General features: G+C 42.9%; 4 protein-coding genes, 2 long non-coding RNA genes and 2 gene segments (V, D, J or C); 7 read left to right on the top strand and 1 right to left on the bottom strand.

The window, feature by feature from the left end:
- Positions 1-905, top strand: part of LOC149979002 (uncharacterized) — a 2,784-nt gene extending 1,879 nt beyond the window's left edge. The window contains exons 2-4 of the long non-coding RNA XR_016486092.1: positions 1-11; positions 311-637; positions 772-905. The exon at positions 1-11 is cut by the window's left edge and continues 67 nt beyond it. This is a non-coding gene — a long non-coding RNA (uncharacterized LOC149979002). The remainder of the gene's footprint in view (positions 12-310; positions 638-771) is intronic.
- A 130-nt stretch (positions 906-1,035) lies between these two features.
- LOC149979001 (uncharacterized) lies at positions 1,036-2,967 on the top strand. Its single transcript, XR_016486093.1, has 2 exons — positions 1,036-1,670; positions 1,984-2,967. It is a non-coding gene; the product is annotated as an uncharacterized LOC149979001 (long non-coding RNA).
- A 2,106-nt stretch (positions 2,968-5,073) lies between these two features.
- On the top strand, positions 5,074-8,555 carry LOC149979000 (Ig lambda-2 chain C region-like). The segment is given in 2 exon segments: positions 5,074-5,216; positions 7,977-8,555. Coding segments are annotated over 2 exon segments (366 nt in total).
- Positions 8,556-10,745: 2,190 nt separating this feature from the next.
- LOC149978999 (immunoglobulin lambda-1 light chain-like) lies at positions 10,746-31,210 on the top strand. Of its 2 annotated transcripts, none has more exons than XM_090197517.1 (4): positions 10,746-10,871; positions 10,973-11,305; positions 29,735-29,764; positions 30,632-31,210. In XM_090197517.1, the coding sequence occupies exons 1-4, from the start codon at positions 10,832-10,834 to the stop codon at positions 30,955-30,957; spliced, it is 729 nt and encodes a 242-aa protein (XP_090053643.1). In that variant the 5' UTR covers positions 10,746-10,831; the 3' UTR covers positions 30,958-31,210. The 2 variants fall into 2 exon arrangements, with proteins under 2 accessions (XP_090053643.1, XP_090053642.1); XM_090197516.1 differs by lacking the exons at positions 10,746-10,871; positions 10,973-11,305 and adding exons at positions 26,917-27,042; positions 27,136-27,468.
- Positions 31,211-34,706: 3,496 nt separating this feature from the next.
- On the top strand, positions 34,707-40,314 carry LOC118937791 (Ig kappa chain V region 3547-like). The segment is given in 6 exon segments: positions 34,707-34,845; positions 34,954-36,811; positions 37,129-37,206; positions 37,506-37,832; positions 37,967-39,017; positions 39,331-40,314. Coding segments are annotated over 2 exon segments (396 nt in total).
- Positions 40,315-41,143: 829 nt separating this feature from the next.
- On the top strand, positions 41,144-45,256 carry LOC110487111 (Ig lambda chain C region). 3 transcript variants are annotated; one of them, XM_090197520.1, is made up of 4 exons: positions 41,144-41,357; positions 41,466-41,796; positions 43,779-43,816; positions 44,677-45,256. In XM_090197520.1, exons 1-4 carry the CDS (start codon positions 41,318-41,320, stop codon positions 45,000-45,002), a joined length of 735 nt encoding a protein of 244 aa, XP_090053646.1. In that variant the 5' UTR covers positions 41,144-41,317; the 3' UTR covers positions 45,003-45,256. The 3 variants fall into 3 exon arrangements, with proteins under 3 accessions (XP_090053646.1, XP_090053644.1, XP_090053645.1); XM_090197518.1 differs by lacking the exons at positions 41,144-41,357; positions 41,466-41,796 and adding exons at positions 42,437-42,565; positions 42,661-42,993 and having other exon boundaries at positions 43,787-43,816; XM_090197519.1 differs by lacking the exons at positions 41,144-41,357; positions 41,466-41,796; positions 43,779-43,816 and adding an exon at positions 42,468-42,565.
- A 2,397-nt stretch (positions 45,257-47,653) lies between these two features.
- Positions 47,654-54,124, top strand: LOC110487482 (immunoglobulin lambda-1 light chain). 3 transcript variants are annotated; one of them, XM_090197507.1, is made up of 4 exons: positions 47,654-47,792; positions 47,894-48,224; positions 52,695-52,732; positions 53,546-54,124. In XM_090197507.1, the coding sequence occupies exons 1-4, from the start codon at positions 47,753-47,755 to the stop codon at positions 53,869-53,871; spliced, it is 735 nt and encodes a 244-aa protein (XP_090053633.1). In that variant the 5' UTR covers positions 47,654-47,752; the 3' UTR covers positions 53,872-54,124. The 3 variants fall into 3 exon arrangements, with proteins under 3 accessions (XP_090053633.1, XP_090053632.1, XP_090053634.1); XM_090197506.1 differs by lacking the exon at positions 47,654-47,792 and adding an exon at positions 49,423-49,770 and having other exon boundaries at positions 47,894-49,314; positions 52,703-52,732; XM_090197508.1 differs by lacking the exons at positions 47,654-47,792; positions 47,894-48,224 and adding exons at positions 50,444-50,578; positions 50,674-51,002 and having other exon boundaries at positions 52,699-52,732.
- Positions 54,125-56,115: 1,991 nt separating this feature from the next.
- On the bottom strand, positions 56,116-69,323 carry LOC149978998 (uncharacterized). 3 transcript variants are annotated; one of them, XM_090197524.1, is made up of 4 exons: positions 69,128-69,323; positions 68,143-68,233; positions 65,765-65,891; positions 56,116-56,716 (listed from the first exon to the last, which is right to left on the bottom strand). In XM_090197524.1, exons 2-4 carry the CDS (start codon positions 68,231-68,233, stop codon positions 56,359-56,361), a joined length of 576 nt encoding a protein of 191 aa, XP_090053650.1. In that variant the 5' UTR covers positions 69,128-69,323; the 3' UTR covers positions 56,116-56,358. The 3 variants fall into 3 exon arrangements, with proteins under 3 accessions (XP_090053650.1, XP_090053649.1, XP_090053647.1); XM_090197523.1 differs by having other exon boundaries at positions 65,765-65,894; positions 69,128-69,320; XM_090197521.1 differs by lacking the exon at positions 69,128-69,323 and having other exon boundaries at positions 65,765-65,894; positions 68,143-68,239.
- Between the last annotated feature and the right edge of the window lie 1,046 nt (positions 69,324-70,369).

Genomic DNA, 70,369 nt, shown 5'->3' with positions numbered 1-70,369 from the left:
ATGGAGTCCAGGTGAGTAGGGGGTAACATTTATTTAAACATGTCAGCATCACATTGAGTGTTATTAGTCTTCAGCGTTATTGTTTTTTCTGGGTGAATAAGGTTTGTAAAATATCATTGTGGTTGGGGGTAATGCCTAAAGTATGGTAAGTATAAGTGGCCTCATCTCATTGGGAACAATAGCAAGGTAAGTTTATGATGAAACTTGCATGTGTTTTGATGTTGATCACATAGTCCTCAGTCACACAATTGTTAATAATGGGATTTTCTCTGAATGTCTTTTTGTAACAAACATTCTATCACTGGTGCAGAATGCGGTGTCCAGTGGGCTAACTGGCGTAGCCTGCACAGATGAGCAGCGACAATGGAATGCAGGGACTCAGAGGAACCTTGAGTCAAAGCGGTTAAACAGCATTGACTTCACACACCAGAAGGCCAGTGACCAACATGCAGAAAAGCGTCCAGAATGTCCACGCCTGCCTCCCACCCCTGCCTCCCACCCCTGCTTCCCACGCCTGCATTCCACTCACAGGAGGAATTGAATCGGAGCCTGAGACACCTGAATCTGCCCGTGGGGAGTCTGCTCTATAAGTGTTAATGCTGAACCAACAATAATATCACAGCCAGTAGCATCCCAGGTAGAATTGGACTGAAAGGAATATTTATTTATGGCTGTACCATTTTAATGTATTTGAACTGATGTGTGTCTCTTCTGTTCAATGCTTTCTAACTTCATATAATACCTTAATATAGATTCTCTACTCTTTCCCAGCCACATGGAGATCATGTCAATTACAACTGCTGGAAATGCCTGTTCTTCTGCAATGAATTGGTGAAACTTGACCCAACCCAGTCGACTGCTTTGGACCAGATCCCAAAGGAGCAGAGTGCCTCACACTTGTGGCAGGACTCAATGAAGCTTTGATACTAAGTTCAGCCAAGAAGGTCCCTGTCAGGGAATCCACCAACCCTGATAAGTTTCTCCAGGAGCATCTGGATCCCAGGTTCCCGAGGGAACACAGCCAAACGTTACGGGAAAGATAATGAGCTGATGGCCTCCCAGCCCAGTGGTGTAAAGATAATGAGCTGATGGCCTCCCAAACCAGTGGTGTAAAGATAATGAGCTGATGGCCTCCCAGCCCAGTGGTGTAAAGATTATGAGCTGATGGCCTCCCAGCCCAGTGGTGTAAAGATAATGAGCTGATGGCCTCCCAGCCCAGTGGTGTAAAGATAATGAGTTGATGGCCTCCCAGCCCAGTGGTGTAAAGATAATGAGCTGATGGCCTCCCAGCCCAGTGGTGTAAAGATAATGAGCTGATGGCCTCCCAGCCCAGTGGTGTAAAGATAATGAGCTGATGGCCTCCCAGCCCAGTGGTGTAAAGATAATGAGCTGATGGCCTCCCAACCCAGTGGTGTAAAGATAATGAGCTGATGGCCTCCCAGCCCAGTGGTGTAAAGATAATGAGCTGATGGCCTCCCAACCCAGTGGTGTAAAGATAACGAGCTGATGGCCTCCCAGCCCAGTGGTGTAAAGATAAGATGGAGTGAAGTTGCAGAGGGGATGGAGGACGGAGGGATGTGGAGTGGAAAGAGGGATCCTTGGAGACAAGAAGCAGGGACAGAAAGGAAAAGATGAGTCGTTCCACAAAGAGTTTCCTTTGATATTTTAAGGTGAAATTGTGCACCAATATTGAATTTTAAAAGCCTGTTATATTAAATGAAGTGCCCTTTAATATAGACCACATGGAAAATGTAATAAATCTGATTTTTTATCGGAATAAAGACGTGCTAAACTGCCAAAATGCAGCACTTTGACATGTTCCTCTGAGATTTTAACACTTAATCCACAAATGTCTCTAAGTTTCAACATCATGGTAAAGCCTTAGTTATTTTGTTGCTTTGACAAACAACTGACTAGGTTTCCCCCTTTCCCTTAATTATTTGTGTGATTAGTGATTCATTTACATCTGTCCCCCATTTTAAGGTCAACTCTGTGACCTGCTCCCGCTCCCCTCCCTGGTGCTAGAAGGTGCCAGGCTCTCCAGCATTAGGCACTCCTGCCACCATCATTTACGCCCAGCCGGCTTGCCCAGTGCCCGTTCCTCGGCTGGCCCGTCAGGATCGCCCAGGAGCTACGCCGAGTGGCGCCCCTAGAGAGGGGAGGGGGGGTACTGTCACACCTGCTCCCGCTCCCCTCTTTGTTGCTAGGAGGTGCCAGGCTCTCCAGCATTAGGCACTCCGGCCACCTTCATTACGCACACCTGCCTTTCCACCATCACGTGCATCAGCGATTATTGGACTCATCTGGACTCAATCACCTCTGTCATTACCTCCCCTATATCTGTCTGGTTCCCCTCTCTATTCCCTGCTGCAGCATTAATGTTCATATGTCCTTGTTCACCCGTGTGCTGACGCTGGTCCTGTGTTGTTACCTGTCTGTTCCTTATTAAATGTCAACTCCCCGTACCTGCTTCTCATCTCCAGTGACGGTCCTTACAGTGAGCTGAACTCTCGTTTTAAAGGTAGACTCAGCGATATGATGTAGATACAGAAAGTAAACAGCTTAGTGGGTCAATTCTCACAACCTCTAAGAGCGTTGAAGCGTGAAGCTCAACCTCTCCGCTCTTTTGATGGCCTGGCCTCCACGCTGTACACAGTGTGAAGTGTACCCGTGCACATGCGCAGATACTTTGTGTTACTGTGTGAGAGTGAAGTGTTGCATCTCGCCCATCTCAATATATCCGGTGCTGCTCGTGGCAACATCATTTTGTTGAGTCTAATTAATATGGGGAAACTATTCCTTTTTAAATCGATTTTTCAAAAGAAACATTAAACATCTAATAGTCAAATCATATTGCAAAAGCAGGTGAGCTGGTTCTACTCTTCTTGGAAATGTTGTGGTGGAAAGCTGAGCAGATTGAGTATAATGTAGATATAAATGTTTTTACAATAAATACAACATTTTGAAGTTTGCATTCAATTCCTACTCCCTTTTGCACACAACAAGCTTCCACTCTCCCCGCTGTCACAGGGGGATTCATGGCTTATTTAAGAAGAAATCATCAACCCTGTTACTTTATTTGACACTTACTAGGCATTTGTTCTAGTCCATTTTTATTTAACCTCTTGAGATGGTAAAACACGTTGTTTATGAAGGTGAATATGTGCTATTTGTGACAAAATCGAAGAAATGCTTTACCAAGTTACACTTTTCAATAGGCACCGAATTGGTGGAACGACCCAGAATGCTAGGCGGAGAGAGAGAGAAGTATTTCAGACTAGAACGCTGAGCTCTCTTTTTACCTTAGGATGCAGGAATGACAGGCCAATGTTGAGAGAGTTAGAGCTGTCATTATTACATGGTTTAAACTGTTCTCTAGTATTAACATTACATGTTGGACTCAGTATCATTTCAGCAGTAATATCTACTGTATAGGTCTGACCTTCACTTAGTCTTTCAGCATTAAACTATGACCTTGTAAGATTCAACTCAATATTAGGTGCGGTGTTTCACATTCTGCATCAGTGATCAGAATAGAGGCTGCAGTTCTGTCAACGTCCACCAGAGGAGGACAAAGTACCACCAATAATGACTCAGGATATACCTACATTAAAGCAGGCACAATTTGGCGCCAGTCAGTCCAGATACCTCATAATTTTGTTGGTCCTGTGTAGAACTAGTATAGGATATTAAACTCCAGTTATGATTTGATGGAGGTAGAATATGAGTCAGTGATGAAGACAGGATCTCATATCGAGAAATGAGAGCAGCTGGTGATTGGTTAACTGTAGAGGCCCCTCCCTCTAGTCCTCTTTGGCTTGGTGATAGGTTAACTATAGAGGCCCTTCCCCCTGATCCTCCCTGGCTGTCTCCTTATAGGTGGGTCCTGCAGCCTCTCCTCTCCTCACACTCCAACCCTGCTCCTCTCTCAGCTGGACAGTAAGGGCCGTTCACACCACACACTGACAACATGCTGGGGACACTCTGCACTCTCATCACTGCTCTAACATGTAAGGAATTTACTATATGTTCAATCTGAATCCAAAAACAATGCCAATGAAGTTTTACATTCATGTCTGATTAATTGTCTTAATTAATGGTGTGTTTCATTCCCACAGATGTCAGTTGCCAGAAAGCAGTGACACAGACACCTTCAGTACTGACTGTCAGTACAAAAGGGACTGCCACTTTTCACTGTGACATCACCAAAGATGAAAGAAATTATGTAAACTGGTATAAACAGGTTCCAGGAGTAGCTCCTCAGTATGTGTTAAGGTTTTACCATACTCACTCCTTCCCTGATGAATATGGATCTGGTTTCTCCTCTGATCGTTTCACATCTAAAGCCACGTCTGATAAAGATTATCAGTTTATAATCAGTAATGTGGAAGAGACAGACTCAGCAGTGTATTACTGTCATACATGGGACGACTCTGATAAAGTGCACATATCACAGTGATATACACCATGACAAAAACCTCCTCACCAAATACACTCACTTCTGCTTTCAGATGTTCTGAATATAGACACTAACTGAATGTCAAGTCATCCTGAACCAGTGTGTCTGCAGGAGGAGAACATTCCATGCTTGTGTTTAACACAAAACCCTTCACACATTTACTAGGATGTTGTCATTAACAATTACACCTAGTTGTCACAAAGCATGAATGATAAAGTGATATTCCAGAAGGTTCAGTCCTAACAGAAGACTCCATGTATCAGATAACCTCCATGATAGTCAGTCCCCTAGTTTACAGTAGAGACATATTACATCAACAGGCATTTAGTGATGTACTGTTAGTTCAGAACCCCACCATCAGGTCCAGATAATATTATTATTATAATGTTATTATCTATATTATGACATGCTGATTCTAACACAACTCACATGAAACTAAAACTGATATTTCAGTGTAACCAAAATGATCCCATTTAGTTTTTGTTGGTCCAATTTAAAACATTGATATTTTTGATAGTTTAATAGTTAAAGTAATTTAAATTATTCAGAAAACCGTGTTCTCAGAAGCTGATAGGCTGAGATATAGAGGCCCCTCCCCCTGATCCTCCCTGTCTGTCTCCTTATAGGTGGGTCCTGCAGCCTCTCCCCTCCTCACACTCCAACCCTGCTCCTCTCTCAGCTGGACAGTAAGGGCCGTTCACACCACACACTGACAACATGCTGGGGACACTCTGCACTCTCATCACTGCTCTAACATGTAAGTTTCCATTAACGTTGATATTTTTACTTTTGAATCATACCTTATATATAGTTACATATACATGCCTCATGGTGAGTGTGATGTGTCAACAGGTGTTCATGGTGTCATTGTGTTGACCCAGAAGCCATCTGTCCAGACCAAAACCACAGGAGAGGAGGTCACTATGGACTGTAACATTGGCAGATTTGATGGAAACTATGTCAATTGGTATAAACAGGTTCCTGGTGGGGTTCCTCAGTATGTTCTGAGCTTTACCCACGGTGACAGTTCTTCTGAATATTATGGGCCAGGTTTCTCCTCTAGTCGGTTCAACTCTGAATCCACCTCAGACTTAGATTATCAGTTCATCATTAAACAGGTAGAGGCAGGAGACTCAGCAGTGTATTACTGTCAGACATATGATGATTCTGCTGAAGAGTTCGTATCACAGTGATTTACACAATGACAAAAACCTCTGACTGCAACACTTCTGCTTTTTGACTGAGAGGGACAAGCCTTTAATCAGATGTGTCAGTTCAAGTGAATCTGTTATGCACGTGAGTGAGGACCCAAAAGCGGTTTAACAAAAACAGAGTCCTTTAATGTCAAAACACAGGTAAGACATAGATCCTCTTCAAATGTATATGATGGCAAAGTAAACAACCCGCAGAGAGGGCGACAAATGAAACATAAAGTCCTTCTGAAGATCACAGAAGAGTTCCCCTTCTAGCAGCAGAGGAGAATAGCTGGGTAGAGTCCCCTTCTAGCAGCAGAGGAGATTAGCTGGGTTGTAGAGGACAGAGGTACCTGATCACACGTAGCCTCAGATGAACAGGCAGATTCCGACAGGACAGGACAAGGTTGAAGCAAACGAGACGATAGTTTGGTTCTGGCATGAGAAACTCAAACGAGAATCTGACAAAGACAGAAGCAGGAACAGAGAGAGAAATAGAGACCTAATCAGAGGGAAAAAAGGGAACAGGTGGGAAAAGGGTGAACGAGGTAGTTAGAGAAGATGAGGAACAGCTGGGGGAAAGAGGGGAAGAGAAGGTAACCTAATACGACCAGCAGAGGGAGACGGAGTGAAGAGAAAGAACAGGAACAAGACATAATATGGCAATACATGACAGAATCAGTGATTTTTGATTACAATGAGATAAAGGATCATTCAAAGACATTGTCTGATCATCATCATCACCATCATCATCATCATCATCATCATCATCAAGTCAACACTGCATCCTATGGATAGTGCTTTAACTTCAAAAGGACCAGACACCAACAGCAGAATATGATGCTATTATGTATACTGTTACTTCATAGAGAGGAACTCTAGAAAAGCCTGAGATGTTTGTAGAGAGAGTGAAGCTCTGTCTGAATGGGATGTTTCAGTTCCTGTCCTCTCAGTAGTGAGAGTGAAGCTCTGTCTGAATGGGATGTTTCAGTTCCTGTCCTCTCAGTAGAGAGAGTGAAGCTCTGTCTGAATGGATTGTTTCAGTTCCTGTCCTCTCAGTAGAGAGTGAAGCTCTGTCTGAATGGGATGTTTCAGTTACTGTCCTCTCAGTAGTGAGAGTGAAGCTCTGTCTGAATGGGATGTTTCAGTTCCTGTCCTCTCAGTAGTGAGAGTGAAGCTCTGTCTGAATGGGATGTTTCAGTTCCTGTCCTCTCAGTAGAGAGAGTGAAGCTCTGTCTAAATGGGATGTTTCAGTTCCTGTCCTCTCAGTAGAGAAAGTGAAGCTCTGTCTGAATGGGATGGTTCAGTTCCTGTCCTCTCAGTAGTGAGAGTGAAGCTCTGTCTGAATGGGATGGTTCAGTTCCTGTCCTCTCAGTAGAGAGAGAGGAGGTTATTGTACGGCTGTGTAAACAAACTGAATCACTGTGGTATTCGGACAAGGAACCAAGCTCATTGTGACTGGTGAGTTCCCTTTATTTTAACCTTATGTGTTTTGTTTTCAAGGTTTTTTGTAATACGTAATAGTTAATAGAGTTACATATTTAACATTATATTCTTCTCTCATATTTATTTAGTGTAAATAACCTACTTTGTGGACTGATTATCAAGAGTCATGGACACCATGTGACATCTTCATAGCCTACAGTATATCTGTAGTTGTTGATTTCACATTTAAACTTAAAAAACATGATGGACTTTTTGACCATGTAGGTTACTGCTGTCACTTGACAACAATACTCATTTATAATGTCTCATACAATAATCATCTATTTACTCAGAGGTAGATTTGGATGTGAATGCTACATAAAGTTGTATCAACCTTTAAGGTATTGGTCCCACGTTATATTAAATAATGATAAAACCATGTATATGGTAGTTACACAATGTTGCTACATGATTCATTACATTGCAGGCTAGGACATTACAGTTGGTAACTCTGTTTCCTGGGTGACTAGTAGTAGGATATATGTTTGATTGTATTCAGCACATCTGACTACTTGATTATGTTTAAACATAAGAGATCTGAACTCATTATCCACTTGCACAGAAATCTGCTTCACCTCTGAAAAGTCACATGTGGAGAGTTACTTAGAAAGTTTAAAACTAAGACCAGGTACAAACAGAGATTTGTGAGTAACATGTAACGATAGAATTACATGGTTTTAGTGCCTTTTAATTTATGAGGCCAGAATGTTAATTGTTTGTAGCCTTTGAGAAAACGGTGTATTTTTTATTCTACAGTATAATCACACAACCCCGTTTCATTCTACTAACTTATCAAATGATTTTGCGTAATATTTATTCTGCTCATTCCATTGGTCCAGACTCTACCCTCCCTCCGCCTGTCTTGACCATCCTCCCTCCGTCCAGCGATGAGTTGAAGTCCAGCAAAGTCACCCTGGTGTGTCTGGCCAGTCAGATGGCCATGGGCTACGCAGATGTCAGCTGGACAGCTGGAGGGAATCCGGTCACCGGCGGCATCGCTACGAGTGGCCCGGTGCCGCAAGCCGACAAGACGTTCCAGCTCAGCAGCTGTCTGACCGTTGACACGTCAGAATGGAACCAGGACAAAGTGTTCTCGTGTAAAGTCACCGCGGGATCCAAGTTCGCTGAGAAAGACATCAAGAAGTCTGAATGCAGCACTGAATAGCCTGAGAACCATTGTCATGTCTATTTGATTTTCAACATCACTTTTCAAGTTATTGTTAACGCATTACAAGTTTAACCTGCATATTTACATTATGTTCCATAAAAGATAAATAGCTACTCATACTGATATCATAGGCTATATGATAAGTAGACTTGTTATATTTGAAATGGGTTGGTTAGCAGATGATTAATAGAGGAATAGTTAGAGCTTTGCTGTATTGTGGATATTCAATAAAGAACATTCTAAAGAACAAGTGTTTGTATTAGAGCATGTTGATGAACATCAGTGTTAGCAGCTCTACATGAGGGGGAGTTTAACTGATCTCAAATAGAGCATTCTGCTCTCTGACTTTAGTCCAGATCCAGAAATAGTTGATCTAGATATCCAGGATGTAGGGCAGGTTTACTGTAATGTTAATGAATAACCAGAGATGGACCACAAGTTTAGTTTATATTAAAACTTCACATTATTGAGAACCTTTCATTAGTGTGATATGATTGTATTATAAGAACATTCTGAAAGTACCTATTTAATAATCTTCCATATCTATTTAAAATAGTTGATTTGAAAAGGAAACTCGATTATTTCCTAGGCAATATTTGCTTGTACTTTTCACTGTATGAGGAATTTAAACAACAGTACAGCAGCATGATAAATTCAAAATATTAATAGTTTATATTCAATAGTGTTATAAACCTACGTCTTACTATAATGTACGTTAACATTTGACTCATGACTCTGTTCTCTCCGTACATCTTTGCCAGCAGGGGGAAAGAGAAGAGTTAAAATATTATAATATGCTTCCACCTTGTGGCTCAAACTGTTGTATTCCATTATAGTTATATTTCATTGTAATAATTACCAGAATAAATCCATCACGCAGTTTCAAATCAATCACAAATGATAACGTTATTGAAAGTTAGTGTACAATATCTGTGTTGTCAGTACAAATCTCTCCTCAGTTCTGTGTTGGTCTGGTTCAGAGGGGAGTGTAGTGATGTCGTTGAGACTAAATCAGTCTAACTAAGGTTTAGGGACCCTCCTTCCTCTAGTACTGGTGGATGGGTGTAGTGGTAGAGAGACTATATCAGTCTAACTAAGGTTTAGGGACCCTCCTTCCTCTGGTCCTCATGAACCCTTGTCCTGTTCCATTTTCTCTCTCTGTGTCCTCAACTTGTTCTTCACATCTGTTCTCGTTGGTGCCCTCACTCTAAGTCTGGTCTTGTTCACATTGGGGATAATCCTAACTAGCAGTCCAGTCACATTTTCACTTAGTCTCCCATTATCATCATTGGTATCAATGCATGACTAAGTAAAGATTCACCTTAATTAGAAGTTAGGATTCACACCATCCTGCCTCAGTGATCAGAATAGACTCTGCAGTTCTGTCAAAGTCCACCAGAGGAGGACGTAGGACCACCAATAATGACTGAGGAAAGATCTACATGTACTTTACAACAGGAACAGCTGTCTGTAGACCACTGGTTTCAGTCCAACCCAAAGACCAGCTGGTGGTTTCATATCTACTATCTCTAGTTATCAGAGTCATTCACCAGGGACGTGTTCTAGATCTGACACTGAGTTAATATAATAATGTGTTGCTCCCTTTCTCCCCCAGGACACACCTGCTTCCCCTCCTCTCCTTATTTATAGCCTCATGTAAATTAAGGGGTTGTTTTATCTCCTCTCAGAACTGTGTGGGGGGAGGGGGTGGTGGGGGGGTCTGCAGGTGACCAGAGGAGTGGACTGAAACTGAAAATGTTTCCCAAATGGCACTATATTCCCTTTATAGTGCACTACTTTTGACAAAGGCCCATTAGGTTCTGGTCAACAGTAGTGCACTATAAGGGGAATAGGGAGACATCCTAAGTACCTCGTCATTATGTTGGTCTTGTGTAGAACTAGTATAGGATAATAAACTACAGACATGGTTTGATGGAGGTAGGAGATTAGATACCTCATCATTGTGTTGGTCTTGTGCAGAACTAGTGTAGGATATTAAACTACAGACATGGTTTGATGGAGGTAGGAGATTAGATACCTCATCATTATGTTGGTCCTGTGCAGAACTAGTATAGGATATTAAACTACAGACATGGTTTGATGGAGGTAGGAGATTAGATACCTCATCATTATGTTGGTCTTGTGCAGAACTAGTATAGGATATTAAACTACAGATATGATTGATGGAGGTAGAATATGAGTCAGTGAAGAAGACAGGATCTCATGTAGAACAATGATCATACTAGTCTCTCATATATTCTGGTTACTTTGATCATTCAGAAAAATTACAGTGAAAAATAATAATAACAATCAACAATGAGAGTAGCTGGTGGTAGGTTGATTGCAGAGGCCCCTCCCTCTAGTTATCCGTGGCTTGGTGATTGGTTAACTCTAGAGAACCCTCCCCCTGATCCTCCCTGTCTGTCTCCTTATAGGTGGGTCCTGCAGCCTCTCCTCTCCTCACACTCCAACCCTGCTCATCTCTCAGCTGGACAGTAAGGGCCATTCACACCACACACTGACAACATGCTGGGGACACTCTGCACTCTCATCACTGCTCTAACATGTAAGGAATTTACTATATGTTCAACATGAATCAAAGAAAGCCATTAGAAGTTGTTAATTCATGTTTGATTAAATGTCTTAAATTGTATTTCATTCCCACAGATGTCAGTTGCCAGAAAGCAGTGACACAGACACCTTCAGTACTGACTGTCAGTACAAAGGGGACTGCTACTTTTCACTGTGACATTACCAAATATGAAGGTTATTATGTAATCTGGTATAAACAGGTTCCAGGAGGAGCTCCTCAGTATGTGTTAAGGTTTCACCGTTCTGATGGCTCTCCTGATGAATATGGATCTGGTTTCTCCTCTGATCGTTTCACATCTAAAGCCAAGTCTGATAAGGATTATCAGTTTATAATCAGTAATGTGGAGGAGGCAGACTCAGCAGTGTATTACTGTCAGACATGGGACAACTCTGTTAAAGTGCACGTATCACAGTGATATACACCATGACAAAAACCTCCTCACCAAATACACTCACTTCTGCTTTCAGATGTTCTGAATATAGACACTAACTGAATGTCAAGTCATCCTGAACCAGTGTGTCTGCAGGAGGAGAACATTCCATGCTTGTGTTTACACAAAACCCTTCACACATTTAGTAGAATGTTGTCATTAACAATTACACCTAGTTGTCACAAAGCACGAATGATAAAGTGATATTCCAGAAGGTTCAGTCCTAACAGAAGACTCCATGTATCAGATAACCTCCATGATAGTCAGTCCCCTGGTTTACAGTAGAGACATATTACATCAACAGGCATTTAGTGATGTACTGTTAGTTCAGAACCCCACCATCAGGTCCAGATATTATTATCATTATGTTATTATTATACATATTATGACATGCTAATTTTAAGGAAACTTACCAACATAACTTACCAACAACAAACTTACCAACACAACTTACCAACAACAAACTTACCAACACAACTTACCAACAACAAACTTACCAACACAACTTACCAACATAACTTACCAACATAACTTACCAACAACAAACTTACCAACACAACTTACCAACATAACTTACCAACATAACTTACCAACAACAAACTTACCAACACAACTTACCAACATAACTTACCAACATAACTTACCAACATAACTCACATGAAACTAAATACTGCTCTTTTCAGTGTAACCAAATTGATCCCATATGGTTTTTGTTGGTCCAATATTAAATATATAGATATTTTGAGAGTTGAGTAGTTACAGTAATTTAAATTGATCAGAAGTCCATCCTCTCAGAAGCTGATAGGCTGAGATATAGAGACCCCTCCCTATGTTCCTCCCTGTCTGTCTCCTTATAGGTGGGTCCTGCAGCCTCTCCTCTCCTCACACTCCAACCCTGCTCATCTCTCAGCTGGACAGTAAGGGCCGTTGACACCATACACTGACAACATGCTGGGGACACTCTGCACTCTCATCACTGCTCTAACATGTAAGGAGTCTGACTTCCTGGATGTTTTACTTCCTGGTTTATTAATAATGAGTCTGTATGTTTCTCTTTACTACATGTCATCTTCTTATTTCCCAGGTGTCAGTGGTGTGACTGTGGTGACACAGAAGCCTCCTGTTGTGACAGTGAGGAAAGGAGAGACGGCCACTATGGACTGTAACCTGGGGACAGTTGATAATATTACTGGTTGGTATTAACAGGTTCCAGGAGGAGTCCCTCAGTATGTGTTAATGTGGTACCACACTGGTTGGAGATCTGTAGAATATGGTTCTGGTTTCTCCTCTCCTAAATTCACATCTAATCATCAGTCTAAATCAGATTTTTTTTTTTATTATTAACAATGTGGAGGAGACAAACTCATCAGTGTATTACTGTCAGACTCAAAATGACTCTCCTATCACAGTCATATACACTATGACAAAAACCTCCTCCCCAAATACACTCACTTCTGCTTCATGCGTGGCAGAGGGGTGAACTCTAAGAAACATCAGTTGATCAGTGATTATTATAACATTATATACAAGACACAATGGGAGATCTGGAAATGGAGGAACCATCCATTACCACATGTCAAAAAGATTATAAGAAGACATTGTCTGAAAGGAAACTGATTTTGTCTCTCTTGTTGTGATCATCATCATCATATCATCATCATCATCACCACCATCAGGTCAATACTGCATCATATGGATAGAGCTTTAACAGATGGATTCAAAAGGACCAGACACAAACAGCAGAATATGATGCTTTACTATATACTGTTACTTCACAGAGAGGAATTGTTATGCACTTGAGTGAGGACCCAAAAGCGGTTTAACAAAAACAGAGTCTTTTAATGTAAACACAGGGAAGACATAGATCCTCTTCAGATGTAGATAATGGAAAATAGACAACCCACAGAGAGGGCGACAAATGAAACAAAAAGTCCTTCTGATAATTACAAAATAGTCCCCTTCTTAGCAGCAGAGGAGAATAGCTGGGTTAGCGGCGACAGGCTGCAGGTCTCTCTGGGTAGGCGCGGGTCGTAGAGGAAAAGTGGTACCTGATCTCACGTAGCATCAGATGAACTGGACACAGTACAAACGACAAGACAGTTAGCTGAGTACAGGATGCACTTGCCAGGCGGATTCCGACAGGACGGGACAGGACAAGGGTGAAGCAAACGAGACGATAGTTTGTTTCTGGCATGAGAAACTCAAACGAGAATCTGACAAAGAAAGAAGCAGGAACAGAGAGAGAAATAGAGACCTAATCAGAGGGAAAAAGGGAACAGGTGGGAAAAGGGTGAACGAGGTAGTTAGAGGAGATGAGGAACAGCTGGAGGAGGAGAGAAAGAGAAGGTAACCTAATACGACCAGCAGAGGGAGACAGAGTGAAGAGAAAGAACAGGAACAAGACATAACATGACAAGACATGACAGTACCCCCCACTCAACGAGCGCCCCCTGGCGCACTCGAGGAGGAAACCTGGCGGCAACGGAGGAAATCATCGATCAGCGAACGGTCCAGCACGTCCCGAGAGGGAACCCAACTCCTTTCCTCAGGACCGTACCCCTCCCAATCCACTAGGAACTGATGACCACGGCCCCGAGGACGCATGTCCAAAATCTTACGGACCCTGTAGATAGGTGCGCCCTCGACAAGGATGGGGAGGGGGGGGGGGGACGAGCGGGGGCGCGAAGAACGGGCTTAACACAAGAGACATGGATGACCGGGTGGACGCGACGAAGATATCGCGGGAGAAGAAGTCGCACCGCGACAGGATTAATGATCTGAGAAATACGGAACGGACCAATGAACCGCGGGGTCAACTTGCGAGAAGCTGTCTTAAGGGGAAGGTTTTGAGTGGAGAGCCATACTCTCTGACCGCGACAATATCTAGGACTCTTAGTTCTACGTTTATTAGCGGCTCTCACAGTATGCGCCCTATAACGGCAAAGTGCAGACCTGACCCCCTTCCAGGTGCGCTCACAACGTTGGACAAAAGCCTGAGCGGAGGGGACGCAGGACTCGGCGAGCTGAGACGAGAACAGCGGAGGTTGGTACCCGAGGCTACTCTGAAAAGGAGATAGACCGGTCGCAGACGAAGGAAGCGAGTTGTGGGCGTATTCTGCCCAGGGGAGCTGTTCTGACCAAGACGCAGGGTTACGAAAAGAAAGGCTGCGTAAGATGCGACCAACAGTCTGATTGGCCCGTTCGGCTTGACCGTTAGACTGAGGGTGGAAGCCGGACGAGAGACTGACGGAAGCCCCAATCAAACGGCAAAACTCCCTCCAAAATTGAGACGTGAACTGCGGGCCCCTGTCCGAAACGACGTCTGACGGAAGGCCATGAATCCTGAAAACATTCTCGATGATGATTTGTGCCGTTTCTTTAGCAGAAGGGAGCTTAGCGAGGGGAATAAAATGAGCCGCCTTAGAGAACCTATCGACAACCGTAAGAATAACTGTCTTCCCCGCTGACGAAGGCAGTCCGGTGATAAAATCTAAGGCGATGTGAGACCACGGTCGAGAGGGAATGGGAAGCGGTCTGAGACAGCCGGCAGGAGGGGAGTTCCCGGACTTAGTCTGCGCGCAGACCGAACAAGCAGCCACGAAACGACGCGTGTCACGTTCCCGAGTGGGCCACCAAAAAACGCTGACGAATGGAAGCAAGCGTACCCCGAACGCCGGTGGCCGGCTAACTTGGCAGAGTGAGCCCACTGAAGAACGGCCAGACGAGTAGGAACGGGAACGAAAAGAAGGTTCCTAGGGCAAGCGCGCGGCGACGGAGTGTGAGTGAGTGCTCGCTTTACCTGCCTCTCAATTCCCCAGACAGTCACCCCGACAACACGCCCCTCAGGGAGAATCCCCTCGGGGTCGGTGGAGACTACTGAAGAACTGAAGAGACGAGATAAAGCATCAGGCTTGGTGTTCTTAGAGCCCGGACGATAAGAAATTACGAACTCGAAACGAGCGAAAAACAGAGCCCAACGAGCCTGACGCGCATTAAGTCGTTTGGCAGAACGGATGTACTCAAGGTTCCTATGGTCAGTCCAAATGACAAAAGGAACGGTCGCCCCCTCCAACCACTGTCGCCATTCACCTAGGGGTAAGCGGATGGCGAGCAGTTCGCGGTTTCCCACATCATAGTTACGTTCCGACGGCGACAGGCGATGAGAAAAATACGCGCAAGGGTGGACCTTGTTGTCAGAGAGGGAGCGCTGAGAAAGAATGGCTCCCACGCCCACCTCTGACGCGTCAACCTCGACAACGAACTGTCTAGAGATGTCAGGTGTAACAAGGATAGGTGCGGATGTAAAACGATTCTTGAGAAGATCAAAAGCTCCCTGGGCGGAAACGGACCACTTAAAGCACGTCTTGACAGAAGTAAGGGCTGTGAGTGGAGCTGCCACCTGACCGAAATTACAGATGAAACGACGATAGAAATTCGCGAAGCCGAGAAAGCGCTGCAGCTCAACGCGTGATTTAGGAACGGGCCAATTATTGACAGCTTGGACCTTAGCGGGATCCATCTTAATGCCTTCAGCGGAAATAACAGAACCGAGAAATGTGACGGAGGAGGCATGAAAAGGGCACTTCTCAGCCTTCACATAAAGACAATTCTCTAAAAGGCGCTGGAGGACGCGTCGAACGTGCTGAACATGAATCTGGAGTGACGGTGAAAAAATCAGGATATCGTCAATGTAAACGAAAACAAAGATGTTCAGCATGTCTCTCAGGACGTCATTTACTAATGCCTGAAAGACAGCTGGAGCGTTTACGAGGCCGAAAGGAAGAACCCGGTATTCAAAGTGCCCTAACGGAGTGTTAAACGCCGTTTTCCACTCGTCCCCCTCCCTGATGCGCACGAGATGGTAAGCGTTACGAAGGTCCAACTTAGTGAAAAACCTGGCTCCCTGCAGGATCTCGAAGGCTGAAGACATAAGAGGGAGCGGATAACGATTCTTAACTGTTATGTCATTCAGCCCTCAATAATCTATGCAGGGGCGCAGGGACCCGTCCTTCTTCTGAACAAAAAAAACCCCCGCTCCGGCGGGAGAGGAGGAGGGGACTATGGTACCGGCGTCGAGAGCTACAGACAAATAATATTTGAGAGCCTTACGTTCGGGAGCCGACAGAGAGTATAGTCTACCCCGGGGGGAGTGGTTCCCGGAAGGAGATCAATACTACTATCATACGACCGGTGCGGAGGAAGAGAGGTGGCCCTGGACCGACTGAACACCGTGCGCAGATCGTGATACTCCTCCGGCACCCCCGTCAAATCACCAGGCTCCTCATGTGAAGAAGAGACAGAGGAAACAGGAGGGATAGCAGACATTAAACATTTCACATGACAAGAGACGTTCCAGGAGAGGATAGAATTACTAGACCAATTAATAGAAGGATTATGACGAACTAGCCAGGGATGGCCCAAAACAACAGGTGTAAAAGGTGAACGAAAAATTAAAAAATAAATGGTTTCGCTATGATTACCAGAGACAGTGAGGGTTAAAGGTAGCGTTTCACGCTGAATCCTGGGGAGAGAACTACCATCCAAAGCGAACAAGGCCGTGGGATCCCTTAACTGTCTGAGAGGAATGTCATGTTCCCGAGCCCAGGTCTCGTCCATAAAACAGCCCTCCGCCCCAGAGTCTATCAAGGCACTGCAGGAAGCTGCCGAACCGGTCCAGCGGAGATGGACCAAAAAGGTAGTGCAGGATCTTGAAGGAGAGACCAGAGTTGTAGCGCTCACCAGTAGCCCTCCTCTTACTGATGAGCTCTGGCTTTTACTGGGCATGAAGTGACAAAATGACCAGCGGAACCGCAATAGAGACAGAGGCGGTTGGTGATTCTCCGTTCCTTCTCCTTAGCCGAGATGCGGATACCCCCCAGCTGCATAGGCTCAGAACCCGAGCCGGCGGAGGAAGATGGTAGTGATGCGGAGAGGGGGGCAACGGAGAACGCAAGCTCCTTTCCACGAGCTCGGCGACGAAGATCAAACCGTCGCTCTATGCGAATAGCGAGTTCAATCAAGGAATCCACGCTGGAAGGAACCTCCCGGGAGAGAATCTCATCCTTAACCTCCGCGCGGAGACCCTCCAGAAAACGGGCGAGCAACGCCGGCTCGTTCCAGTCACTGGAGGCAGCAAGAGTGCGAAACTCAATAGAGTAATCTGTTATGGATCGATTACCTTGACATAGGGAAGACAGGGCCCTGGAAGCTTCCTCCCCAAAAACAGAACGGTCAAAAACCCGTATCATCTCCTCCTTAAAGTCCTGATACTGGTTAGTACACTCAGCCCTCGCCTCCCAGATTGCCGTGCCCCACTCACGAGCCCGTCCAGTAAGGAGAGATATGACGTAGGCGATACGAGCTGTGCTCCTGGAGTAAGTGTTGGGCTGGAGAGAAAACACAACATCACACTGAGTGAGGAACGAGCGGCATTCAGTGGGCTCCCCAGAGTAACACGGCGGGTTATTGATTCTGGGCTCCGGAGATTCGGAAGCCCTGGAAGTGGCCGGTGGATCGAGGCGGAGATGGTGAATCTGTCTTGTGAGGTCAGAGACTTGGGCGGCCAGGGTCTCAACGGCATGTCGAGCAGCAGACAATTCCTCCTCGTGTCTGCCTAGCATCGCTCCCTGGATCTCGACGGCTGAGTGGAAAGGATCCGGAGTCGCTGGGTCCATCTTGGTCAGATTCTTCTGTTATGCACTTGAGTGAGGACCCAAAAGCGGTTTAACAAAAACAGAGTCTTTTAATGTAAACACAGGGAAGACATAGATCCTCTTCAGATGTAGATAATGGAAAAATAGACGACCCGCAGAGAGGGCGACAAATGAAACGAAAAGTCCTTCTGATAATTACAAGAGTCCCCTTCTTAGCAGCAGAGGAGAATAGCTGGGTTAGCGGCGACAGGCTGCAGGTCTCTCTGGGTAGGCGCGGGTCGTAGAGGAAAAGTGGTACCTGATCTCACGTAGCATCAGATGAACTGGACACAGTACAAACGACAAGACAGTTAGCTGAGTACAGGATGCACTTGCCAGGCGGATTCCGACAGGACGGGACAGGACAAGGGTGAAGCAAACGAGACGATAGTTTGTTTCTGGCATGAGAAACTCAAACGAGAATCTGACAAAGAAAGAAGCAGGAACAGAGAGAGAAATAGAGACCTAATCAGAGGGAAAAAGGGAACAGGTGGGAAAAGGGTGAACGAGGTAGTTAGAGGAGATGAGGAACAGCTGGAGGAGGAGAGAAAAAGAAGGTAACCTAATACGACCAGCAGAGGGAGACAGAGTGAAGAGAAAGAACAGGAACAAGACATAATATGACAAGACATGACAGGAACTCTAGAAAAGCCTGAGATGTTTGTAGAGAGAGTGAAGCTCTGTCTGAATGGGATGTTTCAGTTCCTGTCCTCTCAGTAGAGAGAGTGAAGCTCTGTCTGGATGGGATGTTTCAGTTCCTGTCCTCCCAGTAGAGAGAGTGAAGCTCTGTCTGAATGGGATGTTTCAGTTCCTGTCCTCTCAGTAGAGAGAGTGAAGCTCTGTCTGGATGGGATGTTTCAGTTCCTGTCCTCTCAGTAGAGAGAGTGAGGCTCTGTCTGAATGGGATGTTTCAGTTCCTGTCCTCTCAGTAGAGAGAGTGAAGCTCTGTCTGAATGGGATGTTTCAGTACCTGTCCTCTCAGTAGAGAGAGTGAAGCTCTGTCTGAATGGGATGTTTCAGTACATGTCCTCTCAGTAGAGAGTGAAGCTCTGTCTGGATGGGATGTTTCAGTTCCTGTCCTCCCAGTAGAGAGAGTGAGGCTCTTCCTGAATGTGATGTTTCAGTTCTTGTCCTCTCAGTAGAGAGAGTGAAGCTCTGTCTGAATGGGGATGGTTCAGTTCCTGTCCTCTCAGTAGAGAGAGTGAAGCTCTGTCTGAATGGGATGGTTCAGTTCCTGTCCTCTCAGTAGTGAGAGGGAAGCCCTGTCTGAATGGGATGTTTCAGTTGCTGCCCTCTCAGTAGAGAGAGTGAAGCTCTGTCTAAATGGGATGTTTCAGTTACTGTCCTCTCAGTAGTGAGAGTGAAGCTCTGTCTGAATGGGATGTTTCAGTTCCGTCTCCTCAGTAGTGAACGTGAGGAGGTTTTTGTACGGCCGTGTATACACACTGAATCACCGTGGTACGTACATACCTCAAACAGAAGCCATGGATTTCAGGCAACATTCGCACTGAGCTAAAGGGTAGAGCTGCCGCTTTCAAGGTGCGGGACTCTAATAAGCTTACAAGAAATCCCGCTATGCCGTCAACCATCAAACAGGCAAAGCGTCAATACAGGACTAAGATTGAATCATACTACTCTGGCTTCGACGCTCGTCTTATGTGGCAGGGCTTGCAAACTATCACAGACTACAAAGGGAAGCAAAGGGAGGCAAGCCATACGACTCCTGAACAGGTAACCAAATGGTTACCCGGACTATTTGCATTGTGTCCCACCACCTGCCAACCCCTCTTTTACGCTGCTCCTACTCTCTGTTAATCTCATAAGCATAGTCACTTTAACTATATATTCATGTACATACTACCTCAATAAGCCTGACTAACAGGTGTCTGTATATAACCTTGCTACTCTTTTTTCAAATGCCTTTTTACTGTTGTTTTATTTCTTTACTTACCTACACACACACACACACACACACACACACACACACACACACATACAGTGCCTTGCGAAAGTATTCGGCCCCCTTGAACTTTGCGACCTTTTGCCACATTTCAGGCTTCAAACATAAAGATATAAAACTGTATTTTTTTGTGAAGAATCAACAACAAGTGGGACACAATCATGAAGTGGAACGACATTTATTGGATATTTCAAACTTTTTTAACAAATCAAAAACTGAAAAATTGGGCGTGCAAAATTATTCAGCCCCCTTAAGTTAATACTTTGTAGCGCCACCTTTTGCTGCGATTACAGCTGTAAGTCGCTTGGGGTATGTCTCTATCAGTTTTGCACATCGAGAGACTGACATTTTTTCCCATTCCTCCTTGCAAAACAGCTCGAGGTTGGATGGAGAGCATTTGTGAACAGCAGTTTTCAGTTCTTTCCACAGATTCTCGATTGGATTCAGGTCTGGACTTTGACTTGGCCATTCTAACACCTGGATATGTTTATTTTTGAACCATTCCATTGTAGATTTTGCTTTATGTTTTGGATCATTGTCTTGTTGGAAGACAAATCTCCGTCCCAGTCTCAGGTCTTTTGCAGACTCCATCAGGTTTTCTTCCAGAATGGTCCTGTATTTGGCTCCATCCATCTTCCCATCAATTTTAACCATCTTCCCTGTCCCTGCTGAAGAAAAGCAGGCCCAAACCATGATGCTGCCACCACCATGTTTGACAGTGGGGATGGTGTGTTCAGCTGTGTTGCTTTTACGCCAAACATAACGTCTTGCATTGTTGCCAAAAAGTTCAATTTTGGTTTCATCTGACCAGAGCACCTTCTTCCACATGTTTGGTGTGTCTCCCAGGTGGCTTGTGGCAAACTTTAAACAACACTTTTTATGGATATCTTTAAGAAATGGCTTTCTTCTTGCCACTCTTCCATAAAGGCCAGATTTGTGCAATAAACGACTGATTGTTGTCCTATGGACAGAGTCTCCCACCTCAGCTGTAGATCTCTGCAGTTCATCCAGAGTGATCATGGGCCTCTTGGCTGCATCTCTGATCAGTCTTCTCCTTGTATGAGCTGAAAGTTTAGAGGGACGGCCAGGTCTTGGTAGATTTGCATTGGTCTGATACTCCTTCCATTTCAATATTATCGCTTGCACAGTGCTCCTTGGGATGTTTAAAGCTTGGGAAATCTTTTTGTATCCAAATCCGGCTTTAAACTTCTTCACAACAGTATCTCGGACCTGCCTGGTGTGTTCCTTGTTCTTCATGATGCTCTCTGCGCTTTTGACGGACCTCTGAGACTATCACAGTGCAGGTGCATTTATACGGAGACTTGATTACACACAGGTGGATTGTATTTATCATCATTAGTCATTTAGGTCAATATTGGATCATTCAGAGATCCTCACTGAACTTCTGGAGAGAGTTTGCTGCACTGAAAGTAAAGGGGCTGAATAATTTTGCACGCCCAATTTTTCAGTTTTTGATTTGTTAAAAAAGTTTGAAATATCCAATAAATGTCGTTCCACTTCATGATTGTGTCCCACTTGTTGGTGATTCTTCACAAAAAAATACAGTTTTATATCTTTATGTTTGAAGCCTGAAATGTGGCAAAAGGTCGCAAAGTTCAAGGGGGCCGAATACTTTCGCAAGGCACTGTACCATTGGTTACCTGTTGTATTCGGCGCATGTGACAAATATACTTTGATTTGATTTGAAACTTTGATTTGATTCGGGACAAGGAACCTAGCTCATTGTAACTGGTGAGTTCCCTTTATTTGAACATTATATTTTTGTTTTCAAGGGTTTCTTGTAAAACATGCCCAGAGTAAACGACCTGCTACAAATCCATAAAAGCTGGAATATGCATATCATTCGTAGATTTGGATTGAAAACACTCTGAAGTTTCTAAAACTATTTGAATGATGTCTGTGAGTATAACAGAACTCATCAGGCAGGCAAAAACTTGAGAAAAAAATCCAACCAGGAAGTGAGAAATCTGAGGTTGGTCGATTTTCAACTCAGCTCCTATTGAAGATACAGTGGGATATTGGTAATGTTGCACTTCCTAAGGCTTCCACTAGATGTCAACAGTCGTTAGAACCTTGTCTGATGCCTCTACTGTTTAGTGGGGCCGAAGGAGAGAGGATTGAGTCAGGTCTGTCATGACCTGAACATGCTCTGACCATGCGCGTTCACGTGAGAGCGAGCTCTGTTCCATCGCAATTCTGAAGACACAGGAATACTCCAGTTGGAACATTATTGAAGAATTATGTTAAAAACATCCAAAAGATTGATTTAGTACTTCGTTTGTCATGTTTTTACGGACTGTAATATAACTTTTTAAACTTTTTGTCCGTACTTTCCGCTGCAGTTTGGAAAGTGTACTGAACGCTAGAACAACAAGGAGGAATTTGGACATAAATGATGGACATTATCGAACAAAACAAACATTTATTGTGGAACTGGGATTCCTGGGAGTGCATTATGATGAAGATCATCAAAGGTAAGTGAATGTTTATATTGTTACTTCTGACTTCTGTTGACTGCATAATATGGCGGCTATATTTGTGCTTTGATTGGGCTCTTAGCGCCGACTCAGATTATTGCATGGTTTGCTTTTTCCGTAAAGCTTTTTAGAAATCTGACACAGCGGTTGCATTAAGGAGAAGTGCATCTAAAATTCCATGCATAACTGTTGTATCTTTTAGCAATGTTTATTATGAGTATTCCTGTAAATTGATGTGGCTCTCTGCAAAATCAAAGGATGTTTTGTCACTTCTGAACGTGAGGCGTCAAAGTAAACACAGATTTTTGGATATAAATATGAACTTTACCGAACAAGACATACAGGTATTGTGTAACATGAAGTCCTATGAGTGTCATCTGATGAAGATCATCAAAGGTTAGTGATTCATTTTATCTATATTTCTGCTTTTTGTGAATCCTCTCTTTGGCTGGAAAAATGGCTGTGTTATTCTGAGAATAGGCACTCACCTAACATAATCGTTTGGTTTGCTTTCATCGTAAAGCTTTTTTGAAATCGTACACTGTGGCTGGATTTACAACAAGTGTATCTTTTTATGTTTGAGGAATTTTAATTATGGGATTTCTGTTGTTTTGAATTTGGCGCCCTGCACTTTCACTGGCTGTTGAAGAGGTGGTACGCTAACATCTCACGTACCCTAGAGAGGTTCAACTTTTAAAATGTATTGCACTATTTGACCATGTAGGTTACTGCTGTCACTTGACAACACTACTCATTTATAATGTCTCAAACAATAATAATCTATTTAGTCAGTGGTGGAATTTAATTTGAAGTCTACATAAAGTTGTATAAACCTTTAACTTCTTCGGGATAGGGGGCAGCATTTCGGGATAGGGGGCAGCATCATATTTAGGCAGCCTTTTCCCACTGGGTTTTTTGTGGGATCTTGTTTTTGTGTAGCTGCCTGTGAGCAGCCCAGAACGTCACGTTTTGTTGTTCTTCTTTATTGTTTTTGGTGAGTTTCATATTTATTAAACATGTGGAACTCTAAGTACGCTGCGCCTTGGTCCGTTTATTCCAGCGATCGTGACAGAAGATCCCACCACCCCAGGACCAAGCACCGTGCCCAGAAGGAGCAGAATCCTTGACGTGGGAGGATATACTGGACGGGAAGGGATCCTGGACTTGGGAGGAAATCCTGGCCGGAAAGGATCACCTACATGGGAGCAGACGGAAGCAGCGAGGGAGCAACAACAACGCCACCTGGGGTTCGCGGCCACGACGGAAGCACAAGAGGCAGCCTCCAAAAAATGTTTTTTTTGGGGGGGCCACACGGGGTGGTTGGCGGAGCCAAGGTGGGAACCAGAACCAGCTCCCTGTACTCACCGTGTGGAGTAGGTCACCGTTCAGGTGCCATGTTTTCTGGCTCTAAGCACCGTGTCTCCAGTGTTCCTCCTCAGCCCGGTGCGTTCTGTGCCAGAACCCCACACTTGTTGTGCTAAAGTGGGTATCTGTCCAGGACGGTTGTGCCAGCTCAGCGCTCCTGGTCTCCAGTACGCAATCCAGGGTCCAGCATATCATGCGCCAGCTCTACGCACTGTGTCCCCAGTGCGCCTTCACAGTCCAGTGTGTCCTGTGCCAGCTCCCCGCACTTGCCGTGCGAAGGTGGTCATTTGTCCAGGACAGCTCTACGCTCCAGACCTCCGGAGCACCTCCACGGTCCAGTATATCCTGTGCCGGCTCCATTCTTCAGGCCTCCTGTGCGTCTCTCCAGCCCGGTACGTCCTGTGATAGCTCCACGCACCAGGCCTCCAGCGACGGTCGGCAGTCTATAGCCTCCAGGCGACGGTCTGCAGCCCGAAGCCTCCAGTGATGATCCATGGCCCAAAGCCTCCGGTGATGTTCCATGGCCCGAAGCCTCCAGTGATGATCCAAGGCCCGAAGCCTCCAGTGATGATCCACGGCACGGAGCCTCCAGTGATGATCCATGAACCGTAAGCCTCCAGTGATATTCCATGGCCCGAAGCCTCCAGTGATGATCCAAGGCCCGAAGCCTCCAGTGATGATCCATGGCCCGGAGCCTCCAGTTAAGATCCATGGCCCAAAGCCTCCAGTGATGATCCATGGCCCGGAGCCTCCAGTTAAGATCCATGGCCCAAAGCCTCCAGTGATGATCCATGGCCCAAAGCCTCCAGTGATGATCCATGGCCCGGAGCCTCCAGTTAAGATCCATGGCCCAAAGCCTCCAGTGATGATCCATGGCCCAAAGCCTCCAGTGATGATCCATGGCCCGGAGCCTCCAGTTAAGATCCATGGCCCAAAGCCTCCAGTGATGATCCATGGCCCGGAGCCTCCAGTGATGATCCATGGCGCGTAAGCCTCCAGTGATCATCCATGGCCCAAAGCCTCCAGAGACGATCCAAGGTCCGGAGCCTCCGGCGACGGTTCCCACTCTGGAGACTCCGGCGACGGTTCCCAGTCCGGAGTCTCCGGCGACAATCTACGGTCCGGTTCCTCCGGCGACAATCCACGGTCCGGTTCCTCCGGCGACAATCCAGTGTGAATCTGGAGAATTATTGTTGAAATTGAACCAAGACAGAGGAGCCCAGAATCCTTACCAGGTTAATTATCATAACAAGGATTCTGACCAACCAGAGATGACCTAACAGTTGACTGTAGCCTTACATTGAAGAGCCTGTTGTTATTATGATGGAAATGTAGGCAGAACTGTTCACAGCACTGAATGAGGTGGAATCTGGAAACTATTAAACCAAGATGGAGGAGGATGGAGGGATGTGGAACCAGGGACCCTTGGAGACACTGAGGAGGGAGAGAAAGTTACAGAATTTAGGCTGAGAGAAAGAGAAGCATCCAGGTATTTCGACTAAAACACTGGCCTCAATTTTAACTGAGGATGCAGGAATGACAGCTCAATGTTTAGAGAGTTAGAAGCTGTCATTATTACATTGTTTAAACTGTTCTCTAGTATTAACATTGGATGTTGGACTCAGTATCATTTCAGCATGAATGAGAACTATGACCTTGTAAGATTCAACTCAATATTAGGAAGGTGTTCTTAATGTTTTGTGCACTCAGTGTAGCGCGACATCTTGCTACGAGCTGGCAAGGTAAAAATCTGTCGTTCTACCCTCGAGCAAGGCAGTTAACCCACTGTTTCCCGGCTGCCGAAGACGTGGCTGTCGATTTAAGACAGCCCTCTGCATCTCTCTGATTCAGATGGGTTGGGTTAAATGTGGAAGACACATTTCAGTTGAATGCATTCAGTTGTACAACCGACTAGGTACCCCCCCCTTTCCCTTTCCAGTTTGCTACACATTCTGCATCAGTGATCAGAATAGAGGCTGCAGTTCTGTGATCGTCCACCAGAGGAGCATAGGACCACCAATAATGAGTCATGAGAGACCAACTTTACAGCAGGCACAGTTTGGGGCCAGTCAGACCACTGGTTTCAGTCCCACCTAGTCTCGACGGGCCATCATTCCATCCCACCCCAGAAAAACCTGGTGGTTTCATGTCTACTATCTCTAGTTATCAGAGTCATTCACCAGGGACGTGTTCTAGATCTGACACTGAGCTACAGGCAGAGATGTGTTGCTCCCTTTCTCCCCCAGGACACACCTGCTTCCCCTCCTCCCCTCCACCTTATTTATAGCTTCATGTAAATTAAGAGGTTATTTGGATATGTGGTATGTGTGTGGGGGGGAGGGGGGTGGGGGGGGGATTGAGTCCCAAATGGTCCTTTCCCTTTATAGCACACTAATTTTGACCATGGCACTACAAAGGACAAATGGGCTCTGGTCAAAAGTATTGCACTATAATGGCTTTCCCAGGCGCTAATGGCTTTGACAGCACCTGAATAAATAATCGTTCTACTGTACCTCTGACCTCTGTGGTGAATGATTAAATATAAACATAATGGATTATATAATGGAGGAGGGTAGAGGATATGTAGTGATTAATATAAACATCATGGATTATATAATGGAGGAGGGTAGAGGATATCTGGTGATTAATATAAACATCATGGATTATATAATGGAGGAGAGTAGAGGATATGTAGTGATTAATATCAACATCATGGATTATATAATGGAGGAGGGTAGAGGATATCTGGTGATTAATATAAACATCATGGATTATATAATGGAGGAGGGTAGAGGATATGTGGTGATTAATATTTACTGATTTCCTTACATGAACTGTAACTCAGCAAAATATTTGAAATTGTTGCATGTTGTGTTTGTATATTTGTTCAGGATAATATTTTTTTATTATAACTGGAAGTCTGTGAACCCCTAGATATGTCAATCAACAATAATAGACGCTGGTGATTGGTTACCTGCAGAGGACCGGCCCTCTGGTACTCCCTGGCTTGGTCATAGGTTACCTGCAGAGGCCCCTCCCTCTGGTCCTCCCTGTCTGTCTCCTTATAGGTGGGTCCTGCAGCCTCTTCTCTCCTCACACTCCAACCCTGCTCATCTCTCAGCAGGACAGTAAGGGCCGTTCACACCACACATTGACAACATGCTGGGGACACTCTGCACTCTCATCACTGCTCTAACATGTAAGGAGTCTGACTTCCTGGATGTTTTACTTCCTGGTTTATCAATAATGAGTCTGTATGTTTCTCTTTACTACATGTCATCTTATTTCCCAGGTGTCAGTGGTGTGACTGTGGTGACACAGAAGCCTCCTGTTGTGACGGTGAGGAAAGGAGAGACGGCCACTCTGGACTGTAACCTAGGGACTGTTGAGAATAGAGCTGCTCGTTGGTATAAACAGGTTCCAGGAGGAGTCCCTCAGTACGTGTTAATGTGGTACCACACTGGTTGGAGCTCTGTAAAATATGGTTCTGGTTTCTCCTCTCCTAAATTCACATCTAATCATCAGTCTGAATCAGATTATCGTTTGATTATTAACACTGTGGAGGAGACAGACTCAGCAGTGTATTACTGTCAGACTTGGGACAGCTCTGTTAAAGAGATCGTATCACAGTGATATACACCATGACAAAAACCTCCTCACCAAATACACTCACTTCTGCTTTCAGATGTTCTGAATATAGACACTAACTGAATGTCAAGTCATCCTGAACCAGTGTGTCTGCAGTAGGAGAACATTCCATGCTTGTGTTTTACACAAAACCCTTCACACATTTACTAGAATGTTGTCATTAACAATTACACCTAGTTGTCACAAAGCATGAATGATAAAGTGATATTCCAGAAGGTTCAGTCCTAACAGAAGACTCCATGTATCAGATAACCTCCATGATAGTCAGTCTGTAATAACAGTGAGCAGAGGAGAGACTGTTGATAATAGAGACGAACACTATGGACTGTAACCTGGGGACTGCTGATTATAGAGACGAACACTATGGACTGTAACCTGGAGACTGTTGATAATAGAGACGAACACTATGGACTGTAACCTGGGGACTGTTGATAATAGAGACAAACACTATGGACTGTAACCTGGGGACTGTTGATAATAGAGACGAACACTATGGACTGTAACCTGGGGACTGTTGATAATAGAGACGAACACTATGGACTGTAACCTGGGGACTGTTGATAATAGAGACGAACACTATGGACTGTAACCTGGAGACTGTTGATAATAGAGACGAACACTATGGACTGTAACCTGGGGACTGTTGATAATAGAGAAGGCCACTATGGACTGTAACCTGGGGACTGTTGATAATAGAGACGAACACTATGGACTGTAACCTGGGGACTGTTGATAATAGAGACGAACACTATGGACTGTAACCTGGGGACTGTTGATAATAGAGACGAACACTATGGACTGTAACCTGGAGACTGTTGATAATAGAGACGAACACTATGGACTGTAACCTGGGGACTGTTGATAATAGAGAAGGCCACTATGGACTGTAACCTGGGGACTGTTGATAATAGAGACGAACACTATGGACTGTAACCTGGGGACTGTTCAGGATAGTGCTGCTTGCTGGTATAAACAGGTTCCAGGAGGAATTCCTCAGTACGTATTAAGGTGGTACCACACTGTTTGGAGTTCTGTAGAATATGGTTCTGGTTTCTCCTCTCCTAAGTTCACATCTAATCATCAGTGTAAATCAGATTACTGTTTGATTATTAACAATGTGGAGGAGACAAACTCAACAGTGTATTATTGTAAGACCTGGGACAGCTCTGTTAAGGAATACGTATCACAGTGATATACACCATGACAAAATGTTTCTCCCCAAATACACTCACTTCTGATTCATGCGTGGCAGTGGGGTGAACTCTAAGAAACAGTAGTTGAAGTTGATCAGAGATTATTATAACAATATATACATGTCACAATGGGAGATCTGAATATAGAACTACCATCCATCCCTACATGTCAACAAGATTATAAGAAGACATTGTCTGAAAGGAAACTGATTTTGTCTCTCTTGTTGTGATCATCATCATCATCACCACCATCATCATCATATCATCATCATCAGGTCAATGCTGCATCATATGGATAGTGCTCTAACTGATGGATTCAAAAGGACCAGACACAAACAGCAGAATATGATGCTTTACTACTTTATACTGTTACTTCATAGAGAGGAACTCTAGAAAAGCCTGAGATGTTTGTAGAGAGAGTGAAGCTCTGTCTGGATGGGATGTTTCAGTTACTGTCCTCTCAGTAGAGAGAGTGAAGCTCTGTCTGAATGGGATGTTTCAGTTACTGTCCTCTCAGTAGAGAGAGTGAAGCTCTGTCTGAATGGGATGTTTCAGTTCCTGTCCTCTCAGTAGAGAGAGTGAAGCTCTGTCTGAATGGGATGTTTCAGTTACTGTCCTCTCAGTAGAGAGAGTGAAGCTCTGTCTGAATGGGATGTTTCAGTTCCTGTCCTCTCAGTAGAGAGAGTGAAGCTCTGTCTGAATGGGATGTTTCAGTTACTGTCCTCTCAGTAGAGAGAGTGAAGCTCTGTCTGAATGGGATGTTTCAGTTGCTGTCCTCTCAGTAGCTTGTGTGAAGCTCTGTCTTAATGGGATGTTTCAGTTTCTGTCCTCTCAGTAGAGAGAGTGAAGCCCTGTCTTAATGGGATGTTTCAGTTGCTGTCCTCTCAGTAGCTTGTGTGAAGCTCTGTCTTAATGGGATGTTTCAGTTTCTGTCCTCTCAGTAGAGAGAGTGAAGCCCTGTCTTAATGGGATGTTTCAGTTCCTGTCCTCTCAGTAGAGAGAGAGGAGGTTATTGTACGGCTGTGTAAACAAACTGAATCACTGTGGTATTCGGACAAGGAACCAAGCTCATTGTTACTGGTGAGTTCCCTTTATTTAACCTTATATTTTTGTATTCAAGGTTTTTTGTAATACGTAATAGTTAATAGAGTTACATATTGAACATTATATTCTTCTTTCATATTTATTTAGTATAAATAACCTACTTTGTGGACTGATTATCAAGAGTCATGAACACCATGTGACATCTTCATAGACTACAGTACATCTGTAGTTGTTGATTTCACATTTAAACTTAAAAAACATGATGGACTATTTGACCATGTAGGTTACTGCTGTCACTTGACAACAATACTCCTTTATAATGTCTCATACAATAATCATCTATTTACTCGGAGGTAGATTTGGATGTGAAGTCAACATAAAGTTGTATCAACCTTTAAGGTATTGGTCCCACGTTATATTAAATAATGATAAAACCATGTATATGGTAGTTACACATAATGTTGCTACATGATTCATTACATTGCAGGCTAGGACATTACAGTTGGTAACTCTGTTTCCTGGGCGACTAGTAGTAGGATATATGTTTGATTGTATCCCTCATTCAGCACATCTGACTACTTGATTATGTTTAAACTTAGAGATCTGAACTCATTATCCACTTGTACAGAAATCTGCTTCACCTCTGAAAAGTCACATATGGAGAGTTACTTAGAAAGTTTAAAACTAAGACCAGGTAGAAACAGAGATTTGTGAGTAACGTAACGATAGAATTACGTGGTTTTAGTGCCTTTTAATTTATGAGGCCAACATGTTAATTGTTTGTAGCCTTTGAGAAAACGTTGTATTTTTTATTCTACAGTATAATCACACAACCCCGTTTCATTCTACTAATTTATCAAATGATTTTGTGTAATATTTATTCTGCTCATTCCATTGGTCCAGACTCTACCCTCCTTCCGCCTGTCTTGACCATCCTCCCTCCGTCCAGCGATGAGTTGAAGTCCAGCAAAGTCACCCTGGTGTGTCTGGCCAGTCAGATGGCCATGGGCTACGCAGATGTCAGCTGGACAGCTGGAGGGAATCCGGTCACCGGCGGCATCGCTACGAGTGGCCCGGTGCCGCAAGCCGACAAGACGTTTCAACTCAGCAGCTGTCTGACCGTTGACACGTCAGAATGGAACCAGGACAAAGTGTTCTCGTGTAAAGTCACCGCGGGATCCAAGTTCGCTGAGAAAGACATCAAGAAGTCTGAATGCAGCACTGAGTAGCCTGAGATCCATTGTAATGTCTATTTGATTTTCTACATCACTTTTCAAGTTATTGTTAATTCATTACAAGTTTCACCTGCATATTTACATTATGTTCCATAAAAGATAAATAGCTAATCATACTGATATCATAGGCTATATGATAAGTAGACTTGTTATATTTGAAATGGGTTGTTTTGCAGATGATTAATAGAGGAATAGTTAGAGCTTTGCTGTATTGTGGATATTCAATAAAGAACATTCTAAAGAACAAGTGTTTGTATTAGAGCATGTTGATGAACATCAGTGTTAGCAGCTCTACATGAGGGGGAGTTTAACTGATCTCAAATAGAGCATTCTGCTCTCTGACTTTAGTCCAGATCCAGAAATAGTTGATCTAGATATCCAGGATGTAGGGCAGGTTTACTGTAATGTTAATGAATAACCAGAGATGGACCACAAGTTTAGTTTATATTAAAACTTCACATTATTGAGAACCTTTCATTAGTGTGATATGATTGTATTATAAGAACAGTCTGAAAGTACCTATTTAATAATCTTCCATATCTATTTAAAATAGTTAATTTGAAAAGGAAACTCGATTATTTCCTAGGCAATATTTGCTTGTACTTTTCACTGTATGAAGAATTTAAACAACAGTACAGCAGCATGATAAATTCAAAATATTCATAGTTTATATTCAATAGTGTTATAAACCTACGTCTTACTATAATGTACGTTAACATTTGACTCATGACTCTTTTCTCTCCGTACATCTTTGCCAGCAGGGGGAAAGAGAAGAGTTAAAATATTATAATATGCTTTTACCTTGTGGCTCAAACTGTTGTATTTCATTATAGTTGTATTTCATTGTAATAATTACCAGAATAAATCCATCACGCAGTTTCAAATCAATCACAAATGATAACGTTATTGAAAGTTAGTGTACAATATCTGTGTTGTCAGTACAAATCTCTCCTCAGTTCTGTGTTGGTCTGGTTCAGAGGGGAGTGTAGTGATGTAGTTGAGACTAAATCAGTCTAACTAAGGTTTAGGGACCCTCCTTCCTCAGAGAGGAGTGTAGTGATGTCGTTGAGACTAAATAAGTCTAACTAAGGTTTAGGAACCCTCCTTCCTCTGGTCTTAGTGGATGGGTGTTGTGGAGAGACTATATCTGTCTAACTAAGGTTTTAGGGACCCTCCTTCATCTAGTACTAGTGGATGGGTGTAGTAGAGAGACTATATCAGTCTAACTAAGGTTTAGGTACCCTCCTTCATCTAGTACTAGTGGATGGGTGTAGTAGTAGAGAGACTATATCTGTCTAACTAAGGTTTAGGTACCCTCCTTCATCTAGTACTAGTGGATGGGTGTTGTAGAGAGACTATATCTGTCTAACTAAGGTTTAGGTACCCTCCTTCATCTAGTACTAGTGGATGGGTGTAGTAGTAGAGAGACTATATCTGTCTAACTAAGGTTTAGGTACCCTCCTTCATCTAGTACTAGTGGATGGGTGTTGTAGAGAGACTATATCTGTCTAACTAAGGTTTAGGTACCCTCCTTCATCTAGTACTAGTGGATGGGTGTAGTAGTAGAGAGACTATATCTGTCTAACTAAGGTTTAGGGACCCTCCTTCATCTAGTACTAGTGGATGGGTGTAGTAGTAGAGAGACTATATCTGTCTAACTAAGGTTTAGGGACCCTCCTTCATCTAGTACTAGTGGATGGGTGTTGTAGAGAGACTATATCTGTCTAACTAAGGTTTAGGTACCCTCCTTCATCTAGTACTAGTGGATGGGTGTAGTAGTTGAGAGACTATATCTGTCTAACTAAGGTTTAGGTACCCTCCTTCATCTAGTACTAGTGGATGGGTGTAGTAGTAGAGAGACTATATCAGTCTAACTAAGGCGTGTCACGCCCTGGCCTTAGTATTCTTTGTTTTCTTTATTATTTTGGTTAGGTCAGGGTGTGACATGGGCGATTTATGTGTTTTGTCTGGTCCATGGGGTTTTGTATGTTTATGGGGTGTGTCTAGTCTAGGTGTTTATATAAGTCTATGGTTGCCTAGATTGGTTCTCAATTAGAGGAAGGTTGGGAATCATATTTAGGCAGCCATGTTCTTTGGGTATTTTGTGGGTGGTTGTCTTCTGTCTTTGTGTCTATGCTCCAGATAAGACTGTTTCGGTTTTTCACATTTGTTGTTTTGTATTTTGTAGTGTTGAACTCTAACCACGCTGCATTTTGGTCCTCCTCTCCTTCAACGGAAGAAAACCGTTACAAGGTTTAGGGACCCTCCTTCCTCTGGTCCTCATGAACCCTTGTCCTGTTCCATTTTCTCTCTCTGTGTCCTCATCTTGTTCTTCACATCTGTCCTCGTTGGTGCCCTCACTCTAAGTCTGGTCTTGTTCACATTGGGGAGAATCCTAACTAGCAGTTCAGTCACATTTTCACTTAGTCTCCCATTGGCATCAATGCATGACTAAGTAAAGATTCACCTTAATTAGAAGTTAGGATTCACACCATCCTGCCTCAGTGATCAGAATAGACTCTGCAGTTCTGTCAAAGTACACCAGAGGAGGATGTAGGACCACCAATAATGACTGAGGAAAGATCTACATGTACTTTACAACAGGAACAGCTGTCTGTAGACCACTGGTTTCAGTCCAACCCAAAGACCAGCTGGTGGTTTCATATCTACTATCTCTAGTTATCAGAGTCATTCACCAGGGACGTGTTCTAGATCTGACACTGAGTTACAGGCAGTGATGTGTTGCTCCCTTTCTCCCCCAGGACACACCTGCTTCCCCTCCTCTCCTTATTTATAGCTTCGTGTAAATTAAGGGGTTGTTTTATCTCCTCTCAGAACTGTGTGGGGGGAGGGGGGAGTTAGGGGGGTTTGCAGGTGACCAGAGGAGTGGACTGAAACTGAAAATGTTTCCCAAATGGCACTATATTCCCTTTATAGTGCACTACTTTTGACAAAGGCCCATTAGGTTCTGGTCAACAGTAGTGCACTATAAGGGGAATAGGGAGACATCCTAAGTACCTCATCATTATGTTGGTCTTGTGTAGAACTAGAATAGGATAATAAACTACAGACATGGTTTGATGGAGGTAGGAGATTAGATACCTCATCATTATGTTGGTCTTGTGTAGAACTAGAATAGGATAATAAACTACAGACATGGTTTGATGGAGGTAGGAGATTAGATACCTCATCATTGTGTTGGTCTTGTGCAGAACTAGTGTAGGATATTAAACTACAGACATGGTTTGATGGAGGTAGGAGATTAGATACCTCATCATTGTGTTGGTCCTGTGCAGAACTAGTGTAGGATATTAAACTACAGACATGGTTTGATGGAGGTAGGAGATTAGATACCTCATCATTATGTTGGTCCTGTGCAGAACTAGTATAGGATATTAAACTACAGACATGGTTTGATGGAGGTAGGAGATTAGATACCTCATCATTATGTTGGTCTTGTGCAGAACTAGTATAGGATATTAAACTACAGATATGATTGATGGAGGTAGAATATGAGTCAGTGAACAAGACAGGATCTCATGTAGAACAATGATCATACTAGTCTCTCATATATTCTGGTTACTTTGATCATTCAGAAAAATTACAGTGAAAAATAATAATAACAATTAACAATGAGAGTAGCTGGTGGTAGGTTGATTGCAGAGGCCCCTCCCTCTGGTCATCCATGGCTTGGTGATTGGTTAACTCTAGAGAACCTTCCCCCTGATCCTCCCTGGCTGTCTCCTTATAGGTGGGTCCTGCAGCCTCTCCTCTCCTCACACTCCAACCCTGCTCATCTCTCAGCTGGACAGTAAGGGCCGTTCACACCACACACTGACAACATGCTGGGGACACTCTGCACTCTCATCACTGCTCTAACATGTAAGGAATTTACTATATGTTCAATCTGAATCCAAAAACAATGCCAATGAAGTTTTACATTCATGTCTGATTAACTGTCTTAATTAATGGTGTGTTTCATTCCCACAGATGTCAGTTGCCAGAAAGCAGTGACACAGACACCTTCAGTACTGACTGTCAGTACAAAAGGGACTGCCACTTTTCACTGTGACATTACCAAAGATGAAAGCAATGTTGTAAGCTGGTATAAACAGGTTCCAGGAGGAGCTCCTCAGTATGTGTTAAAGTATTACCATAGTTGGAGTAGCTCTACCTCTTCCTCTCCTGACAAATATGGATCTGGTTTCTCCTCTGATCGTTTCACATCTAAAGCCACGTCTGATAAGGATTATCAGTTTATAATCAGTAATGTGGTGGAGACAGACTCAGCAGTGTATTACTGTCAGACTCAGAATGACTCTCCTTTTGCGCAAGTATCACAGTGATATACACCATGACAAAAACCTCCTCCCCAAATACACTCACTTCTGCTTTATGCATGGCAGAGGGGTGAACTCTAAGAAACAGCAGTTGAAGTTGGTCAGTGATTATTACAACATTATATACATGTCACAATGGGAGATCTGGTAATGGAGGAACCATCCATCCCTGCATGTCAACAAGATTATAAGAAGACATCGTCTGAAAGGAAATGAATGTTGGCTTTCTTGTTGTGATCATCATCATCATCATCATCATCATCATCATCATCATCATCACCACCATCATCATCACAACCATCATCATCACCACCACCATCATCACCATCATCACCACAACCATCATCATCACAACCATCATCATCACCATCATCATCATCACCATCATCATCATCACCACCATCATCATCACAACTATCATCATCACAACCAACATCATCATCATATCAAGACTGAATCATATGGATAGTACTTTAACTCAGACTGAATCATATGGATAGTACTTTAACTCAGACTGAATCATATGGATAGTACTTTAACTCAGACTGAATCATATGGATAGTACTTTAACTCAGACTGAATCATATGGATAGTACTTTAACTCAGACTGAATCATATGGATAGTACTTTAACTCAGACTGAATCATATGGATAGTACTTTAACTCAGACTGAATCATATGGATAGTACTTTAACTCAGACTGAATCATATGGATAGTACTTTAACTCAGACTGAATCATATGGATAGTACTTTAACTCAGACTGAATCATATGGATAGTACTTTAACTCAGACTGAATCATATGGATAGTACTTTAACTCAGACTGAATCATATGGATAGTACTTTAACTCATGGATTTGTATTTCAGGTATTTGTATTTATTATGGATCCCCATTAGCTCTTCCTGGGGTCCGGCAAAATTAAGGAAGTTATTCGCCTTATGTAGCCCCTCCCACTTGACCCAGTTCCATTCGAACGCGATTGTGTTTGTGTTTCTGTTTTACAACTACCTTCAATGCTAGTGAATGACCTCAGAGCGGTGGCTAGCTAATAATTAAAAAAACGTCATTAACACATGCATCATTAACACATTTTAACAAATGAACAAAAACCAAACATGGCTCACATTTGGGAACACACACAAATGGCTCTTCGGGGGTCGGATGGTATCACCGTACCCCATCCATCCATGATTAATAATTTGGTGGATGAAATGACGTATGGGGACAATTTTAATTACTTGGTGCTCTCCTTGGGAGCGGATGGTTCCACTATGAAAAAGGCCTATCAGTACCTCCACAGTGGTAAGGTGGGCCGAGTTCTTCTTCACCAGGAGGAGGGAAAAGGATTGGTAATTTTTGAAGGCCGATGTTCAGCCCAGCCAATCAATCAGCTCCTACCACCCTGCTTGGGAACTTGTATCCAACAACGGATCAGTAGAGACGGCTGGATGTCCTTGCATCGCTGGCCTTGGAAAGTCATGCAGCCTCCATTTTGTGGAAGGCAGGTAAATAAGTCACTTGCATTTCAGCCTACATGTGTTGTGGTGACAGTTACTATAATCCATAGGCTAACTTTATGACAGAGTTCTCAGATGATATCTATGATCATTCTCAGCGTTCCTTGCTCTTGTAATTGATGCTTATAGCCTATTTTCATTGTTCCTTTTATAAATGAAAGTGTGCAATACTGCCTTATCTAGACACAGAATGATAAAAGAGTCAGGCTTAACATAGCAGTTAGACCCAACGTTTTGTTGGATGAAAGCTGAATTGAGAATGTTATGATTTATTATTATTGTAACGTGTATTTGTGGATCAACAGAACTGTTGTGTTAATGTGGGGAATCAGTAAGTATCCTGTCCAATCTCATGTTGGGGAAGGCAGTTTTATGGAGTCCAGGTGAGTAGGGGGTAACATTTATTTAAACATGTCAGCATCACATTGAGTGTTATTAGTCTTCAGCGTTATTGTTTTTTCTGGGTGAATAAGGTTTGTAAAATATCATTGTGGTTGGGGGTAATGCCTAAAGTATGGTAAGTATAAGTGGCCTCATCTCATTGGGAACAATAGCAAGGTAAGTTTATGATGAAACTTGCATGTGTTTTGATGTTGATCACATAGTCCTCAGTCACACAATTGTTAATAATGGGATTTTCTCTGAATGTCTTTTTGTAACAAACATTCTATCACTGGTGCAGAATGCGGTGTCCAGTGGGCTAACTGGCGTAGCCTGCACAGATGAGCAGCGACAATGGAATGCAGGGACTCAGAGGAACCTTGAGTCAAAGCGGTTAAACAGCATTGACTTCACACACCAGAAGGCCAGTGACCAACATGCAGAAAAGCGTCCAGAATGTCCACGCCTGCCTCCCACCCCTGCCTCCCACCCCTGCTTCCCACGCCTGCATTCCACTCACAGGAGGAATTGAATCGGAGCCTGAGACACCTGAATCTGCCCGTGGGGAGTCTGCTCTATAAGTGTTAATGCTGAACCGACAATAATATCACAGCCAGTAGCATCCCAGGTAGAATTGGACTGAAAGGAATATTTATTTATGGCTGTACCATTTTAATGTATTTGAACTGATGTGTGTCTCTTCTGTTCAATGCTTTCTAACTTCATATAATACCTTAATATAGATTCTCTACTCTTTCCCAGCCACATGGAGATCATGTCAATTACAACTGCTGGAAATGCCTGTTCTTCTGCAATGAATTGGTGAAACTTGACCCAACCCAGTCGACTGCTTTGGACCAGATCCCAAAGGAGCAGAGTGCCTCACACTTGTGGCAGGACTCAATGAAGCTTTGATACTAAGTTCAGCCAAGAAGGTCCCTGTCAGGGAATCCACCAACCCTGATAAGTTTCTCCAGGAGCATCTGGATCCCAGGTTCCCGAGGGAACACAGCCAAACGTTACGGGAAAGATAATGAGCTGATGGCCTCCCAGCCCAGTGGTGTAAAGATAATGAGCTGATGGCCTCCCAAACCAGTGGTGTAAAGATAATGAGCTGATGGCCTCCCAGCCCAGTGGTGTAAAGATTATGAGCTGATGGCCTCCCAGCCCAGTGGTGTAAAGATAATGAGCTGATGGCCTCCCAGCCCAGTGGTGTAAAGATAATGAGCTGATGGCCTCCCAGCCCAGTGGTGTAAAGATAATGAGCTGATGGCCTCCCAGCCCAGTGGTGTAAAGATAATGAGCTGATGGCCTCCCAGCCCAGTAGTGGAAAGATAATGAGCTGATGGCCTCCCAGCCCAGTGGTGTAAAGATAATGAGTTGATGGCCTCCCAGCCCAGTGGTGTAAAGATAATGAGCTGATGGCCTCCCAGCCCAGTGGTGTAAAGATAATGAGCTGATGGCCTCCCAGCCCAGTGGTGTAAAGATAATGAGCTGATGGCCTCCCAGCCCAGTGGTGTAAAGATAATGAGCTGATGGCCTCCCAACCCAGTGGTGTAAAGATAATGAGCTGATGGCCTCCCAGCCCAGTGGTGTAAAGATAATGAGCTGATGGCCTCCCAACCCAGTGGTGTAAAGATAACGAGCTGATGGCCTCCCAGCCCAGTGGTGTAAAGATAAGATGGAGTGAAGTTGCAGAGGGGATGGAGGACGGAGGGATGTGGAGTGGAAAGAGGGATCCTTGGAGACAAGAAGCAGGGACAGAAAGGAAAAGATGAGTCGTTCCACAAAGAGTTTCCTTTGATATTTTAAGGTGAAATTGTGCACCAATATTGAATTTTAAAAGCCTGTTATATTAAATGAAGTGCCCTTTAATATAGACCACATGGAAAATGTAATAAATCTGATTTTTTATCGGAATAAAGACGTGCTAAACTGCCAAAATGCAGCACTTTGACATGTTCCTCTGAGATTTTAACACTTAATCCACAAATGTCTCTAAGTTTCAACATCATGGTAAAGCCTTAGTTATTTTGTTGCTTTGACAAACAACTGACTAGGTTTCCCCCTTTCCCTTAATTATTTGTGTGATTAGTGATTCATTTACATCTGTCCCCCATTTTAAGGTCAACTCTGTGACCTGCTCCCGCTCCCCTCCCTGGTGCTAGAAGGTGCCAGGCTCTCCAGCATTAGGCACTCCTGCCACCATCATTTACGCCCAGCCGGCTTGCCCAGTGCCCGTTCCTCGGCTGGCCCGTCAGGATCGCCCAGGAGCTACGCCGAGTGGCGCCCCTAGAGAGGGGAGGGGGGGTACTGTCACACCTGCTCCCGCTCCCCTCTTTGTTGCTAGGAGGTGCCAGGCTCTCCAGCATTAGGCACTCCGGCCACCTTCATTACGCACACCTGCCTTTCCACCATCACGTGCATCAGCGATTATTGGACTCATCTGGACTCAATCACCTCTGTCATTACCTCCCCTATATCTGTCTGGTTCCCCTCTCTATTCCCTGCTGCAGCATTAATGTTCATATGTCCTTGTTCACCCGTGTGCTGACGCTGGTCCTGTGTTGTTACCTGTCTGTTCCTTATTAAATGTCAACTCCCCGTACCTGCTTCTCATCTCCAGTGACGGTCCTTACAGTGAGCTGAACTCTCGTTTTAAAGGTAGACTCAGCGATATGATGTAGATACAGAAAGTAAACAGCTTAGTGGGTCAATTCTCACAACCTCTAAGAGCGTTGAAGCGTGAAGCTCAACCTCTCCGCTCTTTTGATGGCCTGGCTACCACGCTGTACACAGTGTGAAGTGTACCCGTGCACATGCGCAGATACTTTGTGTTACTGTGTGAGAGTGAAGTGTTGCATCTCGCCCATCTCAATATATCCGGTGCTGCTCGTGGCAACATCATTTTGTTGAGTCTAATTAATATGGGGAAACTATTCCTTTTTAAATCGATTTTTCAAAAGAAACATTAAACATCTAATAGTCAAATCATATTGCAAAAGCAGGTGAGCTGGTTCTACTCTTCTTGGAAATGTTGTGGTGGAAAGCTGAGCAGATTGAGTATAATGTAGATATAAATGTTTTTACAATAAATACAACATTTTGAAGTTTGCATTCAATTCCTACTCCCTTTTGCACACAACAAGCTTCCACTCTCCCCGCTGTCACAGGGGGATTCATGGCTTATTTAAGAAGAAATCATCAACCCTGTTACTTTATTTGACACTTACTAGGCATTTGTTCTAGTCCATTTTTATTTAACCTCTTGAGATGGTAAAACACGTTGTTTATGAAGGTGAATATGTGCTATTTGTGACAAAATCGAAGAAATGCTTTACCAAGTTACACTTTTCAATAGGCACCGAATTGGTGGAACGACCCAGAATGCTAGGCGGAGAGAGAGAGAAGTATTTCAGACTAGAACGCTGAGCTCTCTTTTTACCTTAGGATGCAGGAATGACAGGCCAATGTTGAGAGAGTTAGAGCTGTCATTATTACATGGTTTAAACTGTTCTCTAGTATTAACATTACATGTTGGACTCAGTATCATTTCAGCAGTAATATCTACTGTATAGGTCTGACCTTCACTTAGTCTTTCAGCATTAAACTATGACCTTGTAAGATTCAACTCAATATTAGGTGCGGTGTTTCACATTCTGCATCAGTGATCAGAATAGAGGCTGCAGTTCTGTCAACGTCCACCAGAGGAGGACAAAGTACCACCAATAATGACTCAGGATATACCTACATTAAAGCAGGCACAATTTGGCGCCAGTCAGTCCAGATACCTCATAATTTTGTTGGTCCTGTGTAGAACTAGTATAGGATATTAAACTCCAGTTATGATTTGATGGAGGTAGAATATGAGTCAGTGATGAAGACAGGATCTCATATCGAGAAATGAGAGCAGCTGGTGATTGGTTAACTGTAGAGGCCCCTCCCTCTAGTCCTCTTTGGCTTGGTGATAGGTTAACTATAGAGGCCCTTCCCCCTGATCCTCCCTGGCTGTCTCCTTATAGGTGGGTCCTGCAGCCTCTCCTCTCCTCACACTCCAACCCTGCTCCTCTCTCAGCTGGACAGTAAGGGCCGTTCACACCACACACTGACAACATGCTGGGGACACTCTGCACTCTCATCACTGCTCTAACATGTAAGGAATTTACTATATGTTCAATCTGAATCCAAAAACAATGCCAATGAAGTTTTACATTCATGTCTGATTAATTGTCTTAATTAATGGTGTGTTTCATTCCCACAGATGTCAGTTGCCAGAAAGCAGTGACACAGACACCTTCAGTACTGACTGTCAGTACAAAAGGGACTGCCACTTTTCACTGTGACATCACCAAAGATGAAAGAAATTATGTAAACTGGTATAAACAGGTTCCAGGAGTAGCTCCTCAGTATGTGTTAAGGTTTTACCATACTCACTCCTTCCCTGATGAATATGGATCTGGTTTCTCCTCTGATCGTTTCACATCTAAAGCCACGTCTGATAAAGATTATCAGTTTATAATCAGTAATGTGGAAGAGACAGACTCAGCAGTGTATTACTGTCATACATGGGACGACTCTGATAAAGTGCACATATCACAGTGATATACACCATGACAAAAACCTCCTCACCAAATACACTCACTTCTGCTTTCAGATGTTCTGAATATAGACACTAACTGAATGTCAAGTCATCCTGAACCAGTGTGTCTGCAGGAGGAGAACATTCCATGCTTGTGTTTTACACAAAACCCCCTTCACACATTTACTAGGATGTTGTCATTAACAATTACACCTAGTTGTCACAAAGCATGAATGATAAAGTGATATTCCAGAAGGTTCAGTCCTAACAGAAGACTCCATGTATCAGATAACCTCCATGATAGTCAGTCCCCTAGTTTACAGTAGAGACATATTACATCAACAGGCATTTAGTGATGTACTGTTAGTTCAGAACCCCACCATCAGGTCCAGATAATGTTATTATTATAATGTTATTATCTATATTATGACATGCTGATTCTAACACAACTCACATGAAACTAAAACTGATATTTCAGTGTAACCAAAATGATCCCATTTAGTTTTTGTTGGTCCAATTTAAAACATTGATATTTTTGATAGTTTAATAGTTAAAGTAATTTAAATTATTCAGAAAACCGTGTTCTCAGAAGCTGATAGGCTGAGATATAGAGGCCCCTCCCCCTGATCCTCCCTGTCTGTCTCCTTATAGGTGGGTCCTGCAGCCTCTCCCCTCCTCACACTCCAACCCTGCTCCTCTCTCAGCTGGACAGTAAGGGCCGTTCACACCACACACTGACAACATGCTGGGGACACTCTGCACTCTCATCACTGCTCTAACATGTAAGTTTCCATTAACGCTGATATTTTTACTTTTGAATCATACCTTATATATAGTTACATATATATGCCTCATGGTGAGTGTGATGTGTCAACAGGTGTTCATGGTGTCATTGTGTTGACCCAGAAGCCATCTGTCCAGACCAAAACCACAGGAGAGGAGGTCACTATGGACTGTAACATTGGCAGATTTGATGGAAACTATGTCCATTGGTATAAACAGGTTCCTGGTGGGGTTCCTCAGCATGTTCTGAGCTTTACCCACGGTGACAGTTCTTCTGAATATTATGGGCCAGGTTTCTCCTCTAGTCGGTTCAACTATAAATCCACCTCAGACTTAGATTATCAGTTCATCATTAAACAGGTAGAGGCAGGAGACTCAGCAGTGTATTACTGTCAGACATATGATGATTCTGCTGAAGAGTTCGTATCACAGTGATTTACACAATGACAAAAACCTCTGACTGTAACACTTCTGCTTTTTGACTGAGAGGGACAAGCCTTTAATCAGACGTGTCAGTTCAAGTGAATCAGTGATTTTTGATTACAATGAGATAAAGGATATTTAGAAGACATTGTCTGAACATCATCATCACCATCATCATCAACATCATCATCAAGTCAACACTGCATCCTATGGATAGTGCTTTAACTTCATAAGGACCAGACACCAACAGCAGAATATGATGCTATTATGTATACTGTTACTTCATAGAGAGAAACTCTAGAAAAGCCTGAGATGTTTGTAGTGAGAGTGAAGCTCTGTCTGAATGGGATGTTTCAGTTACTGTCCTCTCAGTAGTGAGAGTGAAGCTCTGTCTGAATGGGATGTTTCAGTTGCTGTCCTCTCAGTAGAGAGAGTGAAGCTCTGTCTGAATGGGATGTTTCAGTTCCTGTCCTCTCAGTAGAGAGAGTGAAGCTCTGTCTGAATGGGATGTTTCAGTTCCTGTCCTCTCAGTAGAGAGAGTGAAGCTCTGTCTGAATGGGATGTTTCAGTTCCTGTCCTCTCAGTAGAGAGTGAAGCTCTGTCTTAATGGGATGTTTCAGTGTCTGTCCTCTCAGTATTGAGAGTGAAGCTCTGTCTGAATGGGATGGTTCAGTTCCTGTCCTCTCAGTAGAGAGAGTGAAGCTCTGTCTGAATGGGATGGTTCAGTTCCTGTCCTCTCAGTAGAGAGAGAGGAGGTTATTGTACGGCTGTGTAAACAAACTGAATCACTGTGGTATTCGGACCAGGAACCAAGCTCATTGTTACTGGTGAGTTCCCTTTATTTAACCTGATATTTTTGTATTCAAGGCTTTTTGTAATACGTAATAGTTAATAGAGTTACATATTTAACATTATATTCTTCTTTCATGTTTATTTAGTGTAAATAACCTACTTTGTGGACTGATTATCAAGAGTCATGGACACCATGTGACATCTTCATAGCCTACAGTATATCTGTAGTTGTTGATTTCACATTTAAACTTAAAAAACATGATGGACTATTTGACCATGTAGGTTACTGCTGTCACTTGACAACAATACTCATTTATAATGTCTCATACAATAATCATCTATTTACTCAGAGGTAGATTTGAATGTGAATGCTACATAAAGTTGTATCAACCTTTCAGGCATTGGTCCCACGTTATATTAAATAATGATAAAACCATGTATATGGTAGTTACACAATGTTGCTACATGATTCATTACATTGCAGGCTAGGACATTACAGTTGGTAACTCTGTTTCCTGGGTGACTAGTAGTAGGATATATGTTTGATTGTATCCCTCATTCAGCACATCTGACTACTTGATTATGTTTAAACTTAGAGATCTGAACTCATTATCCACTTGTACAGAAATCTGCTTCACCTCTGAAAAGTCACATAGGACTTAGGAAGTTTAAAACTAAGACCAGGTACAAACAGAGATTTGTGAGTAACATGTAACGATAGAATTACATGGTTTTAGTGCCTTTTAATTTATGAGGCCAGAATGTTAATTGTTTGTAGCCTTTGAGAAAACTGTGTATTTTTTATTCTACCGTATAATCACACAACCCCGTTTCATTCTACTAACTTATCAAATGATTTTACGTAATATTTATTCTGCTCATTCCATTGGTCCAGACTCTACCCTCCCTGCGCCTGTCTTGACCATCCTCCCTCCGTCCAGCGATGAGTTGAAGTCCAGCAAAGTCACCCTGGTGTGTCTGGCCAGTCAGATGGCCATGGGCTACGCAGATGTCAGCTGGACAGCGGGAGGGAATCCGGTCACCGGCGGCATCGCTACGAGTGGCCCGGTGCCGCAAGCCCACAAGACTTTTCAACTCAGCAGCTGTCTGACCGTTGACACGTCAGAATGGAACCAGGACAAAGTGTTCTCGTGTAAAGTCACCGTGGGATCCAAGTTCGCTGAGAAAGACATCAAGAAGTCTGAATGCAGCACTGAATAGCCTGAGAACCATTGTAATGTCCATTTCATATTCTACATCACTTTTCAAGTTATTGTTAACGCATCAAAATGTTTAACCTGCATATTTACATTATGTTCCATAAAAGATAAATAGCTAATCATACTGATATCATAGGCTATATGATAAGTAGACTTGTTATATTTGAAATGGGTTGTTTCGCAGATTTATAATAGAGGAATAGTTAGAGCTTTGCTGTATTGTGGATATTCAATAAAGAACATTCTAAAGAACAAGTGTTTGTATTAGAGCATGTTGATGAACATCAGTGTTAGCAGCTCTACATGAGGGGGAGTTTAACTGATCTCAAATAGAGCATTCTGCTCTCTGACTTTAGTCCAGATCCAGAAATAGTTGATCTAGATATCCAGGATGTAGGGCAGGTTTACTGTAATGTTAATGAATAACCAGAGATGGACCACAAGTTTAGTTTATATTAAACTTCACATTATTGAGAACCTTTCATTAGTGTGATATGATTGTATTATAAGAACAGTCTGAAAGTACCTATTTAATAATCTTCCATATCTATTTAAAATAGTTAATTTGAAAAGGAAACTCGATTATTTCCTAGGCAATATTTGCTTGTACTTTTCACTGTATGAGGAATTTAAACAACAGTACAGCAGCATGATAAATTCAAAATATTCATAGTTTATATATCAATAGTGTTATAAACCTACGTCTTACTATATGTACGTTAACATTTGACTCATGACTCTTTTCTCTCCGTACATCTTTGCCAGCAGGGGGAAAGAGAAGAGTTAAAATATTATAATATGCTTCCACCTTGTTGCTCAAACAGTTGTATTTCATTATAGTTGTATTCCATTGTAATAATTTCCAGAATAAATCCATCACGCAGTTTCAAATCAATCACAAATGATAACGTTATTTATAGTTAGTGTACAATATCTGTGTTGTCAGTACAAATCTCTCCTCAGTTCTGCGTTGGTCTGGTTCAGAGAGGAGTGTAGTGATGTAGTTGAGACTAAATCAGTCTAACTAAGGTTTAGGGACCCTCCTTCCTCTGGTCCTCATGAACCCTTGTCCTGTTCCATTTTCTCTCTCTGTGTCCTCATCTTGTTCTTCACATCTGTTCTCGTTGGTGCCCTCACTCTAAGTCTGGTCTTGTTCACATTGGGGAGAACCCTAACTAGCAGTCCAGTCACATTTTCACTTAGTCTCCCATTGGCATCATTGGCATCAATGCATGACTAAGTAAAGATTCACCTTAATTAGAAGTTAGGATTCACACCATCCTGCCTCAGTGATCAGAATAGACCACCAATAATGACTGAGGAAAGATCTACATGTACTTTACAACAGGAACAGCTGTCTGTAGACCACTGGTTTCAGTCCCACCCAAAGACCAGCTGGTGGTTTCATGTCTACTATCTCTAGTTATCAAAGTCATTCACCAGGGACGTGTTCTAGATCTGACACTGAGTTACAGGCAGTGATGTGTTGCTCCCTTTCTCCCCCAGGACACACCTGCTTCCCCTCCTCTCCTTATTTATAGCTTCATGTAAATCAAGGGGTTGTTTTATCTCCTCTCAGAACTGTGTGGGGGGAGGGGGGAGTTAGGGGGGTCTGCAGGTGACCAGAGGAGTGGACTGAAACTGAAAATGTTTCCCAAATGGCACTATATTCCCTTTATAGTGCACTACTTTTGACAAAGGCCCATTAGGTTCTGGTCAACAGTAGTGCACTATAAGGGGAATAGGGAGACATCCTAAGTACCTCATCATTGTGTTGGTCTTGTGCAGAACTAGTGTAGGATAATAAACTACAGACATGGTTTGATGGAGGTAGGAGATTAGATACCTCATCATTATGTTGGTCCTGTGCAGAACTAGTGTAGGATAATAAACTACAGACATGGTTTGATGGAGGTAGGAGATTAGATACCTCATCATTGTGTTGGTCCTGTGCAGAACTAGTGTAGGATAATAAACTACAGACATGGTTTGATGGAGGTAGGAGATTAGATACCTCATCATTGTGTTGGTCCTGTGCAGAACTAGTGTAGGATAATAAACTCCATTCATGGTTTGATTGAGGTAGGAGATTAGATACCTCATCATTGTGTTGGTCCTGTGCAGAACTAGTGTAGGATAATAAACTACAGACATGGTTTGATGGAGGTAGGAGATTAGATACCTCATCATTGTGTTGGTCTTGTGTAGAACTAGAATAGGATAATAAACTACAGACATGGTTTGATGGAGGTAGGAGATTAGATACATCATTATGTTGGTCTTGTGTAGAACTAGTATAGGATAATAAACTACAGACATGGTTTGATGGAGGTAGGAGATTAGATACCTCATCATTATGTTGGTCTTGTGTAGATCTACTGTAGGATATTAAACTACAGACATGATTGATGGAGGTAGGATATGAGTCAGTGAAGAAGACAGGATCTCATGTAGAACAATGATCATACTAGTCTCTCATATATTCTGGTTACTTTGATCATTCAGAAAAATTACAGTGAAAAATAATTATAACAATCAACAATGAGAGTAGCTGGTGGTAGGTTGATTGCAGAGGCCCCGCCCTCTAGTTATCCATGGCTTGGTGATTGGTTAACTATAGAGGCCCCTCCCCCTGATCCTCCCTGTCTGTCTCCTTATAGGTGGGTCCTGCAGCCTCTCCTCTCCTCACACTCCAACCCTGCTCATCTCTCAGCTGGACAGTAAGGGCCGTTCACACCACACACTGACAACATGCTGGGGACACTCTGCACTCTCATCACTGCTCTAACATGTAAGGAATTTACTATATGTTCAACATGAATCAAAGAAAGCCATTAGAAGTTGTTAATTCATGTTTGATTAAATGTCTTAAATTGTGTTTCATTCCCACAGATGTCAGTTGCCAGAAAGCAGTGACACAGACACCTTCAGTACTGACTGTTAGTACAAAGGGGACTGTTACTTTTCACTGTGACATTACCAAAGATGAAAAAAAATATGTAAACTGGTATAAACAGGTTCCAGGAGGAGCTCCTCAGTATGTGTTAAGGTTTTACCGTACTCACTCCTCTCCTAATGAATATGGTTCTGGTTTCTCCTCTGATCGTTTCACATCTAAAGCCACGTCTGATAAGGATTATCAGTTTATAATCAGTAATGTGGAAGAGACAGACTCAGCAGTGTATTACTGTCATACATGGGACGACTCTGATAAAGTGCACATATCACAGTGATATACACCATGACAAAAACCTCCTCCCCAAACACACTCACTTCTGCTTTCAGATGTTCTGAATATAGACACTAACTGAATGTCAAGTCATCCTGAACCAGTGTGTCTGCAGGAGGAGAACATTCCATGCTTGTGTTTTACACAAAACCCTTCACACATTTAGTAGAATGTTGTCATTAACAATTACACCTAGTTGTCACAAAGCATGAATGATGAAGTGATATTCCAGAAGGTTCAGTCCTAACAGAAGACTCCATGTATCAGATAACCTCCATGAAAGTCAGTCCCCTGGTTTACAGTAGAGACATATTACATCAACAGGCATTTAGTGATGTGCTGTTAGTTCAGAACCCCACCATCAGGTCCAGATATTATTATCATTATGTTATTATCTATATTATGACATGCTGATATTAACTAACTAACATAAATGAGAAGAAACAGAATACTGATCTTTACAATGCAACAAAACAAATCCAATATGTTTATGAAATAGTCTTCTCTGAAATATTTCTATTTTTTATAGTTTAATAGTGACTCTAATTGAAATGTGTGTCACAGTTATGAAAATATAGGATACATCCAGTTATTATTTATAAATCTGTCTGTTGGTCTTGTGAAGACTCAGATACAGTACGTTTGAGAGTAGATAGTGATTGGTTAACTGTAGAGGCCCCTCCCTCTGGTCCTCCCTGGCTTGGTGATAGGTTAACTGTAGAGGCCCCTCCCTCTGGTCCTCCCTGGCTTGGTGATTGGTTAACTGTAGAGGCCCCTCCCTCTGGTCCTCCCTGGCTTGGTGATTGGTTAACTGTAGAGGCCCCTCCCTCTGGTCCTCCCTGGCTTGGTGATTGGTTAACTGTAGAGGCCCCTCCCTCTAGTCCTCTTTGGCTTGGTGATAGGTTAACTATAGAGGCCCCTCCCCCTGATCCTCTCTGTCTGTCTCCTTATAGGTGGGTCCTGCAGCCTCTCCTCTCCTCACACTCCAACCCTGCTCATCTCTCAGCTGGACAGTAAGGGCCGTTCACACCACACACTGACAACATGCTGGGGACACTCTGCACTCTCATCACTGCTCTAACATGTAAGGAATTTACTATATGTTCAATCTGAATCCAAAAACAATGCCAATGAAGTTTTACATTCATGTCTGATTAACTGTCTTAATTAATGGTGTGTTTCATTCCCACAGATGTCAGTTGCCAGAAAGCAGTGACACAGACACCTTCAGTACTGACTGTCAGTACAAAGGGGACCGCCACTTTTCACTGTGACATTACCAAAGGGGAGGGCAATGTTGTAATCTGGTATAAACAGGTTCCAGGAGGAGCTCCTCAGTATGTGTTAAGGTATTACCATACTTGGAGTAGCTTTACCTCTTCCTCTCCTGATCAATATGGTTCTGGTTTCTCCTCTGATCGTTTCACATCTAAAGCCACGTCTGATAAGGATTATCAGTTTATAATCAGTAATGTGGAGGAGACAGACTCAGCAGTGTATTACTGTCAGACTTGGGACAGCTCTGTTAAAGTGCACGTATCACAGTGATATACACCATGACAAAAACCTCCTCACCAAACACACTCACTTCTGCTTTCAGATGTTCTGAATATAGACACTAACTGAATGTCAAGTCATCCTGAACCAGTGTGTCTGCAGGAGGAGAACATTCCATGCTTGTGTTTAACACAAAACCCTTCACACATTTAGTAGAATGTTGTCATCAACAATTACACCTAGTTGTCACAAAGCATGAATGATGAAGTGATATTCCAGAAGGTTCAGTCCTAACAGAAGACTCAATGTATCAGATAACCTCCATGACAGTCAGTCCCCTGGTTTACAGTAGAGACATATTACATCAACAGGCATTTAGTGATGTACTGTTAGTTCAGAACCCCACCATCAGGTCCAGATATTATTATCATTATGTTATTATTATCTATATTATGACATACTGATTTCAGTAAACCTACCAACATCACTTACCAACAACAAACTTACCAGCACAACTCACATGAAACTAATTACTGCTCTTTTCAGTGTAACCAAAATTATCACACATGGTTTTTGTTGGTCCAATATTAAATATATAGATATTTTGATAATTTAATAGTTACAGTCATTTAAATTCATCAGGAGTCCATCTTCTCAGAAGCTGATAGGCTGAGATATAGAGGCCCCTCCCCCTGATCCTCCCTGGCTGTCTCCTTATAGGTGGGTCCTGCAGCCTCTCCTCTCCTCACACTCCAACCCTGCTCCTCTCTCAGCTGGACAGTAAGGGCCGTTCACACCACACACTGACAACATGCTGGGGACACTCTGCACTCTCATCACTGCTCTAACATGTAAGTTTCCATTAACGTTGATATTTTTACCTTTGAATCATACCTTATATATAGTTACATATACATGCCTCATGGTGAGTGTGATGTGTCAACAGGTGTTCATGGTGTCATTGTGTTGACCCAGAAGCCATCTGTCCAGACCAAAACCACAGGAGAGGAGGTCACTATGGACTGTAATATTGGCAGATTTGATGGAAACTATGTCCATTGGTATAAACAGGTTCCTGGTGGGGTTCCTCAGTATGTTCTGAGCTTTATCTACGGTGACAGTTCTTCTGAATATTATGGGCCAGGTTTCTCCTCTAGTCGGTTCAACTCTGAATCCACCTCAGACTTAGATTATCAGTTCATCATTAAACAGGTAGAGGCAGGAGACTCAGCAGTGTATTACTGTCAGACATATGATGATTCTGCTGAAGAGTTCGTATCACAGTGATTTACACAATGACAAAAACCTCTGACTGTAACACTTCTGCTTTTTGACTGAGAGGGACAAGCCTTTAATCAGACGTGTCAGTTCAAGTGAATCAGTGATTTTTGATTACAATGAGATAAAGGATAATTCGAAGACATTGTCTGAACATCATCATCACCATCATCATCAACATCATCATCAAGTCAACACTGCATCGTATGGATAGTGCTTTAACTTCATAAGGACCAGACACCAACAGCAGAATATGATGCTATTATGTATACTGTTACTTCATAGAGAGGAACTCTAGAAAAGCCTGAGATGTTTGTAGAGAGAGTGAAGCTCTGTCTGAATGGGATGTTTCAGTTCCTGTCCTCTCAGTAGAGAGAGTGAAGCTCTGTCTGAATGGGATGTTTCAGTTCCTGTCTTCTCAGTAGAGAGAGTGAAGCTCTGTCTGAATGGGATGTTTCAGTTTCTGTCCTCTCAGTAGAGAGAGTAAAGCTCTGTCTGAATGGGATGTTTCAGTTCCTGTCCTCTCAGTAGAGAGAGTGAAGCTCTGTCTGAATGGGATGTTTCAGTTCCTGTCCTCTCAGTAGAGAGAGTGAAGCTCTGTCTGAATGGGATGGTTCAGTTCCTGTCCTCTCAGTAGTGAGAGTGAAGCTCTGTCTGAATGGGATGGTTCAGTTCCTGTCCTCTCAGTAGAGAGAGTGAAGCTCTGTCTTAATGGGATGTTTCAGTTTCTGTCCTCTCAGTAGTGAGAGTGAAGCTCTGTCTTAATGGGATGTTTCAGTCCCTGTCCTCTCAGTAGTGAGAGTGAAGCTCTGTCTTAATGGGATGTTTCAGTCCCTGTCCTCTCAGTAGAGAGAGTGAAGCTCTGTCTGAATGGGATGTTTCAGTTCCTGTCCTCTCAGTAGAGAGGGTGAAGCTCTGTCTGAATGGGATGTTTCAGTTCCTGTCCTCTCAGTAGAGAGAGTGAAGCTCTGTCTGAATGGGATGTTTCAGTTCCTGTCCTCTCAGTAGATAGAGTGAAGCTCTGTCTTAATGGGATGTTTCAGTTCCTGTCCTCTCAGTAGAGAGAGTGAAGCTCTGTCTGAATGGGATGTTTCAGTTCCTGTCCTCTCAGTAGAGAGAGTGAAGCTCTGTCTGAATGGGATGTTTCAGTTCCTGTCCTCTCAGTAGAGAGAGTGAAGCTCTGTCTTAATGGGATGTTTCAGTTCCTGTCCTCTCAGTAGAGAGAGTGAAGCTCTGTCTGAATGGGATGTTTCAGTTCCTGTCCTCTCAGTAGAGAGAGTGAAGCTCTGTCTGAATGGGATGTTTCAGTTCCTGTCCTCTCAGTAGAGAGAGTGAAGCTCTGTCTGAATGGGATGTTTCAGTTCCTGTCCTCTCAGTAGAGAGAGTGAAGCTCTGTCTTAATGGGATGTTTCAGTTCCTGTCCTCTCAGTAGAGAGAGTGAAGCTCTGTCTGAATGGGATGTTCCAGTTCCTGTCCTCTCAGTAGAGAGAGTGAAGCTCTGTCTGAATGGGATGTTTCAGTTCCTGTCCTCTCAGTAGAGAGAGTGAAGCTCTGTCTTAATGGGATGTTTCAGTTCCTGTCCTCTCAGTAGAGAGAGTGAAGCTCTGTCTTAATGGGATGTTTCAGTTCCTGTCCTCTCAGTAGAGAGAGAGGAGGTTATTGTACGGCTGTGTAAACAAACTGAATCACTGTGGTATTCGGACAAGGAACCAAGCTCATTGTTACTGGTGAGTTCCCTTTATTTAACCTTATATTTTTGTATTCAAGGTTTTTTGTAATACGTAATAGTTAATAGAGTTACATATTGAACATTATATTCTTCTTTCATATTTATTTAGTATAAATAACCTACTTTGTGGACTGATTATCAAGAGTCATGAACACCATGTGACATCTTCATAGACTTCAGTACATCTGTAGTTGTTGATTTCACATTTAAACTTAAAAAACATGATGGACTATTTGACCATGTAGGTTACTGCTGTCACTTGACAAAAATACTCCTTTATAATGTCTCATACAATAATCATCTATTTACTCAGAGGTAGATTTGGATGTGAAGTCAACATAAAGTTGTATCAACCTTTAAGGTATTGGTCCCATGTTATATTAAATAATGATAAAACCATGTATATGGTAGTTAAATAATGTTGCTACATGATTCATTACATTGCAGGCTACTACATTACAGTTGGTAACTCTGTTTCCTGGGTGACTAGTAGTAGGATATATGTTTGATTGTATCCCTCATTCAGCACATCTGACTACTTGATTATGTTTAAACTTAGAGATCTGAACTCATTATCCACTTGTACAGAAATCTGCTTCACCTCTGAAAAGTCACATATGGAGAGTTACGTAGGAAGTTTAAAACTAAGACCAGGTAGAAACAGAGATGAGGCCAGAATGTTAATTGTTTGTAGCCTTTGAGAAAACGTTGTATTTTTTATTCTACAGTATAATCACACAGCCCCGTTTCATTCTACTAACTTATCAAATGATTTTGCGTAATATTTATTCTGCTCATTCCATTGGTCCAGACTCTACCCTCCCTGCGCCTGTCTTGACCATCCTCCCTCCGTCCAGCGATGAGTTGAAGTCCAGCAAAGTCACCCTGGTGTGTCTGGCCAGTCAGATGGCCATGGGCTACGCAGATGTCAGCTGGACAGCTGGAGGGAATCCGGTCACCGGCGGCATCGCTACGAGTGGCCCGGTGCCGCAAGCCGACAAGACGTTTCAACTCAGCAGCTGTCTGACCGTTGACACGTCAGAATGGAACCAGGACAAAGTGTTCTCGTGTAAAGTCACCGCGGGATCCAAGTTCGCTGAGAAAGACATCAAGAAGTCTGAATGCAGCACTGAATAGCCTGAGATCCATTGTAATGTCTATTTGATTTTCTACATCACTTTTCAAGTTATTGTTAACGCATTACAAGTTTAACCTGCATATATACATTATGTTCCATAAAAGATAAATAGCTAATCATACTGATATCATAGGCTATATGATAAGTAGACTTGTTATATTTGAAATGGGTTGTTTTGCAGATGATTAATAGAGGAATAGTTAGAGCTTTGCTGTATTGTGGATATTCAATAAAGAACATTCTAAAGAACAAGTGTTTGTATTGGAGCATGTTGATGAACATCAGTGTTAGCAGCTCTACATGAGGGGGAGTTTAACTGATCTCAAATAGAGCATTCTGCTCTCTGACTTTAGTCCAGATCCAGAAATAGTTGATCTAGATATCCAGGATGTAGGGCAGGCTTACTGTAATGTTAATGAATAACCAGAGATGGACCACACGTTTAGTTTATATTAAAACTTCACATTATTGAGAACCTTCATTAGTATGACATGATTGTTTTATAAACTGGGTTGTTCGAGCCCTGAATGCTGATTGGCTGACAGCCGTGATATACTGTATCAGACCGCATACCAAAACATTTATGTGTACTGCTTTAATTACGTTGGTAACCAGTTTATAATCGCAATAAGGCACCTCTGGGGTTTGTGGTATATGACCGATATACTACGGCTAAGGGCTGTATCCAGGCACTCCGCTTTGCGTCGTAACTAAGAACAGCCCTTAGCTGTGGTATATCCGCCATATACCATACCCCCTCAGGACCTTATTGCGTAATTATTAGACAATTCTGAAAGTACTTCTTTAATTATCATCCATATCTATCTGAAAAAAACTGCTGATTTGTAAAGAATCATGTGATTGGGGATCGCAATATTTCCTGTACAATATTTGCTTGTACTATTTCACTGTATGATGAATTAAAACAACAGTACAATAACATGATATATTCAATATATTCATATTATATAGTTACAATATTCAAAGGTGTTTTAAACTTGCATCTTACTACGATGTACAATACCATTTTAGTCATTAATACTTTGCCAGCATGTGGAAAGAGAAGAGAGAAACATATTGTAATATGCTGCCACCTTGTGGCTCAAACAGCTGTTTTTCAACAGTGTATACTGAGGGAATAAATCATTAGGAACATCTGCTCTTTCCATGACACAGACTGACCAGGTGAATCCAGGTGAAAGCTATGATGTCTTATTGACGTCACCTGTTAAATCAACTTCAATCAGCGTAGGGGAGGAGACAGAATAAAGATGGATTTTCAAGTTGAGATAATTGAGGCATGGCTTGTTCATGAGTATATTTGCCAGCAGGCAGAAAGAGGAAAGAGTTGTATTTCAACAGTATATTTGTAAAGTAGTCCTGTAGTACCTTACTCTGTATTTTCACTATTTACTAGGGGTGAAACGTGTATTCGTATTGAACCGTTCGGTACAGGGTCCCCGGTGCACGGGGTCCAGTACGCACTGTGAACCCAACAATACATTCATCATATATTATAGCTAGGAATATATATATATATATTTATATATTTCATTATAAAAAATAAACCAATGGCGCATAAATTAATGTGGGGAAAATACCATAGCAATAAAGTTTGCTTAAAAAAAAAAGTTGTTTCGTCTCGTAGCTGATTAGTTATTTCACTCCAGCGAGAACAGAGCTGAGAGGTCGTCGTAGCAGCAATTAGCTTATGAAGGAATTAGCAGTTGGCTAAATGCAAAGGAGCAACATGGCAAGCATTGGTGAGCCAGGGCAACAATATCCAGCTGACTCCGGTAGGGCTAAAGAAATCAACGCAGCGATAGCAAAATTCCTAGCGGCAGAGGGTTGAGAGATACCTTGAGCAGAAAGCTGCAGTGTTTTCTACACTGACTGATCAACCTGTGAGGAAGAATGTCAAAGATATTGTGACTTTGTCTGAAAATGCCATAAGACTTGCAGAGGTGCAAACCTCTCAAAACACAACACTGATATGCACTGAGAGCATCCCATCAGTTTCCATGGTCCTGCCGATGACAACAATGATCCTGGAATCAATGGTGGCATGATGAAGATGAACCCGCAGTAAGGGATGTGAAGACTGCTATCAGAGTTAACCCGGAGCCTAGACATGCTGACCCTGGTGTCCAAGACTTCTCACACAAGAGCAGCGCTTTGGACCCCCGGTTCAAGTCCCTGATGCTGCTGCTCGTCTGAGAAATGAACTCACAGCAGAGATGGTGACCAATATACAACAGGTATTGTATTTATTTTGATAATGTGACATCTAAGATTTTATTCATTAGTGATTTAACAATGAATTATAAAGTATTAATTGTAATTTTCATAATAGTATCTGATGTATATTTCCAACAACAAATCATATTTTTAAAGCCACTTCAGAGAGAGTAATGTTCATGTAATTTAATTCTGCAGGGTCAAGCCACAGATGCCACAGGAGCCAACCCCTCTCCAGAGATCATTGACTAAGGCCTAGGGATCCTCCTTCCTCTAGTCCCTGTGGATCCTGAACCCGTGCTGTTTTCTCGGTCTGGAGTCCTCATCTGTACCCTTATCTGTGCCCTTGGTGGTGCCCTCACCTCTCCTCTTAACGGTTCCCTCATCTCTGCCCTCAGTGGCATCCTCAGCGGAGGCCGGGGAGTGACCCTCCGTATGGGGCGTTGAGGAGGGGTCCACACAGGGGGCCGGGGGAGTTTCCCAGCCTGCAGGTCATCTACGAAGCCCTCCACCCTGTCGAACTTGGAGCTGAGCCTTCCCAGCTCATCCTTTAGAGAGTTGAACTGCTTGTAGAGATCCCCCAGGGCCTCAGACAGGGGCTGAATTCTGGAGAGAGAGAGGGCATGAGAGAGAAGTTGTGTCACTGAATTGTTACCCACGAGGCAAAAACTGGTTGAATCAAAGTGGTTTCCACGTCATTTCAACCCCAAAACCCTATGTGATGACGTTGAATCAATGTGGAGAACTGATTGGTTTAGAAAAACGTTATTAGAACAAACTCTTATTTTCAATGACGGCCTAGGAACAGTGGGTTTTCTGCCTTGTTCAGGGTCAGAACAACAGATTTTTACCTTGTCAGCTCAAGGATTCGATCTTCCAACCTTTCGGTTACTAGTTCAACACTCTAACCACTAGGCTTCCTGACGCCATGCTTGGCCCACGAAGGCAAAGGTAACTGAACTAAATGACTAAATGGCCCTGCATCACTCACCTCTGTCCTCACGAGGAGCTTTGACATACTAGTCAAGGATCAATCTCAGTCACTCTGCAAACTGCCCTGTCCCATCCGGACAAGAGGAATACCTACACTACCGGTCAAAAGTTTTAGAACACCTGCTCATTCAAGGGTTTCTCTTTACGTTGTCGAATAATAGTGACAACATAAACTATGAAATAATACATATGGAATCATGTAATAACCAAAACAGTGTTGAACAAATCATATGCATTTTATATTTGAGATTCTTCAAATAGCCACCCGTTGCCTTGATGACAGCTTTGCACCCTCTTGGCATTCTCTCAATCCGCTTCATGAGGTAGTCACCTGGAACCCATTTCAATTAACAGGTGTGCCTACTTAAACGTTAATTTGTTTGAGCCAATCAGTTGTGTTGTAACAAGGTAGGGGGTCTTTACAGAAGATAGCCCTATTTGGTAAAAGACCAAGTCCATATTATGAAAAGAACAGCTGAAATGAGAGAAAAGAAAAGAGAAAATGACAGTCATTCATTTCTTTTTGACATGAAGGTCAGTCAATACGGAAAATGTCAAGAACTTCTAAACGCAAAGTCGCAAAAACCATCAAGCGCTGTGATGAAACTGGCTCTCATGAGGACCTCCACAGAAATGGAAGACCCAGAGTTTCCACTGCTGCAGAGGATACGTTCATTAGAGTTACCAGACTCAGAAACGGCAGCCCAAATAAATGCTTTACAGAGTCCAAGTAACAGACACATCTCAACATCAACTGTTTATAGGAGAATGTGTGACTCAGGTCTTCATGGTCGAATTGCTGCAAAGAAACCACTACCAAAAATTAGAAGAGACTTGCTTGGGCCAAGAAACACGAGCAGTAGACCAGTGGAAATGTGTGTTTTGGTCTGGAGTCCAAATGTGAGATTTTTGGGTCTAACCCGCCGTGTCTTTGTGAGTCTGGTAACGCAGAGTAGGTGAACAGATGATCTCCGCATGTGTATTTCCCACCGTGAAGCATGGAGGAGGAGGTGTTATGGTGTGGGGGTGCTTGGTGGGTGACACTGTCTGTGATTTATTTAGAATTAATTCAAGGCACACTTAACCAGCATGGCTACCACAGCATTCTGCAGATATACGCCATCCCATCTGGTTTGGGCTTATTGGGACGATAATTTGTTTTTCAGCAGGACAATGACCCAACACACCTCCAGGCTGTGTAAGGGCTATTTGACCAAGAAGGAGAGCGATGGATTGCTGCATCAGATGACCCAGCCTCCACAATCCCCCGAACTCAACCAAATTGAGATGCTTTGGGATGAGTCGGACCACAGAGTGAAGGAAAAGCAGCCGACAAGTGCTCAGCATATGTGGAAACTCCTTCAAGACTGTTGGAAAAGCATACCAGATTAAGCTGGTTGAGAGAATGCCAAGAGTTTGCAAAGCTGTCATCATGGCAAAGGGTGGCTATTTGAATCTCAAATACTACATGATTCCATATTTGTTAATTCATAGTTTTGATGTCTTCACTATTATTCTACAATGCAGAAAATAGAAAAATAAAGAAAAACCCTTGAATTAGTAGGTGTCCTAAAACGTTTGACCGGTAGTGTATGTAAGAATGCTGTTCATTGACTACCGCTCTTTTATAGCTCAGCATTCAACACCATAGTACCCTCCATGCTCATCATTAAGTTTGAGGACCTGGGTCTGAAGCCCGCCCTGTGCAACTGGGTCCTGGATATCCTGACGGGCCGCCCCCAGATGGTGATGGTAGGAAACAACACCTCCACTTCGCTGATCCTCAACACTGGGGCCCCACAAGGGTGCGTGCTTAGCCCTCTCCTGTACTCCCTGTTCATCCATGACTGGGTGGCTAAGCACGCCTCCAACTCAATCATCAAGTTTCAGATGACACAACAGTAGTAGGCTTGATTACCAACGATGACGAGACGGCCTACAGGGAAGAGGTGAGGGCTCACAACCTCTCACTTAAGGTCAAAAATCATTGTGGACGCCAGGAAACAGCAGAGAGTGCACCCCCCTATCCACATCGACGGGACCACAGTTGAGAAGGTGGAAAGCTTCAAGTTCCTTGGTGTACACATCACTAACAAACTGAAATGGACCACACACACAGACAATGTGGTGAAGAAGGTGCAACAGAGCCTTGTTAGCCTCAGGAGGCTAAAAACATTTTGCTTGACACGAAAAACCCTCACAAACTTTTACAGATGCACAATTGAGAGCATCCTGTCAGGCTGTATCACCACCTAGTATGGCACCTGCACTGCCCGCAACCACAAGGCTCTCCAGTGTGTGGTGTGATCTGCCCAACACATTAACGGGGGCAAATTACCCGCCCTCTAGGACACCTACAGCACCCAGTGTCACAGGAAGGCCAAAAAGATCATCAAGGACATCAAACACCAGAGCCACTGCCTGTTCACCCAGTTATCATACAGAAGGCGAGGTCAGTACAGGTGCATCAAACCTGGGACCGAGAGACTGAAAAACAGCCTCTATCTCAAGGCCATCAGACTGTTAAACAGCCATTAGAGGCTGCTGCCTATAGATATAGACTAGAAATCACTGGCCACTTTAAGAAATGGAACACTGGTCACTTTAATAATGTTTACATGTCTTGCATTACCCATCTCAAATGTATATACTGTATTCTAGACTATTCTAGTGTATCTTAGTCCATGCTCTGACATCGCTCGTCCATATATGTATATAGTCTGAATTCATTCCTTAGATTTGTGTGTATTGGGTTTATGTTGTGTAATTCGTTAGATATTACTTGTTAGATATTTCTGCACTGTCGGAGCTTGAAGCACAAGCATTTCTCTACATCCGCAATAACATCTGCTAAACACTTGTATGTGACCAATACAATCTGATTTGATTTTTATTTGCTGTTAGCAGTACATTGGTGCTGGTTACAGAGGTCAGTAAGGGAGCAGGGACAGTGAAGGAAGCTGTACTGTTACCAGCACATTGGTGCTGGTTACGGAGGTCAGTAAGGGAGCAGGGACAGTGAATTACATGTTGCTTTACACGCTGATTTACACTCTGCTTTACATGTTGCTTTACACGCTGCTTTACACTCTGCTTTACATGTTGCTTCGCACACTGCTTTACACTCTGCTTTACATGTTGCTTTACACACTGCTTTACACTCTGCTTTACATGTTGCTTTACACGCTGCTTTACACTCTGCTTTACATGTTGCTTTACACGCTGCTTTACACTCTGCTTTACATGTAGCTTTACACGTTGCTTTACACGCTGCTTTACACTCTGCTTTACATGTTGCTTTACACACTGCTTTACACTCTGCTTTACATGTTGCTTTACACGCTGCTTTACAATCTGCTTTACATGTTGCTTTACACGCTGCTTTACACTCTGCTTTACATGTAGCTTTACATGTTGCTTTACACGCTGCTTTACACACTGATTTACACGTTGCTTTACATGTCGCTTTACACGCTGCTTTACACTCCGCTTTACACGCTGCTTTACACACTGCTTTACACTCTGCTTTACATGTTGCTTTACACGCTGCTTTACACTCCGCTTTACATGTTGCTTTACACACTGCTTTACACTCTGCTTTACATGTTGCTTTACACGCTGATTTACACTCTGCTTTACATGTTGCTTTACACGCTGCTTTACACTCTGCTTTACATGTTGCTTTACACACTGATTTACACGTTGCTTTACATGTTGCTTTACACACTGCTTTACACTCTGCTTTACATGTTGCTTTACACGCTGCTTTAAACACTGCTTTACACTCTGCTTTACATGTTGCTTTACACGCCACTTTACACTCTGCTTTACATGTTGCTTTACACACTGCTTTACATGTTGCTTTACACACTGCTTTACATACTGCTTTACACGTTACTTTACACACTGCTTTACACACTGCTTTACACACAGATTTACACTTTGCTTTACACACTGCTTTACATGTTGCTTTACACACTGCTTTACATGTTGCTTTACACGTTGCTTTACACACTGCTTTACAAACTGCTTTACATGCTGCTATACACGTTGCTTTACACACTGCTTTACACACTGCTTTACACACTTCTTTACACGTTGCTTTACACGTTGCTTTACACACTGATTTACACACTGCTTTACACACGGCTTTACACATTGCTTTACACGTTGCTTTACACGTTGCTTTACACACTGCTTTACACACTGCTTTACACACGGCTTTACACATCGCTTTACACACTGCTTTACACACTGCTTTACACACTGCTTTACATGCTGCTTTACATGCTGCTATACACATTGCTTTACACACTGCTTTACATGCTGCTATACACGTTGCTTTACACACTGCTTTACACACTGCTTTACACACTGCTTTACATGCTGCTATACACGTTGCTTTACACACTGCTTTACACACTGCTTTACATGCTGCTATACACGTTGCTTTACACACTGCTTTGCACACTGCTTTACACACTGCTTTACATGCTGCTATACACGTTGCTTTACACACTGCTTTACATGCTGCTATACACATTGCTTTACACACTGCTTTACACACTGCTTTACATACTGCTTTACATGCTGCTATACACGTTGCTTTACACACTGCTTTACACACTGCTTTACACACTGCTTTACATGCTGCTATACACGTTGCTTTACACACTGCTTTACACACTGCTTTACATGCTGCTATACACGTTGCTTTACACACTGCTTTACACACTGCTTTACACATTGCTTTACACTTTGCTTTACACGTTGCTTTACACACTGCTTTACACACTGCTTTACACACGGCTTTACACATCGATTTACACACTGCTTTACACACTGCTTTACATACTGCTTTACATGCTGCTATACACGTTGCTTTACACACTGCTTTACACACTGCTTTACACACTGCTTTACATGCTGCTATACACGTTGCTTTACACACTGCTTTACACACTGCTTTACACACTGCTTTACATGCTGCTATACACGTTGCTTTACACACTGCTTTACACACTGCTTCACATGCTGCTATACACGTTGCTTTACACACTGCTTTACACACTGCTTTACACACTGCTTTACATGCTGCTATACACGTTGCCTTACACACTGCTTTACACACTGCTTTACATGTTGCTTTACACACTGCTTTACACACTGCTTTACACGTTTGTGAAATCCCTACTACAATCTAATGGGCCACGCTGCTATGAGGATAGAATATATTACAATAAAATATGATGGAAAACATCTCATTGTGTCTGTTTGCAGGAAACATCAGGACAGAAGACATGGGAAACTAGAGCCTCATTAAACATCAATGACATTCTTCATCAATGAGAGATGTTTTATGGCTTAATGTCAAGCTATGTTATTGTGCACTACAGCCTATCCAGGCGCGGACACACACACACACACACACACACACACACACACACACACACACACACACACACACACACACACACACACACACACACACACACACACACACACACACACACACACACACACACACACACACACACACACACTGTGCACTGCAGCCTGTCCAGGCCTGTTATTGGAGAGTGAGCACTTACAGTAAGCATGCTGGTACACATGTGTGTTATTGGCTGCCTGCAGGACTCAGAGTAGGAACACTCAGTCTCTCCAGGACTGGTTGGATGGCTGCTAGCTAGTCGTTTTTGATGTCTCAGCCAGAACTCTCAGTTCACCATCCAAAGCAGAGTGCTGATCTGGGATCAGGTCCTCTCTGTCCATATCATATTATTCATTACGATCTAAAACTGATCCCAGATCAGCACTCCTCACTACTCTAAGATGCTTTGTGTTTACAGGCCCAGGAGGCTGCTGCTGTTACAGATCTTCTGACTGGAACTTTCCGTACTGAGGTCATTACCAAAAGGTTGCAAGATCTAATCCCTGAGCTGACAAGGTAAACATTTGTCGTTCTGCCCCTAAACAAGGCAGTTAACCCACTGTTCCTAGTCCATCATTGTAAATAAGAAGTTGTTCTTAACTGACTTTCCTAGTTAAATAAAGGTAAAATTACACACACAGTGCATTGGAAAAGTATTTAGACCCCTTGACTTTTTCCACGTTTTGTTAGGTTACAGCCTTATTCAAAAATGATTAAGTCGTTTCCCCCCCTCATTCTACACACAATACACTATAATGGCACAGCGTTGTCTGGGTTAGGGGATGGTTTGGTCGGGACGGCTTTACTTGGCTCATCGCGCTCTAGCGATTCCTTGTGGCGTGCCGGGCGCCTAAGGGCGGACCTCAGTCGTCAGTTAAACAGTGTTTCCTCTGACACAATTGTGTGGCTGGCTTCCGGGTTGAGCAGGCAGGTATTACCTGTTTGGGATAGGGAGCGGTATTTTCACGCCTGCTACTCAGGCCCAGAAGCTAGGATATGCATATAATTGGTAGATTTGGATAGAGAGCACTCTAAAGTTTCTAAAACTGTTAAACTAATGTCTGTGAGTGTAACCTAACTTATTTGGCAGGCGAAACCCAGAGGACAAACCATCCAGGAATTTTTGTTGTTGTTGAGGTTACTCTGTTTTCAATTTGTTTTCTCTGGGAACCTAGATTTCTTCCACTAGATGTCAATAGTCTATAGAAATTGGTTTATGTTTTTCTTTAGAGAAATGAAGAAGCACAGAACGATGGTCCAGCCTAGTGCTCTCTAATGTTTTGATGAGCGCTCCAGGTCACGCGCTTCACGTTGTTTTTATCCGGTATTGAACACAGTTTACCCCGTCTTAAATTTGATCAATTATTTATGATTTAAAATACATAAAGTTGGATTCGGAAAGTTGTTTGAAATGTTTGGACAGCGTTTACAGGTAAATTATTAGATATTTTGTACTCATGCTGTGCGAGTTGGAACTGGTGTTTTTCTGAATCAAACGCGCCAAATAAATTGACATTTTGGACATATAACGACGGAAGTAATCGAACAAAAGGACCATTTGTGATGTTTATGGGACATATTGGAGTGCCAACATTAGAAGTTCTTCAAAGCTAAGGCATAAATTATATAGTTATTTCTGAATTTTGTGTCGCGCCTGGCGGGTTGAAATCTGATTGTCATGTGTTTGTTTGATGGGGTGATGTCCTCATGTCCTCTAGCGGAACCCCCAGCCATAACAGGTTTTAAGTAGCACGGTTTGGCAGGTCATGTTTCTGGAGCCCGGAGGCGAAATTGGGGAGAAATAGCGGGCAAAATATATATCTTTTAAATTAACGGAAATAACCATTTATATAAGTATTCAGACCATTTACTCAGTACTTTGTTGAAGCTCCTTTGGCAGCGATTACAGCCAAGAATCTTTGTGTGTATGATGCTACAAGCTTGGCACACCTGTATTTCGGGAGTTTCTTCCATTCTTCTCGGCAGATCGACTCAAGCTCTGTTAGTTTGGATCGGGAGCGTTGCTGCACAGCTATTTTCACGTCTCTCCAGAGATGTTTGATCGGGTTCAAGTCCAGGCTCTGGCTGGGCCACTCAAGGACATTCAGAGACTTGTCCCAAAGCCACTCCTGCGTTGTCCTGGCTGTGTGCTTAGGGTCGTTGTCCTGTTGGAAGGTGAACCTTTGCCCCCAGTCTGAAGTCCTGAGCACTCTGGAGCAGGTTTTCATCAAGGATCTCTCTGAACCTTTGCTCCATTCATCTTTCCCAGTCCCTGCCAAGGAAAAACATCCCTACAGCATGATGCTGCCACCACCATGCTTCACCGTAGGGATGCTGCCAGGTTTCCTCCAGATGTGACGCTTGACAATCAGGCCAAATAGTTCAATCAAATAGTTCAATCAGACCAGAGAATCTTGTTTCTAATGGTCTACGAGTCCTTTAGGTGCCTTTTAGCAAACTGCAAGCGGGCTGTCATGTGCCCTTTACTGAGGAGTGGCTTCCGTCTGGCCACTCTACCATAAAGGTTTTGATTGGGTGAGTGCTGCAGAGATGGTTGTCCTTCTGGAAGGTTTTCCCATCTCCACAGAGGAACTCTGGAGCTTTGTCAGAGTGACCATCGGGTTCTTGGTCACCTCCCTGACCAAGGACCTTCTCCCCCGATTGCTCAGTTTGGCCGGGCGGCCAGCTCTAGGAAGAGTGTTGGTGGTTCCAAACTTCTTCCATTTAAGAAGGACAATTCCTTCGACATCATGGCTTGGTTTTTGCCCTGACATGCAACTGTGGGACCTTATATACTGTAGACAAGTATGTGCCTTTCCAAATCATGTCCAATAAATTGAAGTTACCACAGCTGGACTCCAATCAAGTTGTAGAAACATCTCAAGGATAATCAATGGAAACAGAATGTATGTTCAATTTTGAGTCTCATAGCAAAGGGCCTGAATACTTGTGTAAACAAGGTATTTCAGTTTTTTTGCAAAAATGTCTAAAAACCTGTTTTCGTTATGTCATTATGGGGTATTGTCTGTAGATTGATGAGATTAATGTTTTTTTAAGCCATTTTAAAATAATGCTGTAACGTAACAAAATTTGGAAAAAGTCAAAGCGTCCGAATACTTTCTGAATGCACTGTATGTTGACTGTTTAGCTGGAATGGAATGTTCGTATCCTGATCACTGTACCTCCCTTTCATCTCTCTCTTTCTGACACGTGGTGATGATGTCACCTACCTGACGTATTCTGGCAGGACAGAGGCGTGATCGTTGATCAGCAGGTCCTTCACCTGGTTCATGATGGCGTACTTCCAGTTGTCCAGCACCTGGGTCAGGTTGGAGCAGATCTTAGTCTGGCTTTTATCTGCTGGAGATGACATGGGAATGTTCATTCACCCCTCAGAAACCGAAGGTAGACTGTACTGTACTGTACCACTGGCTGATCATGTCTTGAAGATAACAAGCTGTTAGAACACCATATAATTCAATATTAATGGATGTATAGAACATACTGCTTGAAGTGTGCTACATAAGAGACTCGACAAGCACATACAGGAAGTAGATATTAGTGACTGTGTCTGGTCTGCCTTACCTCTATCAGACTCTACACATACAGGAAGTAGATGACATACTAGTGACTGTGTCTGGTCTGACTTACCTCTATCAGACTACACATACAGGAAGTAGATGACATACTAGTGACTGTGTCTGGTCTGCCTTACCTCTATCAGACTCTACACATACAGGAAGTAGATTACATACTAGTGACAGTGTCTGGTCTGCCTTACCTCTATCCAAGAGACTTTACAAGCACATGCAGGAAGTAGACGACATACTAGTCACTGTGTCTGTTCTACCTTACCTCTATCATTTATAAATTACGTCTGAGTGTTGGCGTGTGCCCCTGACTATCCGTCAATAAAAAAAAGAAAAGGAAATTGTGCCGTCTGGTTTGCTTAATATAAGGAATTTTAAATTATTTATACTTTTACTTTTACATTTTAGCAATTCCGTTTACTTTTGATACTTCGGTATTTTTTTAAAAACCAAATACTTTTAGACTTTTACTCAAGTAGTATTTTACTGGGTGACCTTTAGTTTTACTTGAGACATTTTCTATTGAGGTATATTAACTTTTACTCAATTATGACAATTTAGTGCTTTTTCCAACACTGCATACAGGAAGTGAATTACATACATACATCATACATACATACATACATACATACATACACACAAAAATCCAGAAAATCACATTCTAGAATTTGTAATGACTTTATTTGCAAATGATGGTGGAAAATAAGTATTTGGTCACCTACAAACAAGCAAGATTTCTGGCTCTCACAGACCTGTAACTTCTTCTTTAAGAGGCTCCTCTGTCCTCAAATTGTTACCTGTATTAATGGCACCTGTTTGAACTTGTTATCAGTATAAAAGACACCTGTTCACAACCTCAAACAGTCACACTCCAAACTCCACTATGGCCAAGACCAAAGAGCTGTCAAAGGACACCAGAAACAAAATTGTAGACCTGCACCAGGCTGGGAAGACTGAATCTGCAATAGGGAAGCAGTTTGGTTTGAAGAAATCAACTGTGGGAGCAATTATTAGGAAATGGAAGACATACAAGACCACTGATAATCTCCCTCGATCTGGGACGCAAGATCTCACCCCGTGGGGTCAAAATGATCACAAGAACGGTGAGCAAAAATCTTAGAACCACACGGGGGGACCTAGTGAATGACCTGCAGAGAGCTGGGACCAAAGTAACAAAGCCTACCATCAGCAAGGGCATTGAAGATGAAACGTGGCTGGGTCTTTCAGCATGACAATGATCCCAAACACACCGCCCAGGGCAAAGAAGGAGTGGCTTCGTAAGAAGCATTTCAAGGTCCTGGAGTGGCCTAAGCCAGTCTCCAGATCTCAACCCCATAGAAAATCTTTGGAGGGAGTTAAAAGTCCATGTTGCCCAGCAACAGCCCCAAAACATCACTGCTCTAGAGGAGATCTGCATGGAGGAATGGGCCAAAATACCAGCAACAGTGTGTGAAAACCTTGTGAAGACTTACAGAAAACGTTTGACCTCTGTCATTGCCAACAAAGGGTATATAACAAAGTATTGAGATAAACTTTTGTTATTGACCAAATACTTATTTTCCACCATAATTTGCTAATAAATTCATTAAAAATCCTATACTGTGATTTTCTGGATTTTTTACTTCTCATTTTGTCTGTCATGGTTGAAGTGTACCTATGATGAAAATTACAGGCCTCTCTCATCTTTTTAAGTGGGAGAACTTGTACAATTGGTGGCTGACTAAATACTTTTTTGCCCCACTGTACATACATACATATATACATACAAACATACATACATACATACATACATACAGACTGTATCTGGTCTGCCTTAACTCTATCAAAGAGACTCTACACATACAGGAAGTAGATTACATACTAGTGACTGTGTCTGGTCTATCTTACCTCTATCAAAGAGACTCTACACATACAGGAAGTAGATTACATACTAGTGACTGTCTGGTCTATCTTACCTCTATCAAAGAGACTCTACACATACAGGAAGTAGATTACATGCTGGTGACTGTCTGCCTTACCTCTTTCCCACTCTGATGTCTCCTGCTTCCACTTCTGAGAGACACACAGAGAGAGCAGGGACAGCAGGGCTACAGCCCTCCTCATCGTCATCTTCATCAGAAAAACAAATCAAATGTTATTGGTCACATGCAGCATGGACAACAGGTGTAGACTTTACAACGAAATGCTTATTTATGAGCTCATTCAACCCCGCCACCATGTCTGACAGAGACAAGTGAGGATGTAGAAACAGTCAACAGACATCATACATGCTGAACTGATTTTTATTTGACCGTTATTTAACTATGCAAGTCAGTTAAGAACAAGTTCTGATTTACGATGACAGCCTAGGAACAGTGGATTTTCACCATGTCAGCTCTGGGATTTGATCTAACAACCTTCCGGTTCCTGGCCCAATGCTTTAACCACTAGGCTACCTGTCGCCCCTTCCTGTTAACATCTCATAGTTGATGACTAGATGAGATTGGACCAGGTTCTGTAGACGATAAGTCTGTGTCTTTGTAGTCCAACACTCAGACCTGAGTGATGCTTATTAGAGAATAGTCTGTCTGTGCAAAAGCAGATATAACACCATCATTATGTGATTGGTTTAACTGGAAGTTGTAACTTCAGCTTGGCACAGATCAGTTAGATGAAGAATCAATATAATATCTGAAGTTGATGTGATGTCAGACTGTCATGTTATTGACACATTCATTCATTTCAGACTGGTTCATGTTCACATTCCATTTGACCTGCAGATGTCCAGTGGATGATGGTTTCACTATAGAAAACCTTTTCCTCTGTAAAATACATCTAATATCAATCAATCAATATTGAATATTGATCACTGATATCCAGTGATCTCTGCTAGTGTGTCTGAATATACTCAATCAATCAATCAATAAAATGAATATATTTTTACATCAGCCGAATTCACAAAGAAAACAGAAAACCAGCCTAAAACCCCAAACAGCAGCAATTCAGATGTAGAAGATACTCTACCTGACTGTGAAGCTGAACTGTGAGCTGGTTTATCCCCAGACCAGATTAGACCAGATTGGACCAGATTAGACCAGACCAGACCAGACCAGACCAGACCAGACCAGTGTGAGGTAGTAATCCAGTATGACTGAAGCTCTGCAGGAAAACAGGATGTGGACAGCTCTCTAATAAACTCCCTAAACCATCCCCCACCTGCTGGGCTCCTCCCCTTTATAACCAGGACACCACTCTGTAAACGCACAAACACATACACACACACACACACACACACACACACACACACACACACACACACACACACACACACACACACACACACACACACACACACACACACACACACACACACATACACACATACACACATACACACATACACACATACACACACACACACACACATACACATACACACATACACACACACACACACACACACACACACACACACACACACACACACACACACACACACACACACACACACACATGGAAATAAACAAATGCTGGTCTGGAGGTCTGTTGTGTTACAGTGAAATGTCATCTCTAAAGGCTGTCAGGAGGTCTGTAGTGTTACAGCGAAATGGCATCTCTAAAGTCTGGCCCCAGATACAGTGGAGGTATTTGATGTGGAAGCAGCATCCCTCCTCCTCCCCCCTCCTGCTTCCCCCTCCTCCTTCCTCCTCCTCCTCTTCCTCCAGTACTACATTCCTGAAGCCTACAGTAATCATCTGTGGAACATCTGGGCTCTGCCTGCAGCCCGACCAGCTCCAACCCCTCTCTAATACCCTTTTCACACTACTGAACTGAACTGAGCCAAACCAAGCCGAGACAAGCTGAGAGATTAACCCAGTCTTACAACCAGGGAATCACATACACATACGGACAGCTCATGAAGTTATAATCAAAACATTATTCAGCCGGTAAACTTAGGAGAATAATACGTTACATCATCGTTTGGGCCGGGTCTGAATCATGTGATGGAGCAATGAAACACGTAACAATTTAATGAAAAAACGACACGTATAAACCGTTCATGTTCACAGAAAAGAATACACTTTGTTTCTGTCATGTTGTTGCAGTTTCCATGGTTATACACAGTGTTGCCTCATATTCCAGATGATGTAATAACCTATGGTTCAATAAAGATCCCATGGAGTTAACCTGACATCATGACAGAAACCAGATGATTTAATAGACTATAGTTCAATAAAGATCCCATGGAGTTAACCTGACATCATG

This window comes from Oncorhynchus mykiss, chromosome 13 (genome assembly GCF_057628025.1).
Source record: "Oncorhynchus mykiss isolate SJ-2025 chromosome 13, ASM5762802v1, whole genome shotgun sequence".
Classification (NCBI taxonomy): domain Eukaryota; kingdom Metazoa; phylum Chordata; class Actinopteri; order Salmoniformes; family Salmonidae; genus Oncorhynchus; species Oncorhynchus mykiss.
The sequence above is the reverse complement of the archived record's forward strand: the minus strand, read 5'-3'. Positions and strand labels throughout refer to the sequence as shown.

Bases quoted from the DNA above. Each gene is read 5' to 3' on its own strand.
- LOC110487111 (XM_090197520.1), top strand. From the start codon at position 41,318: ATGCTGGGGACACTCTGCACTCTCATCACTGCTCTAACAT. The intron at 41,358-41,465 runs GTAAGGAATTTA...TCATTCCCACAG, and splicing joins TCTCATCACTGCTCTAACAT to ATGTCAGTTGCCAGAAAGCA. The intron at 43,817-44,676 runs GTGAGTTCCCTT...CCATTGGTCCAG, and splicing joins AACCAAGCTCATTGTTACTG to ACTCTACCCTCCCTGCGCCT.
- LOC110487482 (XM_090197506.1), top strand. From the start codon at position 49,275: ATGCTGGGGACACTCTGCACTCTCATCACTGCTCTAACAT. The intron at 49,315-49,422 runs GTAAGGAATTTA...TCATTCCCACAG, and splicing joins TCTCATCACTGCTCTAACAT to ATGTCAGTTGCCAGAAAGCA. The intron at 49,771-52,702 runs CACAGTGATATA...TCACTGTGGTAT, and splicing joins CTCTGTTAAAGTGCACGTAT to TCGGACAAGGAACCAAGCTC.
- LOC149978998 (XM_090197521.1), bottom strand. From the start codon at position 68,239: ATGAAGATGACGATGAGGAGGGCTGTAGCCCTGCTGTCCCTGCTCTCT. The intron at 65,895-68,142 runs GTAAGGCAGACA...TGTCATCTCCAG, and splicing joins GACATCAGAGTGGGAAAGAG to CAGATAAAAGCCAGACTAAG. The intron at 56,717-65,764 runs GTAGGTGACATC...CTCTCTCTCCAG, and splicing joins GTCCTGCCAGAATACGTCAG to AATTCAGCCCCTGTCTGAGG.
- LOC149978999 (XM_090197517.1), top strand. From the start codon at position 10,832: ATGCTGGGGACACTCTGCACTCTCATCACTGCTCTAACAT. The intron at 10,872-10,972 runs GTAAGGAATTTA...TCATTCCCACAG, and splicing joins TCTCATCACTGCTCTAACAT to ATGTCAGTTGCCAGAAAGCA. The intron at 29,765-30,631 runs GTGAGTTCCCTT...CCATTGGTCCAG, and splicing joins AACCAAGCTCATTGTTACTG to ACTCTACCCTCCTTCCGCCT.